General features: G+C 39.7%; 3 protein-coding genes across 4 annotated transcripts in view; all 3 read right to left on the bottom strand.

Moving 5' to 3' along the window:
• The window catches only part of pdia3 (protein disulfide isomerase family A, member 3), an 11,416-nt gene extending 11,284 nt beyond the window's left edge, over positions 1-132 (bottom strand). Inside the window, exon 1 of the mRNA XM_061924836.2 lies at positions 1-132. This exon is cut by the window's left edge and continues 166 nt beyond it. The gene's annotated coding sequence lies outside the window, so the exon portion shown is untranslated.
• Positions 133-13,234: 13,102 nt separating this feature from the next.
• On the bottom strand, positions 13,235-43,646 carry ckmt1 (creatine kinase, mitochondrial 1). Its single transcript, XM_061924835.2, has 9 exons — positions 43,395-43,646; positions 38,699-38,897; positions 28,208-28,303; positions 27,859-28,080; positions 24,276-24,361; positions 21,082-21,205; positions 16,815-16,949; positions 16,616-16,741; positions 13,235-13,565 (listed from the first exon to the last, which is right to left on the bottom strand). Exons 1-9 carry the CDS (start codon positions 43,541-43,543, stop codon positions 13,452-13,454), a joined length of 1,251 nt encoding a protein of 416 aa, XP_061780819.1. The 5' UTR covers positions 43,544-43,646; the 3' UTR covers positions 13,235-13,451.
• Positions 43,647-48,810: 5,164 nt separating this feature from the next.
• The window catches only part of ticrr (TopBP1-interacting, checkpoint, and replication regulator), a 23,862-nt gene continuing 583 nt past the window's right edge, over positions 48,811-72,089 (bottom strand). The window contains exons 1-22 of one of the 2 annotated variants that reach the window (XM_061924833.2): positions 71,748-72,089; positions 66,932-67,163; positions 65,231-65,463; positions 64,905-65,142; positions 64,647-64,785; positions 61,659-61,783; positions 61,375-61,578; positions 59,124-59,269; positions 58,912-59,012; positions 58,727-58,820; positions 58,540-58,622; positions 58,151-58,381; positions 57,987-58,074; positions 57,801-57,873; positions 55,749-55,877; positions 55,567-55,657; positions 55,412-55,470; positions 55,076-55,335; positions 52,929-54,894; positions 52,641-52,769; positions 49,313-49,444; positions 48,811-49,231 (exon numbers count right to left, since the gene is read on the bottom strand). The exon at positions 71,748-72,089 is cut by the window's right edge and continues 583 nt beyond it. In XM_061924833.2, coding sequence (XP_061780817.1) covers positions 49,335-49,444; positions 52,641-52,769; positions 52,929-54,894; positions 55,076-55,335; positions 55,412-55,470; positions 55,567-55,657; positions 55,749-55,877; positions 57,801-57,873; positions 57,987-58,074; positions 58,151-58,381; positions 58,540-58,622; positions 58,727-58,820; positions 58,912-59,012; positions 59,124-59,269; positions 61,375-61,578; positions 61,659-61,783; positions 64,647-64,785; positions 64,905-65,142; positions 65,231-65,463; positions 66,932-67,163; positions 71,748-72,089 — 5,073 coding nt within the window. In that variant the 3' untranslated portion in view covers positions 48,811-49,231; positions 49,313-49,334. Of the gene's footprint in view, positions 49,232-49,312; positions 49,445-52,640; positions 52,770-52,928; positions 54,895-55,075; positions 55,336-55,411; positions 55,471-55,566; positions 55,658-55,748; positions 55,881-57,800; positions 57,874-57,986; positions 58,075-58,150; positions 58,382-58,539; positions 58,623-58,726; positions 58,821-58,911; positions 59,013-59,123; positions 59,270-61,374; positions 61,579-61,658; positions 61,784-64,646; positions 64,786-64,904; positions 65,143-65,230; positions 65,464-66,931; positions 67,164-71,747 lie in introns of both variants that reach the window. The other variant, XM_061924832.2, reaches the window with a different exon arrangement.

The following is a 72,089-nucleotide window of genomic DNA, read 5'->3' on the forward strand; positions in this document are numbered from 1 at the left end:
GGACCTGGAGGGGGAGGAAAAAAAACACCGTGTGGAGAGCGAGTGCGTGTCGGACACAGGGTGACTGTTCCTCGGCGGAGATGAAGCGTAAGCCGCTGAGGATCGACAGCAAAAAGCACAGAGAAGGCGGAAGAGATGCGAGAACAACTCCTTACCACAGTGTGGCAGCCTGCCATTGGTCAGCACCCAGTGTCAATCTGTGGCGATTAGCCAATCAGAGCGCGTGACACTGGAGCTTGTCATTCGCCAGCCAATCGGAACACGACTAAATCCAAACTCTTTATTCATACGAGGAAGTCATTATGACGAAGGTTCACTGCTGCACTACTAAACGTCAAATTGTTTTATAAATGCAGATTTTCATCTTTATATGATGACATATGTTTACATTAACCAAGGAAGAAGTGTTGCTAAACTTACACAGGGCTTACATTTGTGAGTGAATAAAAGTGGCTAATAAAGTCAAGGGCGCCGCTAGGGATTTTGGGCCCCATGAAAATAATTTTTACAGGGCCCCCAACACAGTGTCATTATTTTTTCTGTTTTATAATTTCATCATCATTAGGGGCCTCTCTGGGCCCCCCTCCATCATGGGCCCCTAGAATCCGTCTCCTTTACCCCCCCCCCCCTTTTTCGGCGCCCCTGAATAAAGTTAATAGTGTGATAGAAAACCTGTTTCTGTTTTGGGGACTTGATTGAGGTTATGTGTTTGCTTATGTGTACAGCTCTGGTAATGGGTACAAAATTCGCACCCACCTGCACAAATGTACTTCAAAATGTAACAATCACAATAAAAATGACTTTTTTTGTTTTGTTTACTAGGGCATGCATATATAATATGCATTAGTTTGACCAACGATAATAGAAAGGAGATGCTTGGAAATAGCATAAAAATGCCCCAAAAACTTGGAAAAACGCAAGTCATAGCGTCACTTTTTGGTGTAACCATCATGAGCGTTCTGTTCAGGTATATTTCTTTTATATTTTGATAAATCATCATATTTATGTATTACTAAATTTAAATAGGTATTGATCAATCTTTAAGCTGTGTGTATTTGATTTCAGTTTGCTTTTGACATCTTATTTTACAACCTTGTGTTGCGCTCATGATGGCGTAACCAAACTAGATTATTTTGAATATTTATTCCCTTTTTTTACATTTAGTATATTTAAATATACTGTGTTTTATGCTTTTTTTTTCCTTTTTGGAACATGTACTATACATATAATACAATTAAGTCCCATATAAAATTATGTTTCGAGCAATACTTTAATTTTGCCATTGAAAGTAACACTCCAATGTCCATTAGTGGAGCTGTACACTTATACAAACAAGTCATTCTCATGTTTCGAAGTAGTCAATCAATCAATGTTTATTTATATAGCCCTAAATCACAAGTGTCTCAAAGGGCTGCACAAGCCACAACGTCATCCGCGGTTCAGATCCCACATCAGGGCAAGGAAAAACTCAACCCAGTGGGATGACAATGAGAAACCTTGGAGAGGACCGCAGATGTGGGTGATCCCTCCCCACCCTCTAGGGGAGACCGGTGCAATGGACGTCGAGTGGGTCAAGCACAATATTGTGAAAGTCCAGTCCATAGTGGATCTAACATAATAGTGAGAGTCCAGTCCATAGTGGGGCCAGCAGGAGACCATCTCGAGCGGAGACAGGTCAGCAGCGCAGAGATGTCCCCAACCGATGGCCATGGATGAAGTGCTGACATTCCTACTTTTGCAGTCCGTTTTACAAACAGGTTTGTTGCAATGTGCCCTAAAACTTCTTAAAGGAAGTCTTGGTAAACATTGCAGCTTTACACCTTTGTCACAGGAGGCATCATTCTTATGTGTTTGCTTATACAAACAAGTCATTCTTATGTTTTTAAGTAGTCCTGACATTCCTACTTTTGCAGCCTGTTTTACAAACAGGTGTGTTGCAATGTGCCTTAAAACTTCTTAAAGGAAGTCTTGGTAAACATTGCAGCTTTACACCTTTGTCAAAGGAGGCATCATTCTTATGTGTTTGCTTGTACAAACAAGGCATTCTTATGTTTTAAAGTTAAAGTTAAAGTACCCATGATTGTCACACACACACTAGGTGTGGTGAAATTCGTCTCTGCATTTGACCCATACCCATTGATCCCCCCCCCCTGGGAGATGAGGGGAGCAGTGAGCAGCAGCGGTGGCCGCGCCCGGGAATTATTTCTGGTGATTTAACCCCCAATTCCAACCTTTGATGCTGAGTGCCAAGCAGGGAGGTAATGCGTCCCATTTTTATAGTCTTTGGTAGACTCGGCCAGTGTTTGAACTCACGACCTAGTCCTGACATTCCTACTTGTTGCAGCCTGTTTTACAAACAGGTTTGTTGCAATGTGCACTAAAACTTCTTGAAGGAAGTCCTGGTAAACATTGCAGCTTTACACCTTTGTCAAAGGAGGCATCATTCTTATGTGTTAATTGTAGCCGACATTACACACTTCATTTCTGATGATCCTATTTAAACTTCAAATTTCATTTTAGTTTCATGATTTTGCCTCTCGACCACCAGCCTGGATCAGAAATAAAGCCATGGAGATGTCATTTTTGCTCTCTATTTTATGCTGCAGCTGTCACATATACTGTAATATTGTACATGGTAATTGTAATATATTGTATATATGATATAGACATAATATAATATAATATATCAGTATATATAATATACTGTACATATATTATGTAAATATTATGTATATACAGGTAAAAGCCAGTAAATTAGAATATTTTGAAAAACTTGATTTATTTCAGTAATTGCATTCAAAAGGTGTAACTTGTACATTATATTTATTCATTGCACACAGACTGATGCATTCAAATGTTTATTTCATTTAATTTTGATGATTTGAAGTGGCAACAAATGAAAATCCAAAATTCCGTGTGTCACGAAATTAGAATATTACTTAAGGCTAATACAAAAAAGGGATTTTTAGAAATGTTGGCCAACTGAAAAGTATGAAAATGAAAAATATGAGCATGTACAATACTCAATACTTGGTTGGAGCTCCTTTTGCCTCAATTACTGCGTTAATGCGGCGTGGCATGGAGTCGATGAGTTTCTGGCACTGCTCAGGTGTTATGAGAGCCCAGGTTGCTCTGATAGTGGCCTTCAACTCTTCTGCGTTTTTGGGTCTGGCATTCTGCATCTTCCTTTTCACAATACCCCACAGATTTTCTATGGGGCTAAGGTCAGGGGAGTTGGCGGGCCAATTTAGAACAGAAATACCATGGTCCTTAAACCAGGCACGGGTAGATTTTGCGCTGTGTGCAGGCGCCAAGTCCTGTTGGAACTTGAAATCTCCATCTCCATAGAGCAGGTCAGCAGCAGGAAGCATGAAGTGCTCTAAAACTTGCTGGTAGACGGCTGCGTTGACCCTGGATCTCAGGAAACAGAGTGGACCGACACCAGCAGATGACATGGCACCCCAAACCATCACCCAACCATGCAAATTTTGCATTTCCTTTGGAAATCGAGGTCCCAGAGTCTGGAGGAAGACAGGAGAGGCACAGGATCCACGTTGCCTGAAGTCTAGTGTAAAGTTTCCACCATCAGTGATGGTTTGGGGTGCCATGTCATCTGCTGGTGTCGGTCCACTCTGTTTCCTGAGATCCAGGGTCAACGCAGCCGTCTACAAGCAAGTTTTAGAGCACTTCATGCTTCCTGCTGCTGACCTGCTCTATGGAGATGGAGATTTCAAGTTCCAACAGGACTTGGCGCCTGCACACAGCGCAAAACCTACCCGTGCCTGGTTTACGGACCATGTTATTTCTGTTCTAAATTGGCCCGCCAACTCCCCTGACCTTAGCCCCATAGAAAATCTGTGGGGTATTGTGAAAAGGAAGATGCAGAATGCCAGACCCAAAAACGCAGAAGAGTTGAAGGCCACTATCAGAGCAACCTGGGCTCTCATAACACCTGAGCAGTGCCAGAAACTCATCGACTCCATGCCACGCCGCATTAACGCAGTAATTGAGGCAAAAGGAGCTCCAACCAAGTATTGAGTATTGTACATGCTCATATTTTTCATTTTCATACTTTTCTGTTGGCCAACATTTCTAAAAATCCCTTTTTTGTATTAGCCTTAAGTAATATTCTAATTTTGTGACACACGGAATTTTGGATTTTCATTTGTTGCCACTTCAAATCATCAAAATTAAATGAAATAAACATTTGAATGCATCAGTCTGTGTGCAATGAATAAATATAATGTACAAGTTACACCTTTGAATGCAATTACTGAAATAAATCAAGTTTTTCAAAATATTCTAATTTACTGGCTTTTACCTGTATGTTATATTTTATATCGCTATATTTAGTCTATTTATACCTGCATTGTCCTTTCCATCTTTACACTTTCCATCATTGTAACTGAGCTACTGTGTGGAACGATTTCCCTTGTGGATCATTAAAGTTTGTCTAAGTCTAAGTCTAATTTCTTCAAGAGCATATTAGAACAATTGTCTCTGACAGGGGTGCCCAAACGTTTTCCACTGAGGGCCACAAACTGACAAATCAAAGGCCACTTTGTAAACCAGTAGAACATATAGATTTCTTTCAAAGAACTATAAAATGGAATTTCAGTAGAAGTTGTGCGTGAATGCTTAAGAGTCATAGCCGAACTGAAACGCTAACAGTTCGCGCGCTGACCGAATAGCGTCAAGTAACAAAAATATAAGCAAAATGAGCCAAAAAAGCTAGCATGCAAACGGTGCTGTACTAGCATGCTAAAATAGCATGCTTGCAGTTAGCATTTGTGAAATACCAAAATATTTTACCATGAATTGATTAGCGTGGACCCCGACTTAAACAAGTTGAAAAACTTACCATTTAGTGGTCAATTGTACGGAATATGTACTGTACTGTGCAATCTACTAATAAGAGTCTCAATCAATCAATCAATCAAACTGAAGTGTATACTTGTTGAATTAGCTGGGAAAAAAATCAAGCATCGTAACATTAGCATGCTAACTGTAACGTGTCAAGTACCAAAATACATTTCTCCGAAGTGTGTACCCGAAATAAAAAAAATAAAAAATGCTAACATGCCAAAATATGACTGAGGTCTACCCTACAAAATGAGCTAAAAAAAATTAACAATAGCATACTAATAGGTATTATTCATCAACTAACAAAATATTTCAATCAATCAATCAATGTTTATTTATATAGCCCTAAATCACAAGTGTCTCAAAGGGCTGCACAAGCCACAACGACATCCTCCGTACAGAGCCCACTGAGGTGTATAACTGCAAAATTATCAAAAGAGCTAGCATGTTAGCATTAGAATTAATGCGAACGATTGTGCCGCGGGCCAGTAAAAAATTAGCTACGGGTCGCAATTTGGACACCCCTGGTGAATGGGGTCTCGAAAGTGAAATCTGCAGGTTGTTGTTTTTTTGGGCTGGCGTCACATTCTAAAAATACACTTAAACAAGAAATGTACAAAAAGAACTACAAGTAAGAGCAAAATGGGGTGACATGAAGGAGACATTTTTTAATAACACTAATAATAAAACGCGTTGTAACCTTTAATACATAGCTGACATGCAGGTTTATTTTCCTCTTTAAATAAATGAAATCATTTCTTAAATTGAGTAATACCATGACAAACCTGCAAGTGAGCATCGTGCCAGCAGGGGGACCTCTCTTACAGCACAACCTAGTAGGACCCTGCCAGAGTTGACTGGCAACTTAACACTGAGCACAATGATTCAAAGACGTTATTAACGCAGAATATTATTGTGTGTAATTTAACTGGATATTAATTCACTCACTCCAGTACAAAAATCTTCCTTTTGAAATTGGTTGGCAAAGGAAATGTTACAGTGAACCCCGGATATTATTTTCACAATATTGGCGGCATTATCAACTTACCAATGTATATATATATATATATATATATATATATATATATATATATATATATATATATATATATATATATATATATATATATATATATATATGTATATATATATATATATATACATATATATATATATATATATATATGTAACATACATATACATACTGTATATTACATGTATTATATGCTTTTTTCATCTCTCTCTATATATATATATATATATGAATTTGTGAAATATATATATACATACATACATATATAAAAAATAAAACATATGTAGAAATAGATGAAAAAATTGAGCAAATACATTTTTCTTTTTTAATTTATATGATTTTTTAAAGTATATATATGTATGTGTATACACATTTAAAAAATAAATAATATATAAATATATATATATATATACTGTATATATATATATATATATATATACATATATTAAAAAGAAACAAATCATCAGAAATATGACAAAGCATGATTTATTTTTCAATATATATACTTAAAAAATAAATTATACATATATATATATATATATATATATATATATATATATATATATATATATATATATATATATATATATATATATATATATACACTACCTCAGAATCTTGTTCACGAGTGAGGGAAGAGTGGATTGTGAGATCGACAGGCGGATCGGTGCGGCGTCTTCAGTAATGCAGACGCTGTATCGATCCGTTGTGGTGAAGAAGGAGCTGAGCTGGAAGGCAAAGCTCTCAATTTACCGGTTGATCTACGTTCCCATCCTCACCTATGGTCATGAGCTTTGGGTTATGACCGAAAGGACAAGATCACGGGTACAAGCGGCCGAAATGAGTTTCCTCCGCCGGGTGGCGGGGCTCTCCCTTAGAGATAGGGTGAGAAGCTCTGCCATCCGGGGGGAGCTCAAAGTAAAGCCGCTGCTCCTCCACATCGAGAGGAGCCAGATGAGGTGGTTCGGGCATCTGGTCAGGATGCCACCCGAACGCCTCCCTAGGGAGGTGTTTAAGGCACGTCCGACCGGTAGGAGGCCGCGGGGAAGACCCAGGACACGTTGGGAAGACTATGTCTCCCGGCTGGCCTGGGAACGCCTCGGGGTCCCACAGGAAGAGCTGGACGAAGTGGCTGGGGAGAGGGAAGTCTGGGCTTCCCCGCTTAGGCTGCTGCCCCCGCGACCCGACCTCGGATAAGCGGAAGAAGATGGATGGATGGATGGACACACATATATATGTATATATATATATATATATATATATATATATATATATATATATATATATATATATATATATATATATATCCATCCATCCATTTTCTACCGCTTATTCCCTTTGGGGTCGCGGGGGGCGCTGGAGCGTATCTCAGCTACAATCGAGCGGAAGGCGGGGTACACCCTGGACAAGTCGCCACCTCATCGCAGGGCCAACACAGATAGACAGACAACATTCACACTCACATTCACACACTAGGGCCAATTTAGTGTTGCCAATCAGAAGTCCACTCACTATTATTATATCAAAATGATAAAAAAAAAAAAAAAACTACTGTAGTTGTTAGTACTACATTCTATTGTATTGTTTTTATAAAAATATTCTGTGTCTGAAAAAGTTTTTATTTTTAAAAGGCATGTGACGATTTATTAAATGTGTGCTGTTTTGAGAAGACAAGCACCAATTAAATAGATTAAAATAAAACTAAAATGGTGGACGTTGATTTAAGATACAAGTATTTTGAGTTAAGAGCTCTGTCACAGAACCAATTAGGCTCATAAGTTGAGGTACTACTGTGTCTAAATAACAAAGCATGCAATATTATTAAACTCGTATTAAAAAAACACTGTAGTTTTTTTACACACACTTGGTGTGACGTCGAGGATTGTCCTTGCTTCTTTGTCACCATGTAAATTAATCTCTCTTTTCTCCATCACATCAAGTCCCATTCCTCCCCCATCAGGGCCTCTCAGAAGCCGTTGCCACGGCAACCCGCTTGCTCCTCGTGTCTTATGTGGAACAAGGAGGAGAGGAGAGGACAGCAGCGTGACACTGACGTCACACTCGGATGCAAATCCTCCAAACAGCGACACTTCACATCTTCAAAAACACTCGACGCTTTGTTGTCTACATTCAGACAACAAATGTTGTCCGTCACAAGACGAGTCATTGTGGACCCAACAAGAGTTCTCGGCCAAGACTGAACAATAACTTCTCTTTAATACTGTGTTATGTCGAAGGAGCAGGCAATTAACTGTCCAGTTTTACATATGAACCATCCACAGTGTTCCCCTCCTGTCCTGTAGGGGGCGTTAATGAACTCTAAAGTGCTTGGCAACTGAAGGTTTTCCATGAGTATAAACTCACTTTGAAAAATCCGAACATGTAATACTGTTCCCCTCCCGTCCAGTAGGGGCAAAGTTTTTTAAACGCAGTTGCCGGGGCTGAAAATCAATTCCTCACTTGGCACCTTTATCCTGATTTCCTCAAAGTTTTGTGTCAATTAGTGTATAAACAACAAACATGGGCTATTAAAACCTGACCTTCTTCTTCTCTTTTTTTTAATGGTGAATTGCAACCACTCAACAGAGTATTATCACTATAATAGCCTATGCGTCAAAGTCAAGGCCCGCGGGCCTGAATTAATTATCTATGGACCCCAAGATGAAATTTGTTTAGTATTAGAACCGGCCCACAGGCCACAGCTGACTGCTGCTGTTTTGCACACACCAATACTCCATCAGTGTTGGCACTAGGAATTTTCAAAATGAAGTCCCAGGGACTCCATCAAGTCTTAAAAATTTAAGTACATTTTTGGGGTCCCACTTTTTTGTAACCGTTTTGAAATCAAATGATAAATGTATGCATTACCTGTTATATATCACATTCTATATTGTGTTTTGGAAAAAAGTTGTCATAAATGTTACTTAATTCATTAAAAAAAAAAAAAAAAAAAAAAAAAAAAAAAAAAAAAAAAGTTTATATTTGTGGAGAGGCGTGGCCAGCAGTCCGACAGCGAGGCACGGCACACCGGGGCCCGCTCCAAGATGGTGGCGAGGGGGTGTGGACGGCGGGCCAGCGGCGAGGCGGGGCGCGCCGGGATTGACGCCGCAAACGAGATCAGGTGTGTGGATCGCCCAGCTGGGCACAATCGCATAATTGTCTGCTTGAACTGTGTAAAAGGGCGGCAGCCGTGAACGTGGGGGGAGGGAGTCGGAGAGAAGAACGTGAGTGAGAGAGAAGCAGATGCTGAGCGCGAGAGGCAGAGAGCCGAAGGAAGACGACGACGTGTGAAGCTGAAAAGCGAGCGGAAGAGCGAGCAGGCAAGTGGAAAGGCTGAAAAGCAACCCGGCAAGAGACGCATTTGTTGAAAAATAAAGAAGTCTAAACCTGATCGCAGCGATGTCTATCCTTGATGGTCCTTGGAACCCACATGACGGAACAAGGCTGTCACAATGCATATGTAAATCTATTCAGTTATAAACATTCATTAAATTTCTTCTTTTTTTCATGGAGCTAAACTGTACCGCTTTCAGTATTTTTTTCTATATTTTTATTGTAGTATTTTCAGAATGTGTTTGTTCTATTTTTGGCCAAAGTAAGACAAAGAAAACAATCTGAAGTTGTCTTTATTTTTTTGTTTTAATGCCATGATTTTAATAGTCCGGCCCGCGTGTGCACAGATTTTCCTCCAAGCGGCCCCTGAGCTAAAATGAGTTTGACAGCATACAATGCAGAGGTCCAACAGCTGGCTTCATGGTGTGCTAACAATAACTTGGTTCTTAACACTAACAAAACCAAAGAACTAATTGTAGACTTCCGCAAGAAAGGGCAGAACAAACACCCTCCACTTTTAATTAATAACAATCTCGTAGAAAGGGTCAAGCATTTCAAATTCTTAGGGGTGAACATAACAGAAGATCTATCTATGCTGGGACATTAACACTGCTTCTACAGTCGGAAAGGCCCAAAAACGTCTTTTTTTTTTGAGGAAACTAAAATGCGCAAACATTCCGCAGAAATCAATGGTCAACTTTTACAACTGTGCCATCAGCAGTGTCCTCATTTACGGATTTTTAGTGTGTTTTGCTAGCTGCACTAAAGCGAACCAACAGGCCCTCCAGCGAGTGGTTAAAGCGGCGGGGGAAAATACAAGGACGATACTCCCAGAGATGAGTGCCATGTACACAACTCGCTGCCTAAAGCGAGTACACAACATCCTGAAGGACAGATACCACCCAGCACATGGCCTCTTCAACCTGCTACCCTCTGGAAGGAAGTATAGATCGATTCGCGCCAGGACCACCACAATGTCTCACAGTCTGTATCCCCAGGCTGTGAGACAGCTAAATGAAGAGCCTGCCCCTTTGCTGCCCCGGACCATCTTATTACCTCACTCTTCACCACCTCAATAATTGTGCTCTGGACAATGCATTGCTGCAACATCAACGTAACACCCATCAGACATCTGACTGTTCCCACCCCCACGTCCGTCTTATCGCGATCTTCCTGACAATGCTAAAATGCTAAAATGTAAACTATTGTCAACCTGCACATCAATGCAGTTTCTATGCCGCTGGACAAAGCTCAAACAAAATCTTGTTGTTCATGTATGACTTATGTGTTATTATGACAATGACAATAAAGGAATTGATTGATTGATTGATTGACACCCCTGTACTACAGGGATAAACTGATACAGTAACAATTCCCGGTATCCCAGAATCGATACCAGTACTAATTTGTGGTACTTTTTTGTGTGTTAATAAATGTTATTGTTTGACAATAACATTAGATTTTTTTAGGGTAACTGTTATTACAGAGCTCATTAAGGATAACTGTGCTGTCTAGCTATTTCTTTTTTATTTTATTTTTGTTATTACATTTGAGTCTCATTTGCAATGCAGTTGCACTTTTAAGACATTACATAGCAGTACTGAAGGTTGTTTAACAAGGAAGTGGCTTTTTCCATGAGGCTGAATGTGTTATGTTGCGCCCTACAAAGTGTTTATACCAATCACCAACCTACAATCATGTGTGCTTTAAGGACTGTATTCCTTGCAGACTATATTATTCTATATTGTAGGAACCAGAAGTTTTTAATAACAGAAAGAGACAGCCCCTTTTGTGTAAATGAGTGTGGATGAGTGTGGATGGGGGAGGGAGGTTTTTTTGGGTTGATGCACTAATGGTAAGTGTATCTTGTGTTTTTTATGTTGTTTGAAATAAAAATTAAAAATAAAATAAAAAAAATAAAAAGTGTTTATACCAGGGATGTCCATTTTAAGCCCGCTGCAAGTTTTTTTTATTGGCCCTCGATATGTTCTGAGAATCAAATTAATTAATTATTAATGAGGTATATTAAATGTGGCATTAACAACTATAATATTGCATTGTCACTTATAACACAAAAGTGAATAAAACAATGTTTTTTCCCCAAATATCTATCATATACTGATGTACATTGAATTCGTTTTAGCATCTTTAATGTGGAAAATGTATAAAAGTGGCCCCCCGAATTGTTTTATTTTTCAGTATTTGGCCCTTGGTGGAAAACGTTTGGACAGCCCTGGTTTATACTGTAAGTATTGCGTTTACTACACACCAGCTGTTTGATAATAACATTTATTTAAGTTGTAGTTTTCATTACCAAACTTGGAGGTGTTGAAATCGCCATGTTAAATTGCTAATGCTAATAGTAGCCTGTCTATGGAAAATCCAATGTAAATTAGCATCGAGCTAACAATTTTGGATTGTTTTCTACCAAGCTTACTTACGTTGTTGGTGTTGATAATTGCAACATTACTTAGAGGGAGCTTGGCTCAGTCTGCCCTGAGTGATTGGATACGAAAGTCGGTGTTTAATCTGCAACTGGACGTAACGTCTTGTGAACAAAGGTATTGAAGTATGGCATCGCTTGTTTTTACGTGAATCGATACCCGGTGGTACGGACGGAATTCGGTCGGCACTTATAAAAGTCCAAAATTCAGGGCTTTTATAAGTATGCAAGTGCACCAATTGAGCTGTTTCTTTAAGCTAGTCGCCATGGTTACTGCAGGCGTATCAACAAAGGGAGGACAAAGTGTTTCTGTTAAATAGATGCTTTGTTTAATAAAAGACATTCAATGATGAGCTGTTATGATATCCCCCCCCCCCAACCAAGCGCCTACATTACAGCGGTGAGTAGCACAAGCACCATGTCACGACTTCAAGGAATTGACAAAGGAGTGAAGGGGCGGGGCTCAGTACAGGGCATGCAGTGTGGGAAGGGGCGGAGCCAGAGTTAAACCGTGTGTTTAGATTCAGTGGGACAACAAGGTGCTTGTTTGGAGACAAAGCAGCGGCCATATTTGTTGACTTCTTTCATAATGTGCCGCTTGTTTAACCCCTTCATGCATGAATTATGAGAACCTACTTCAGGGCTCCAAATGTTTTTAATAGCTTCTTGGCAGGAAAATCAAATTAATTTCAGATTTTTAAGGAGTTGATGCAATGTCCACAAGGTTGGACAACATGTGTGAAATTTTTATTTGTAAATATCTTAAACAATGTGTCCAGCACTTATTACTGTTGAATCAATTGCCAAAACATTGAGCGTCCTGACTACAAAAGTAACTTCTTTTAAACATGACACCAGTAATATTAACAAAATATTTCTACGTTCTAGTAAAAAGTAAAATTCTAATAACAAATTCAATGATTTCCATTAAATGACACTTTCTTCAAATCACAAAATCAATACTCAAAAATAGAATTTTTGGACTTCTTATCCTGTAGTTGCGGTTTGATGCACTTCTGCACAACCCTTGGCCATCTTGAGTTTCTGTTTTGCACTTTTTTGCCAAGCCCACTTTCCATACACTTCCAGACACACTCGCCGTCCGGTGGGCGGGACAAAGCCAATGGCTGTCAAGGTTCACTGCAGTGTAACAACCCACTCTATGCTCCCCTTTTGAAGTCAATGGACGCTCAGCTTCATCACTGTTTCGCGCACTGTGTCGCTACCACAATCAATGAGAACAAAACATAAATTCATTGATTTTAAGGTAAGTGTTTTCATATACAACAAAGTCGCAGCAACACTCTAAATGGCAGTCAAAATACAGCCACACTTTCCTCAAATCGCAAATTCAATACTTGGAAATGTTAATTATCTGACTTCTTATACTGTAGTTGTTGTTTGATGCTCTTCTGCACATTTGTCGGCCATATTGTTTTTGAGGATTGTTTTTGTTTTTTTGCACTTATAACACCTAAACAATGGGTGGCAGTGTATGGCAAGACACAATAGCGTCCACTGAGCGACTGATACCACGTTGCATGATAGGGTTAAGTGCTGGCTTTGATTTCTACATTTGAACAAATCCCACTGAAGGGTTTTGGGACTCTGGAGTGTCAGGAGGATTACATAAGTTGCTTATGAGGTGTTGAGGGGAAGATACAGTAGAGATAATAGATGGAAGACTGGCATAGATATTTACATATCTATGGGCACAGGTTGGGGGTGTGTGCATGTGTGTGTGCCCGGGAGGTGGGGGTCGGGTGGCGGTGTCAGGGTCTACTTGAACTGCTTGATGGGCGGGGGCACCTTGATGTCCTGGCCTTTCTCCAGTTTCTTCTCACACTCCACCAGGTAGTTGACGCCATCCACCACCGTCTGCACCAACTGCACCTGTGAGGAGGAACATCAGTGAGCTTCGCCACCCTCTGACGGCCTCCACACGTCTATTCTTGGTTGTTGTAAATCAGGAGTGTCCAAGGTGGGGCCCGGGGGCCATTTGCGGCCCGCAGCTAGATTTTCAACGGCACATTCTAAAAATACTATTACTACAAAAAACATAAGAAGTGGAATAAAAGCGCAAACAGGTGTACTGTAATGAGAAAACTTAGAAATATGGACATGTTTTTTTTAAACTGTCATTGATTAAAAATTAAAAATACATCAAAATCAATGTTGTTATGAATTTGACCTATCAAATATTTCACTTTAAAATATATTTTGGAGAAAATTGTGCATATTTTCTGTTTGCCGTATCAAAATCAAGGTTTTCTTTCACAAAGAGCATAAAATATAAAAACAACACAAAAACCTTATTATTGACGAATAGATCTAAAGTTAATGTAGAGATTCAAGCAGGGAAAGTAAAGAAAAAATTAAAATAAATGACTTATTCTTCACGCTTTTTTTAATAAGGCCCTTTTGGATCTCTAAGTAGTTTTTTTAAACCTACCATTGCTCAAAAATACTATTTAATCAAAATTAATGTTGTGAATTATAAACCTATTCAAGGCTCCAGACTCCACATCAAATATTCCCCTTAGAAATGTTTTTTTGGGGGGGGGAAATATTGCAAATGTTTGTTTATGCCATAAAAAACAAGAGTTTTCTTTGACAAAAAGGGCAGTAACAATAGAAAAAAAATTCAAAACAAGACTAAAAAAAGCCTCATAAGAGAAGGATAGATCTGAAGTTGGTGTATAGATTCGCGCACTGAAAGTAATGGAAAAATATATATGAGTTGTTTTTAACACTTTTATGAGTGGGGTCCTCTTGGATCCCTAAGAGATTTTTTTTTTTTTTTTAAACCTGTCAGTGCTCAAAAAAATAATGAATCAAAATTAATGCTGCTATGAATTATTGACATACTCAAGACCCCAATTACTTCATATTAAATATTCCAGTTTAAAATATGTTTTGGGGAAAATGTGGCATATTTGTGTGTTTACAGTATCAAAACCATGGATTTATTTGACAAAGAGCATAAAACATAAAAAATAAATAAATAAAACCTTATCACCGACAGATGTATCTTAAGTTGCTGTAGAGATGTAGGCATAGAAGGTAAAGAAAAAAAATGATGTATGTATGAGTGGGGCCCTTTTGGATCCCCAAGACCTTAAGTGTAATTTTTTTCTAAACTTGCCATTGCTTAAAAAATATTAATGAATTAAAAATCAATGTTTTGAATTAGTGACCTATTGAGGCTTTAATTATTTCACATCAAATGTACCACTTTCACATTTTTAGGGGGGAAATGTTGCAAATTTTAGTTTTCGCCATAAAAAAACAGGGTTTTCTTTGACAAAAAGGGCAGCAAAAATAAAAAAAATACGAAACATTACCAAAAAAATCCTCATAAGAGAAGGATAGATCTGAAGTTGCTGTAGAGATTCGAGCATCGAAAGTAATGAACAAAAATAACGTATGAGTTAATTTTAACACTTTTATGAGTGGGTTCCTTTTGGATCCCCAAGAGATTAAGTGTATTTATTTTTTTAAACCTCTCATTCCTAAAAAAATGATAATGAATCAAAATAAACGTCGCTATGAATTATTGACATATTCAAGGCCCCAATTATTGTATATAAAATATTCCAATTTAAAATATGTTTTGGGGAAAAGGTTGCATATTTTGTATGTTTGCTGTATCAAAACCATGGAGTTATTTGACAAAGAGCATAAATCATAAAAACCACAAAAAAAATCAATAAGACCTTATCACCGACGGATAGATCTTATGTTGCTGTAGAGATTTAGTAGACCGTTAGTGTAATTTCTTTTAAAAGTCTGTCGTTGCTTAAAAATTATTAATTAATCAAAATCAATATTGTTTTGAATTATTGACCTATTGAAGGCTATAAATACTTCACATCAAATATTCCACTTTGACTTTTTTGGGGGGGAAAATATTGCACATTTTTGTTTACGCCATAAAAAAACAGGGTTTTCTTTGACAAAAAAGGCAGTAAAAACAATTAAAAAATACAGAACAAAATAAAAAAAAACCTCATAAGAAAAGGATAGATCTGAAGTTGGTGTATAGATTCGAGCATTGAAAGTAATGAAAAAAAAAAAAAAGACTTATTTTAAACACTTTTATGAGTGGGACCCTTTTGGATCCCCAATAAATTTAGTGTATTTTTTTTAAACCTGTCATTGCTCAAAAAATAATAATGAATCAAAATCAATGTCGCTATGAATTATTGACATATTCAAGGCCCCAATTACTTCATATTAAATATTCCAATTTAAAATATGTTTTGGGGAAAATGTTGCATATTTTGTATGTTAGCTGTATCAAAACCATGGATTTATTTGACAAAGATCATAAAACATAAAAAATAAAATAAAATAAAACCTTATCGCCAATGGATAGATCTTAAGTTGCTGTAGGGATTCAAGCATAGAAAGTTAAGAAAAAAATGACGTGTATGAGTGGGGCCCTTTAAATCCCCAAGACTTTTAGTGTATTTTTTTTTTTTAAACCTGTCAATGCTTAAAAAATAATAAACAATCAAAATCAATGTTGCTTTGAATTATTGACCTACTGAAGGCTCCAATTACTTCACATCAAATATTACACTTTGAAATTTTTTGGAGGGAAATATTGCAAATTTTAGTTTTTGCCATTAAAAAAAACAGGGTTTTCTTTGACAAAAAAGAAAAGAAAAATCTAACTACATATCGACAGATAGATCTGGAATTGATCGAGAGAATTAAGCGTTTAAAGTAAAAAAATTTGATCATATGAATTACCTTTAACACTTTTAATGACTTAGAACCATATGGGTTAAAAAAAAACGATATATTGTAACAAATTTAAAATTGAAAAATATCCATTTGACCCCCCCATACTTTGATTTTTCAGTGTGCAGCCCTCGGTGGAAAAAGTTTGGACGCCCCTGTGTAAAATATATCCCTTTGTCGCCTCTATTTCCTACCTCTGAATGTCCAAGGCGGTCCAGGTTGGAGATGTCAAAGGTTCCGCCCACGGCAGCGGTGTCCACGCCGCCCGTGCCTCTCTTCTGCAGACGCAGGTTGTCCAGGATCTTGCTGAAGCGAGGATCCTGGAGGGTTGACAATACGCCCGACATACGCTTAACCCCTCTCACTCCTCTCAGCGTGAAACGGAAGCGTTACCTTGCTCAACAGGGGCAGCTTGACGTGGACCCCCGCCCGCAGGCCGGTTCCCAGGTTGGAGGGGCAGGTGAGGACGTAGCCCAGCCTCTCGTTCCACATGAACTCCCAGCCTCGCTCCTGGATCAGGCGCTCCACCTGGGGGGAGAAACAGAGCGTTGAGTGCGCCCTGCTGGTGTGATTGTTGGAAAAGTCTGACAGGAACACTTGTCACTTCAAAGTTAGTTGGACCTGGTCATCGACAAAACCAACAAAGTGCAGTCTCTAATAACAGATACAAGATATAAAGATGCTGGATTTGACAAAGAAAACGTCACTTAGGGCATTGCAAAATTCTGCATACCGTATTTTTCGGACTATAAGTCGCAGTTTTTTTCATAGTTTGGCCGGGGGTGCGACTTATACTCAGGAGCGACTTATGTGTGAAATTATTAACACATTACCGTAAAATATCAAATAATATTATTTAGCTCATTCACGTAAGAGACTCGACGTATAAGATTTCATGGGATTTAGCGATTAGGAGGGACAGATTGTTTGGTAAACGTATAGCATGTTCTACATGTTATAGTTATTTGAATGACTCTTACCATAATATGTTACGTTAACATACCAGGCACGTTCTCAGTTGGTTATTTATGCCTCATATAACATACACTTTTTCAGCCTGTTCACTATTCTTTATTTATTTTAAATGTCCTTTCAAATGTCTATTCTTGGTGTTGGCTTTTATCAAATAAATTTCCCCAAAAAATGCGACTTATACTCCAGTGCGACTTATATATGTTTTTTTCCTTTTTTATTATGCATTTTCGGCCGGTGTGACTTATACTCCGGAGCGACTTATACTCCGAAAAATACGGTAACTCGGAATAGCGGAATTATATTACAAGATTGTTAATCAAAAAGGGATTCAGCCCCTGACAGATCATCCAATCATCATGCGGAAGCTCAGCGTACAGGTCAGCCAAGGCCGAGCCCACCTTCCACACACTTCCGGAGACGCTCGGTGTATGGTGGGCGGGACAAAGCCGAGCATTTGTCCAATGACTGTCTAGTTTGGTTGCAGTGGAACAACCCAGTCTATGCTCCTCCATTGAAGTCAATGGGCGCTCGACTTCAAGACTCTTTAATGCACTTAAAGTTCAAGTTAACGTACCAATGATTGTCACACACACACTAGAGGTGGCGAAATTATTCTCTGCATTTGACCCATCACCCTTGATCTTTGACGCTAACACAATCATTGACTGCGGTCCTGCTTTTCAGTTTTCCCTCGGAGGTCAGTTTTCCAATTGTTAGGTTTACGGTGTTTACATGCGCTGCGAGAACTAGCGTATGCCGTTTACATATGTAGTATGTGTTACATACTACACGGTCTAGCTCCATCCTATCTTGCCAATTGTATTGTGCCATATGTCCCGGAAAGAAATCTGCGTTCAAAGAACTCTGGCTTATTAGTGATTCCCAGAGCCCAAAAAAAGTCTGCGGGCTATAGAGCGTTTTCTATTCGGGCTCCAGTACTATGGAATGCACTCCCGGTAACAGTTAGAGATGCTACCTCAGTAGAAGCATCTTAAAACTCATTTGTATACTCTAGCCTTTAAATAGCCCCCCTTTTTTAGACCAGTTGATCTGCCGTTTCTTTTCTTTTCTCCTCTGCTCCCCCCTATCCCTTGTGGAGGGGGAGACACACAGGTCCGGTGGCCATGGATGAAGTGCTGGCTGTCCAGAGTCGGGACCCGGGGTGGACCGCTCGCCTGTGTATTGGCTGGGAACATCTCTGCGCTGCTGACCCGTCTCCGCTCGGGATGGTTTCCTGCTGACCCCACTATAGACTGGACTCTTACTATTATGTTGGATCCACTATGGACTGTACTCTCACAATATTATGTCAGACCCACTCGACATCCATTGCATTCGGTCTCCCCTAGAGGGGGTGGGGGGGGGGGGGGGGTTACCCACATATGCGGTCCTCTCCAAGGTTTCTCATAGTCATTCACATCGACGTCCCACTGGAGTGAGTTTTTCCTTGCCCTTATGTGGGCTCTGTACCGAGGATGTCGTTGTGGCTTGTGCAGCCCTTTGAGACACTTGTGATTTAGGGCTATATAAATAAACATTGATTGATTGATTGAAGTAGGGGTCGAAGCCGACATCCACTCCGCTTGACTCCTCTGCTGCCAAGGTCAGCGGTCTATTCCCCAATGATTCCGTGACTGCGTGGGTTCCCTCCGGGTACTCCGGCTTCCTCCCACCTCCAAAGACATGCACCTGGGGATAAGTTGATTGGCAACACTAAATTGGCCCTAGTGTGTGAATGTGAGTGTGAGTGTTGTCTGTCTGTCTGTGTTGGCCCTGCGATGAGGTGGCGACTTGTCCAGGGTGTACCCCGCCTTCCGCCCGATTGTAGCTGAGATAGGCTCCAGCGCCCCCCGCGACCCCGAATGGAATAAGCGGTAGAAAATGGATGGATGGATGGATAGGTGGTAATGGACAAAACCGGCAGGATTCCAGCCGCTGGTGTTGTTCTGTTTTTTAGCCTTATAGTATGCCGTCTTGAGCGTCTTCCAACGATACTTAACCTGCTTGGTTGTCCGAACATAGCCAGCATCGCGCAAGTCTTCACACACTTTTTTATAAATGTCACCGTTCCTGTGCTCTCTTCCATCTATACGCGCCATAATGTTAAGTTCTTTCAGACCGTAGTCTCCTCGTCACACCAGTAATGCGGACTTTTGCTCGCCGTGCTGCTGGTTTGTATTTCTCCTTCTTCTTCCTCGTTCTCATGTCTCTCCCGCCCCGCTTTTGAAGTGTCACTCGACGTAACACGGTAAACGTGATGACGTTCCGTCCGACGTCAGAGTAAATAGGTCTCGGGTGTATACATGCGTGATTAAACGGTTGTGGACAGGCGTACCCCAGCAGTCCAAAACGGTTCATCCACACATAGGCTGGGGCCCGGAACGGTTGATTTCACGCGTTTACATGTGCATCCATCCATCCATTTTCTACCGCTTGTCCCTTTTTGGGGTCGCGGGGGGTGCTGGAGCCTATCTCAGCTGCATTCGGGCGGAAGGCGGTGATCACTCTGGATAAGTCACCACCTCATCGCAGGGCCAACACAGATAGACAGACAACATTCACACTCACGTTCACACACTAGGGCCAATTTAGTGTTGTCAATCAACCTATCCCCAGGTGCATGTTTTTGGCGGTGGGAGGAAGCTGGAGTACCCGGAGGGAACCCACGCAGTCACGGGGAGAACATGCAAACTCCACACAGAGAGATCCCGAGCCCGGGATTGAACCTAACCATCATTAATTCCATCCATCCATCCATTTTCTACCGCTTATTCCCTTCGGGGTCACGGGGGGTGCTGGAGCCTATCTCAGCTACAATCGGGCGGAAGGCGGGGTACACCCTGGACAAGTCGCCACCTCATCACAGGGCCAACACAGATAGACAGACAACATTCACACTCACATTCACACACTAGGGCCAATTTAGTGTTGCCAATCAACCTATCCCCAGGTGCATGTTTTTGGGGGTGGGAGGAAGCCGGAGTACCCGGAGGGAACCCACGCAGTCACGGGGAGAACATGCAAACTCCACACAGAAAGATCCCGAGCCCGGGATTGAACCTAACCATCATTAATTCTCTTGTCTTAAAGTAGGCTTACAAAGCAATGAGCTACCTGCTGCCACTTATTGGGACACTCTACAACGGCACATTGTTTGCGGATTATAATTATTGGTTTGCAAAAAAATATTTTTCCGACCAATTGGGTGAAATTACATAATTTTCCACGGCACACCAAAGAATATCTCGCGTTATATGTGCAGTGCAAACATTTTTCCAGAGGGAAAACTGAACAGCAGGGGACCAAAAACGTGCACGTAACCAGGCTCAATGAGAAGAAAGTCGCGTCAGCTGTCGAGAAAGTAGCTGATTCTGAGGGGATGTATTCATTTTTTTTTTGGATTGCTTCAATAGCAATAAGTGATCAAAATGAAAACTTATTTTTCCTGTGAATTTGCCCTAATGTTGAAATGCAAATGTTGACAGGTTAGCGATACGGAGGAGAACCCAGCAGAGGGCGCTGTCTCACAAGTCAATTCACACAACAGTTTCCAGCGAGAAGATGCTTTGACAAGTTGAGATGTTGTGTACTGTAACTGCTAGAGGTGGGAAACGGTTTCTGGCCCTTTTTCCGCTATTAGAAGGTGAGGCCCGTAGATATACTGTATTATAAAAAAAAGTCTCACCTCTTTGAGGCCTGTGCAGAACCTCTCAAACACTCTCTTCATGTTGCCTCCCTTCTCCATGGAGATGACCCTGGTGTGATCCTCCTCATTGATCCAAATGAGGAACGTCTTCTCATTGTTGTGCCTGCATGAGAGGAGAGAGATGGAGCGATGAGTTCTGGAGAATGAGGCTTTTTAAGCGGGCAGGGGGGTATGAGGACACTGCAGGCATAACATTGTTATGCCTATTCATGTAACTGATTTTTTTTTCCACATCAAATCATGATGCCAACTTCATTAAATACAAATTTGTGAGCAAAATTTGTGTTGAAGATTTAAAAAAATCAGTGTATAAAAATTCAATACAAAACAATTGAGTGTAAAACAAAATCAGTGCAGAAATATTTGTTGGTTCAAAACTCTTTAGAAACTTTAAACTTTAGAACTGAAGACATGACACTTCCAGTGAATTAAGACTGAAGCAATTGGTCCCGTTCCAGAACAAAGTTCACTACAGTCTTAATTTACCTGAAGTGAGTTTTGAAGCAGCCAAAATGTCTGCACTAATTTCTTCTGAACTGAATTTTTTTACACTGGATTTTTTTTTACACCAAATTTAAAAACACTGGATTTGAACAAACTTGATTTTTAAACACACATATTTTTGATTTAGTCAAATTGTCAGCATAATATGATGTAAAAATAAATTCAGTTCACAAAATTCAAACACAAAAAAATTAATTTACATAAATTCAGTGTCCAAAAATTAGGACTGAAGCAATCGATCCTGCCTCAGAACCAGCCAATGAGGCGATTCAGTCTTAATTTAGCAGAAGTGAGTTTTGAACCAACAAATATTTCTGCACTGATTTTTTCCACACTGAATTGTTTTATACTGAATTTTCATACACTGATTTTTACCATTTTTAAACACACATTTTGTGTCATGACATGCTTATACCAGACCATGTTTTATTTTGAGTTTGTTGGTGTTTGCCTGTTTAGTGTCTTAGTGCCTGTCTTGTGCTTTTATTTTGGTTGCACTTCCTGTCACTTTGTTATGCAGCGCCTTTGTTTGCCAGCACATCTGTTCAATGTCTGAAATCCATCCATCCATCCATTTTCTACCGCTTGCCCTTTTGGGGTTGCGGGAGGTGCAGGAGCCTATCTCAGCTGCATTCGGGCGGAAGGCGGCTTACACCCTGGACAAGTCGCCACCTCATCACAGGGCCAACATAGATAGACAGACAACATTCACACTCACATTCACACACTAAGGCCAATTTTACAAGACTATTTAAGTGCAGCTGTTGCTGCTGGCTGGGGTCTGTACATTGTCTTCGGTGAATGTGTCATGTTCATTACTTCTGTAGCATGTTAGTTGTTTTTGTATTGCATAGCCTTCCCTAAACTTCAGTGCTTTCTCTGCTGCACTCGTCTTTTGCTTGTTCTTAGGTTAAATATATTTTTACCTGCACACTGTCTCCTGCTGCCTTCTGCACCGCAGCATCACATTTTGCTCACAATTTATTGAAGTTGTCAGCATTATTTATTGTAAAAAAAAATGAAGTTCACAAAATTCAAATGTAAAAAAATCACTTTCTGCACTACATTTTTCACTTAATTTTTCTGCACTAAATTTTTTACACTGAATTTTCATACTGATTTCTTTACACCGAAAGTTTACACACCAAAGTTTAAAACACTGTATTTCAACAAACTGAATTTCTAAAAACGCATTTTGCTTACACATTTTACATTTTAATGAAGTTTTCCGCATAATTCGAAATTCAGTTAAAAAAATGTAAACATAAAAAAATCAGTTTCTGCACTAAATGTTTCTGCACAAATTTTTTAAACACTGTATTTTAACAAACTGAGCTTTTAAACAAACATTTTGCTCACAAATGTTGGTTTATGTGAAGTTGTCAGCATAATTTGAAATTTAAACATTAAAAAATCAGTTTCTGGAATGAATTTTTCACACTAAATTTTTCTGCACATTTTTTTTACACACTGAAGTTAAAAACACAGTATTTTAACAAAGTGGTTTTTAAATACACATTTTGCTCACAATTTTTTATTTATTGAAGTTGTCAGCATAATTTGATGTAAAAACTCTACACATCCATTTTCTATTGCTTGTCCCTCTCAGTTTACAAAATTCAAATGTAGAAAAAACAGTTTCTGCACAAAATGTTTCACACTTAATTTGTCTGCAATCATTTTTTACACTGTTTTTTTACACACTGAAGTTTAAAACACTGTAATTTAACAAACCGAATTTTTAAACACACATTTTTGCTCACACATTTAAATGTAATGCAGTTGTCAGCATAATTTGATGTAAAAACATTCAGTTCACAAAATTCAATAGTAAAAATTCTGTTTCTGCACTAAAAAAATGTACACTGAATTTGAACACACTGAAGTTTAAAACACTGTACTTGCTCACAAATTTCTATTTATGAATTTGTCAGCATAATTTGATGTAAAAAAAAAAATTTCAGTTCACAAAATTCAAACGTAAAAAAATCCTTTTCTGCACCAAATGTTTTTACACTGATTTTTTTACACTGAATTTTTACACACTGAAGTTGAATATGTGTGAGCAACATATGTGTTAAAAAGTTCAGTTTGCTAAAATACAGTATTTTAATTAAATAAAATTGTCAGCATAATTTATTGCGAAAAAATTCAGTTCACGAAAGTCAAATGTAAAAAAATCCCTTTCTGCACTGAATTTTTTTTTACACTGAATTTGTATACACTGATTTCTTTACACTGAGTTTTTACACACTAAAGTTTAAAACACTGTATTTGACCAAACTTAATTTTTAAACACACATTTTGGTCTTTTATTTTTTAATCCAATGAAAGTGTCAGCACAATTTGATGTAAAAAAAATTCAGTTCACAAAATTCCAACACAAAAAATTCAGTTACATGAATTCAGGGTAAAAAAAAAAGCTTTTGTAATAAAGACACAAATCAACCCCCATACCACACACACAAAGAAAGAAGGAAAGGCGGGTAGACAGGTAGAAAGACAGAGAGGTGGCGGATGTCCTGAACAGGAGCATAGAGTGGCCACAAGATTAGGTACAGCGTTATCCGCATCCAATACAAGAGCTCCATTGTTTGCACATGTTTATTCCCACTTATAGATCCGTGCTGCTGAATGCTGACTAATCAGAAACAAACTTGAACACTTACCAAATTCCACGGGCGTCGGGCCAGTCACGCGCCATTCCCGCACACGTCAGCAGGGGAGAGACGGGCTTGTCAAAGAGGAAGTGGTCCTGATGGGAAGACGCGTTATTGTCAAAGTGTCCACACTGTGGCCAGAAATATATTTGACAGTGATATGAATAAGACTGAATAAATACATAAACACTTGTTTATGTGTAAATTAATTGCAGTGCAGCTGACACACATCCAAAATACACATTATTGTGCACCAAATTTCTTGTATTTATCTCTTTTGCCAACCTTTTTTAAATTCTCAACTGTTTATATATTTTTCAGGGTTGTACGATATATATTAGACAAATAATATGTATAGAATTATGAAGTCATACCAATAAATCCGATAATAACCAATAAAAAAGGTTAGAGTGAGCAACGCCACTTGAAACGCCAGCATCACTACAGCAGTTATAGGTTATTGGTCTTCAGAAGCAAGAAGTTATCAGTATTGTTTTTAAGAAAATATATCATGCATCCCTAATATTTTTAAAACCATTCCAACACCAAATGTTAAGCTAATTCTAGACATGATGGCTATCTGTTGACACATTACCCCCCAAAATCTTCCGTAACTATATTTTTCCGTATTTTCCGTAACTTTGCTCTATCTATTAAAAATGCAAACAAAAATGAAAGGACAGTTTTTTACAAGTTCCATATTTCTCAACCAATTGCGGCATCAAAACACACAGGCTAACAATTTTCCACACCCAAAAAATGTCCCGCTTTCCCCGACACTGCACACTTTACAAACACAAATTCCCTTTGATCTTAAGATTTCTTACGGTTTCCTACTATTTTTCAATCAATCAATTCAAACCATTCTGACATAAAAATTCCAAACTTTCAGCTTAAAGGAGAACTGCACTTTTTTTGGGCAATTTTGCCTATCGTTCACAATCCTTATGTGAAACAAGAGCAATAAGTTATTTTCTTTGCATTCTAAATATTAAATAAATGAGATCCCAAGTCAGCTTACAACAAAGCCTATGACAGTTGCTCAATTCTGCCTACAGAGCCCTTAAAAACACCCAAACACCTCCATTAAGGTTTTATATACATGCTGTAAGTATATACGTACGCAGTGCAATCATTTTAGAAATGTATCACAACGTTCGCTTTTTTTTTCAACATCAGTGATTATTACTCACTGCAGACTTCATTAGAGCCAACAAACACAATAAAACATCACTTACTATACAATGTCTGCTGTCATTAGGATGCCGACTGCTAGGATGTTCATATATTACCATTTTGGTGAAGATTGACTCATAATTCTAGCGAGGAAAAGGGGGGTGGAACCTAGCGTCTTTTTGTGTTGTTCTAGCCATTTCCATGTATAAATTGGCTGTCGAAATGTACCAACTTGTCATAGTACGTCTTCATCCTTCTACTATCCAGGTGAGAGACATGATTTATGATCTACAATAAACGTCCACGAGTGCCGAGGCAAGGAAGCAGCTCACCAATCGATAATTTCGACATAGTGATACAATGTGTTAGCAATAATAATAACAATATCACTAATAGTTGGTTAATATTCAAGTCACAAAATGTAAATAGAGTATTGTTGGCGGTTTTTGGATGGATATTTATTTGGCTTTATGGGCGAAATAGTGGACCTCCCATTGGCTAAGCTGTAAGCGGACTCTTATTTACCTTTATTTACGAGTTAGAATGCATTAAAAAAAAATAATACATCCGTCGTCATGTCATTCATAGTGATTGTGAAGAATAGGCAAAATTCCAAAATAAGTAGTTTCCCTTAACAATATATCATTTAAATGGCGTAAACATTTTGTGAGGAGGCATAAAAACATCACGCATAAACACATCGAGCATTATTTTCAGAGTGTAGAACATATTAATTTGCATGCAGTATTGTTTTCTGTTAAAATTGAAAGAACCAATACATTTGGCCAGAACGTGTGATTTACAGTCTTTCGCAGGCCACATAAATGAAGTGGCGGGCCACATACATGACATCAAATCTGTGCATTTATCTACATAAAATCAAAATGGTGTGGCGGACCACTGAAAATAACGTGGTGGAATACATAAAATGATTTGGCGGCCACATAAAATGGTATGGCGGGCCACTTAAAAGGATGTGGAGAGCCATTTTTAAATGATGAAACAGGCCACAGAAAATGTGGTGGGCCACTTAAGATGATGTGGTGGACAACTTAAAATTATGAATTGGGCCATATAAAAAATGAGGTGGTGGGCCATACGAAAAATTTCGCGGCCCACAAACAAAAATGTGGTGGACCATTTAAAGTGGTGTGGCGGACCACATAAATAATGTTGCGAACCACAGCCCTGAGATTGGTAGGTTGTGAGTTCAAACCCCGGCCGAGTCATACCAAAGACTATAAAAATGGGACCCATTACCTCCCTGCTTGGCACTCAGCATCAAGGGTTGGAATTGGGGGTTAAATCACCAAAAATGATTCCCGCTTCTGCTCACTGCTCCCCTCGCCTCCCAGGGGGTGATCAAGGGTGATGGGTCAAATGCAGAGAATAATTTCGCCATACCTAGTGTGTGTGTGACCATCATTGGTACTTTAACTTTAACTTTAATAAAATGATGTGGCGGGGCACCTAGAGATTTTGCGGCCGACATGAAAAAATGTGGCAGACCACCCAAAGTGATCTAGTGCGCCACCTAAAACAATGTAGTGGACCACATAAATAATGTGGCGGACCACATAAAATGATGTGGTGGGCCGCAATACAAAAATGTGGCGCACCACTCAAATGATGTGGCGGGCCACCTAAAAATTTTGCAGTCCACAAACAAAAATGTGACCGATGTTATGATCCGTGCCCGGATCATGTTTTGTTCTGTTAGTTATTTTCGATTCCTATGCCCTGTTTGTATGCTAAGCTTTCGCGCTAGAATTTTCCTTAGCTTTGCCTCCCGTGCTATCGGCATGATTGTTTTGCTTTTCTGCTTTACCTGAATGATTTATGCGAATAAATCATTGTCTCACCTGCATCTTGGGAGAACGACCCGCGCATAACCATGTGACCACGTCGTTACAACCGACCACTGTGGTGTGGCGGGCCACGTAAAACAATGTAGTGGACCACATAAATTATGAGGCGCACCATATAAAATGATGTGGTGGGCCACATAAATGATGAGGTGGACCACATAAAATGATGTGGCGGGCTACATAAATGATGTGTCGGGTCACCTAAAACTTTACGGCCTACGTTAAAAAATGTGGCGAAACACCTAAAGTGATGTGGTGGGCTACGTGAAAAAATATTGCGGACCATTTAAAGTGACGTGGAGGACCACATAAAACAATGTAGAGGTCCACATAAAATGATGGGGCGTATCACTTAAAAGGGTGTGGAGGGCCACGTTAAATGATATGACAGGCCACAAAAAATGTGGCGGACCACTGAAATTAAAGTGTTGGACCACATAAAATGTGTCAGACCACATAAAGTGACATGGTGGGGCCCCGGGCCTTGAGTTTGACACCTGCGTCACAGAGGGATGGCAAATGAGGAGGATTATTTTGTTACGGCTCACATCAATGAGTTGCTGCTGCTCCTGGTCCGTCATTTGGGTCAGACTGTAGTACTTCCCGTCCAGATTGCCCTTGAGACCGGCGAGGGCGTCCACCACCACGCGCTCCACCTCCCTACGCTCCGCCCGGGTGCAGGCGGGGGGCAGGCTGAGCCCCCGGATGCTGCGGCCTGTCCTCACCCTTGATGACAGCACGTAGCGCTCGTCAAATTGGCCCGAGTGGATCTGAAAACGAGGCGAGTAGGAAATGTGACTTCATCTTTTTTGCATTCACAAAAGTGTGGGCGGAGCTTAGCGGATGATGCAATAAGGTTTCCAAGATCCGGTCGGTGGTGTGAGAGACTGATGGTACCTTGCTAGCATCAAGGTCAGTGGGATGCTTCATGGTATGAGGATCGTAGCCGTTGTGCCGCTCTCTAATGATCGGATCGAGCAGTTCTGAAAACACCTGTAACACAACAGCAAGAAACACGTTATTATTTCGGCATTTTTTTAATCAACACATACTAGCTGAAGGGACAGAGAATGGTGACAACAAGTGAAAAAGGAAACCTTCCGTACTTACACTTAGCATTTGGAGTGCATAAGTGCGTGCGTTCATATGAGGGGCCGTCAGGGACATTATTCAGAATTACCTCTCACACATACTACTGAAACACTCTTATATAAACTACTGAAACGCTCTCACACATACTACTGAAACCCTCTTACATACACTAATGAAACACTCTCAAATAAGCAACTGAAAAATGATTCACTTTTACATACTACTGAAACGCTTTTATACACACTATGGAAACACACTCACACGTACTACTGAAATGCTCTTGTAAACTCTGCTGAAAAGCTCCCAAACACACTACTGAAAAGCTCTCACACACTACTGAGATCCTCTTATTCACGCTACTGAAATTATCTCACATGCACATGGGGTCCCCCAGGGCTCTATCCTTGCCCCAATTTTATTTGCGCTTTACCTTCTCCCCCTTGGTTCTATTTTTAGGAAGTACAGTATTGCATTTCATTTTTACGCCGATGATTGCCAGATTTATTTTCCCATGGCACAAAATAACACGGTTCAACGTCTTATTGACTGCCTGCACGACATCAAAGTCTGGCTTTCAGCTAACTTCCTGAGCCTAAATGAAGATAAAACAGAAGTTATGCTGTTCGGTCCAAGTCGCTCTCCCTCCCCCAACGTTGACCTCGGCACTCTGACCCCGTATCTCAGCGACTGTGTCACAAACCTGGGGGTAAAGTTCGACTCAGATTTTAAATTCGAAAAACAAATCAGCAGCGTCGTACAAAAAAGCTTTTATCAATTACGCCAAATAGCGAAAGTGAAACCGCTTCTATCAGGACATGATCTTGAGAAATTAATCCACGCCTATATCTCGACTCGTCTTGATTACTGTAATGCCCTGTATGTTGGCATTAGCCAGGCCTCCCTCGCCCGCCTGCAGCTCGTGCAGAACTCTGCTGCTCGTCTGCTAACACAGACCCGCAGACGTGAGCACATCACCCCCATTTTAGCGTCCCTTCACTGGCTCCCTGTGCGTTATCGAATCAATTTTAAACTCCTTTTATTTGTTTTTAAATGTCTAAACAACCTCGCGCCAACCTATCTCTCCGACCTCCTTCAGCCTTACTGCCCCACCCGATCCTTAAGATCAGCCGATCAGCTGCTGTTGACGGTCCCTGACACAAGGCTGAAGCTTAGAGGTGACAGAGCTTTCGCCATTGCTGCTCCCAAGCTCTGGAACGACCTACCTCTGAGTGTTAGACAAGCCTCCTCTCTTCCTGTTTTTAAATCTCTCTTAAAAACATACTTTTATTCCATGGCTTTTAACACTGAGTGATATCCATCCTGCAATGGCGCCCCATAATACACCTGCTGTGAACCTGTTTTTATGTTTTTATGTTTTTATTTATTCTATTTTTATTTATTTATTTTTTTATCGTGTTCTGTTTGTGTTGTGTTGTTTGCTCGGTACTCGTATTATCTTTTAACCTGCCCATTGTACAGCACTTTGGCTAACCCTGTGGTAAATTTTAAATGTGCTTTATAAATAAAGTTGATTTGATTTGATTTGATTTGAAACTCTCTCATACACACTACTGAAACACTTACATAAACAACTGAAAATGATTCTCACACACATGATTAAAACACTCTCAGTTTCAGTAGTGTATATAAGAGCATTTCAGTAGTGTGTGAGTGTGTTTCAGTAGTGTGGGTGAGAGCGTTTCACATGTGTATAGGAGAGTGTTTCAATAGTGTGTATGAGAGCATTTCAGTAATGTGGGTGAAAGTGTTTCAGTAGTATTTATGAGTGTGTTTCACTTCTGTATATGAGAGCGTTTCAGTAGTTTGTATGAGAGCGTTTCAATAGTGTGGGCGAGAGCGTTTCAGTAGTGTGGACGAGAGTGTTTCACTTGTGTATATGAGAGCGTTTCAGTAGTGTGTATGAGTGCGTTTCACTTGTGTATGAGAGCATTTCAGTAGTGTGTATGAGAGTATTTTAGTAGTGTGTGTGTGAGAGAGAAAAAATTCAGTTGTTTGTGTGAAAGCGTTTCAGTAGTGTATGTAAGAGCGTTTCAGGACTGTGTGAGAGAGAATCCTTTTTCAGTTGTTTATGTGAGAGCATTTCAGTAGTGTATCTAAAAGGTCATTCTGAATAATATCCCTAACAGTTCACACTGGTAAGTACAACAAAATGCAGTGCACTGTCAGTGCCTGGGCATAGCGCAAGGCGAGGGACTAACTCACTGTTAAAACGTAGAGAAGAAGATAAAACGTATGAAAACTAATAAATGAATCAAGTACTGAGAAACTGGCGAGCAACTTCCGATTTATTTATTAGCTATTTTTTTAATGGTACTGGCACTCTAACCGTGCGTGTGACACATATACAAAAGATGCACATTTTACAGTCACTTATGACATTATAACAGGGCTAACATGCATATGAGCAGCTAATACATCAAGAACATCTTAGCGCAACAAGTTTTCTATAGTTGGAAGTGGAATTCTTGTAGGCTGAAATGTGAACATTTCTACTGACACAGATGATGATATAAATGTTATTTTTCATAGTTTGTAAGTCCATCCATCCATCCATCCATTTTCTACCGCTTATTACCACCTACTCAGTGGCCTAATGGTTAGAGTGTCCGCCCTGAGATCGGTAGGTTGTGAGTTCAAACCCCGGCCGAGTCATACCAAAGACTATAAAAATGGGACCCATTACCTCCCTGCTTGGCACTCAGCATCAAGGGTTGGAATTGGGGGTTAAATCACCAAAATGATTCCCGGGCGCGGCACCGCTGCTGCCCACTGCTCCCCTCACCTCCCAGGGGGTGATCAAGGGGATGGGTCAAATGCAGAGGACAAATTTCACCACACCTAGTGTGTGTGTGACAATCATTGGTACTTTAACTTTATTCCCTTTGGGGTCGCGGGGGGCGCTGGAGCCTATCTCAGCTACAATTGGGCGGAAGGCGGGGTACAACCTGGACAAGTCGCCACCTCATCAAAGGGCAAACACAGATAGACAGACAACATTCACACTCACATCCACACACTAGGGCCAATTTTAGTGTTGCCAATCAACCTATCCCCAGGTGCATGTTTTTGGAGGTGGGAGGAAGCCGGAGTACCCGGAGGGAACCCACGCAGTCACGGGGAGAACATGCAAACTCCACACAGAAAGACCCAGAGCCTGGGATTGAACCCAAGACTACTCAGGACCTTCGTATTGTGAGGCAGACGCACTAACCCCTCTTCCACCGTGCTGCCCAGTTTGTAAGTCAACATTGAAAAGTTATGACGTCATGTCCCTTTTTACAGTGCATAGTTTCAGTTTAGTCAAGCTACATTTGATTGGTGGAACAGAGTCGTGTGACAAAAGTCTCCCTAACAAGCATTAAATAAATATAACAATGATATAAATTAATGTAGCGATCGGAATGAAACTCAATGCAACAAAGTAAAAGTTGCGTTTCTTCATAAAAATACTCAAATAAAAGTAAAGAGTATGCTGCATTAAAACTACTCAGACAAGTACAATTTATCCAAAAAGTTACTTAAGTAAATGCAACAAAGTAAATGTAGTGCTTTCAAGTACGAAAGTGCGCAAACTGAAACCCAGCCAGAAACAAGTTATCCTCCACTGTTGTCCCAAATGCAATACTGTCAGTACACTTCAATAAGTACAGGTGAAACTCAAAAAATTACAATATGGTGCAAAGGTTTGTTTATTCCAGCAATTGGATTTATAAGGTGAAACTAATACATGACATCATAACATGTAACTCAAAATATTTCAAGCCTCATTTTGATATGATTTTGACAATTATGGCTTACATTAGTGGTTCTCAAACTTTTTACCACCAAGTTCCACCTCAGAAAACACTTGGCTCTCTGAGTACCACCATAATGACCAACATTAAAATACAGTAGCGTAGTAGGCTAAGTATTCATTAAAAACAAGGTAGAGGTTTTATTTAACAAGTATATTTTATATTTTTGGCCACTGTAACATTACACACAGTTTGAACAGTAACACTGTGTTTGAATATTTAACTAAGTGGTTTTTGGGTGTACCACTAGTTTGAGGATCACTGGTTTACAGCTTATGAAAACCTCAAATTGAAAATCTCATAAAATTTTGGGTTTTGGAAAACTAATACTGAAATGAATGGACTTTAACACGATATTCAAATTTTTTGCAAAAAAAAAAATCTATTCACATCCTAATCGCAATTTTGATTTATTCCGATTCTAAATCGATTCAAAATTTTCAAGAATTGATTAAAAAGAATATATATTTAACTTTTTTTTTTGCATAAAGATTATATATGTATATATATTTATTAGCATTAAAAATATTGAACAATAATAATAAATATTATTAAAATAAATAATAAAATACAATTATTATTATTAAAATAAATAATAAAATAAAATAATTATTATAACGTTTAAATGTATTATTATAAAATATTTTTATATTACAATTAAATTAAACCAATAAATACATATAATAAAACCATATCAATAATGAATTGATATGAATATTATTATTGCTATTCTTGCATTTAATCATATTTACTTTTCCTTTTTTTAGTATTTTAGTTAAGTATTGTATTTGTAAGTCTTGTCAATTGCTTTGTGAATTTCTATCCCACGTATTGTCAAGCCGGGGTTGGAGTTGGGGTTGATCTATTTTTCTTTTATTAGACCAATCAACATTTTGTGATTTTTGTAAATACAATTTTTTAAATAAATTTTTAAAAACATATTAAGAGAATTGTGTTAAATTGAGAATCAAATCTGTAGCGAATTGTCAGCCCAAGAATCGGAATCAGATGGAATCGTAAGGTGGCCAAAGATTCCCACCTGTACTGTGCACAATGTACTTAGTTCCTGAGCGTGCACATTTTGACAGTGTGAATTGCATTTGGCTCGTTCCATAAAATATCTGATATTTTTTTCCTCTCCTTACCAACCAACACATACATTGTTGTTCACTACTTTCCCCTGTTATGACGATTTCAAGTCCCTCGAAAGATGGCGACTATTGATGCACACTCAGCATTTTGACCATTTCTAGTGCAACATCAAGGTACTTCAGTTTCTCAAAAGACTGCAAAATGTAAGTAACACAGCCTGCGTGTGCGTGCTACCACCCCGCCTACACGTCAACATTCCTCACCACAATGGGACTTTATAAAAGACAGCTGCTATCAATGGACAATGATCCTAAGAGAGGCCTATACTGTTGCTGTCTAATGTCACTGTACCTCTCTTACGGGACAGGAAGTGAAAGATTAGTTTAGCAAAAAAACTTTGTCCAAACTTTTGCACTGAAAAATTAAAACATGCGGGGGCCATTTTGATTTTCAGATTTTCAAAACCAATACAATATATACATTTTTTGTAACCTTCTGGGCTCCCCTCAAGTTTGGTCCCAGGGACCCCGTTAGGGTCTCAGTCATAAAATGTTAAAAATACACTACAATACTCACATATGAACTTAAAATGCCATGCCATTCCTAACTCATAAGGTTCAATATGATGTCAGTCCATCTTTTGCAGCTATTACAGCTTCAACTCTTCTGGGAAGGCTGTCCACAAGGTTGCAGAGTGTGTTTATAGGAATTTTCCACCATTCTTCCAAAAGCGCATTGGTGAGGTCACATGTTGGTCGAGAAGGCCTGCCTTTCAGTCTCGGTTCTAATTCATTCTAAAAGTGTTCTATCTGGTTCGGGTCAGGACTCTGTACAGGCCAGTCAAGTTCATCCACACCAGACTCTGACAACCATGTCTTAATGGACCTTGCTTTGTGCACTGGTGCACAGTCATGTTGGAAGAGCAATGGGCCCGCTCCAAACTGTTCCCACAAGGTTGGGAGCATGGAATTGTCCAAAATGTTTTGGTATCCTGGAACATTCAAAGTTTCTTTCACTGGAACTAAGGGGCCAAGTCCAACTCCTGAAAAACAACCCCACACCATAATTCCTCCTCCACCAAATTTCACACTCGGCACAATGCAGTCCGAAATGTACCGTTCTCCTGGGAACCTCCAAACCCAGACTGGTCCATCAGATTGCCAGATGGAAAAGCGTGATTCATCACTCCAGAGAACGCGTCTCCACTGCTCTCGAGTCCAGTGGCGACGTGCTTTACACCACTGCATCCGACGCTTTGCATTGGACTTGGTAATGTATGGCTTAGATGCAGCTGCTTGGCCATGGAAACCCATTCCATGAAGCTCTCTACGTGCTGTTCGTGGGATAATTGGAAGGTCACATGTAGCGACTGACTGTGCAGAAAGTCGGCGACCTCTTTGCACTATGCGCTTCAGCATCCGCTGACCCCTCTCTGTCAGGTTACGTGGCCTACCACTTTGTGGCTTAGTTGCTGTTGTTCCAAAACTCTTCCATTTTCTTATAATAAAGCCGACAGTTGACTTTGGAATAATTAGGAGCGAGGAAATTTCACGACTGGATTTTTTGCACAGGTGGCATCCTATGACAGTTCCACGCTGGAAATCACTGAGCTCCTGAGTGCGGCCCATTCTTTCACAAATGTTTGTAGAAACAGTCTCCATGCCTAAGTGCTTGATTTTATACACCTGTGGCCGGGCCAAGTGATTAGGACACCTGATTCTGATCAATTGGATGGGTGGTCAAATACTTTTGGCAATATAGTGTAGGTCATACATTGTTCTTCCTATTTTCTTTATTCAACACTTACATCTCTAGATCAACTTCAGGTCTACAGTGCATGTCGATATAAAGTTGTTTTTTTTCGCAATATTTTATGACCTTTTTGTCAAAACCCTGTTTTTTACGGCAAAAATACAACATATGCGATATTTTCCCCAAAAATGTTTTTAAAGTGAATTTAATGTGAAGTAATTAAACCTTGAATAGGTCAATAAATCATAACCTTTATTGATCCATTGTTATTTTTTCAGTAATGACTGTTTTTAAATTAAAAGTCCCACTAACATTCTTGGGGATCCAAAAGGGCCCCGCTCATAAAATTGTTAAAAATAGGTCATACTTTTTTTTTTTAACTTTCAACACTTAGTCTCTAGATCAATTTCAAATCGATCTGTCAATTATAAATCGTTATTTTTTGAATGTGTTTGTTTGTTTGTTTGATGCCCTTTTTGTCAAAGAAAACTTTTCTTTTTATACAGAAAGGTAGATTTATAGGTTTATATGGAAAATACATACAGGTAAAAGCCAGTAAATTAGAATATTTTGAAAAACCTGATTTATTTCAGTAATTGCATTCAAAAGGTGTAACTTGTACATTATATTTATTCATTGCACACAGACTGATGCATTCAAATGTTTATTTCATTTAATTTTGATGATTTGAAGTGGCAACAAATGAAAATCCAAAATTCCGTGTGTCACAAAATTAGAATATTACTTAAGGCTAATACAAAAAAGGGATTTTTAGAAATGTTGGCCAACTGAAAAGTATGAAAATGAAAAATATGAGCATGTACAATACTCAATACTTGGTTGGAGCTCCTTTTGCCTCAATTACTGCGTTAATGCGGCGTGGCATGGAGTCGATGAGTTTCTGGCACTGCTCAGGTGTTATGAGAGCCCAGGTTGCTCTGATAGTAGCCTTCAACTCTTCTGCGTTTTTGGGTCTGGCATTCTGCATCTTCCTTTTCACAATACCCCACAGATTTTCTATGGGGCTAAGGTCAGGGGAGTTGGCGGGCCAATTTAGAACAGAAATACCATTGTCCGTAAACCAGGCACGGGTAGATTTTGCGCTGTGTGCAGGCGCCAAGTCCTGTTGGAACTTGAAATCTCCATCTCCATAGAGCAGGTCAGCAGCAGGAAGCATGAAGTGCTCTAAAACTTGCTGGTAGACGGCTGCGTTGACCCTGGATCTCAGGAAACAGAGTGGACCGACACCAGCAGATGACATGGCACCCCAAACCATCACTGATGGTGGAAACTTTACACTAGACTTCAGGCAACGTGGATCCTGTGCCTCTCCTGTCTTCCTCCAGACTCTGGGACCTCGATTTCCAAAGGAAATGCAAAATTTGCATGGTTGGGTGATGGTTTGGGGTGCCATGTCATCTGCTGGTGTCGGTCCACTCTGTTTCCTGAGATCCAGGGTCAACGCAGCCGTCTACCAGCAAGTTTTAGAGCACTTCATGCTTCCTGCTGCTGACCTGCTCTATGGAGATGGAGATTTCAAGTTCCAACAGGACTTGGCGCCTGCACACAGCGCAAAATCTACCCGTGCCTGGTTTACGGACCATGGTATTTCTGTTCTAAATTGGCCCGCCAACTCCCCTGACCTTAGCCCCATAGAAAATCTGTGGGGTATTGTGAAAAGGAAGATACAGAATGCCAGACCTAAAAACGCAGAAGAGTTGAAGGCCACTATCAGAGCAACCTGGGCTCTCATAACACCTGAGCAGTGCCAGAAACTCATCGACTCCATGCCACGCCGCATTAACGCAGTAATTGAGGCAAAAGGAGCTCCAACCAAGTATTGTACATGCTCATATTTTTCATTTTCATACTTTTCAGTTGGCCAACATTTCTAAAAATCCCTTTTTTGTATTAGCCTTAAGTAATATTCTAATTTTGTGACACACGGAATTTTGGATTTTCATTTGTTGCCACTTCAAATCATCAAAATTAAATGAAATAAACATTTGAATGCATCAGTCTGTGTGCAATGAATAAATATAATGTACAAGTTACACCTTTTGAATGCAATTACTGAAATAAATCAAGTTTTTCAAAATATTCTAATTTACTGGCTTTTACCTGTATATATTTTTTTCAAAGTGGAATATTTGATGTGAAGTAATTGGAGCCTTGAATAGATCAATAATTCATGACAACATTGATTTGTATTTATTATTATCTTTTAAACAATTACAGGTTTTTTTTAAAAAGCCTGCACGCAGCTTTGTTGAGTTGAGTTGAGTTTGAGTTTATTTCGTACATGCATGAATACAACATGATACATCACAATTTCCAGTTTCTCTATTCAACATGTTCGAAAAGGAGTAGGAAGAAGCAGAGCTTATTTAATCCTACCCCTTTTCCTTTACATTGCTGTTTCTAAAACGTTTGTTTTCACTTCTTGTTCTCACTTTATTCACAATATACTCCATAAGTTCCGTATTTTTCGGAGTATAAGTCGCACCGGAGTATAAGTCGCACCTGCCGAAAATGCATAACAAGGAAGGAAAAAAACATATATAAGTTGCATTTTTTGGGGAAATGTATTTGATAAAACCCAACACCAAGAATAGACATTTGAAAGGCAATTTAAAATAAATAAAGAATAGTGAACAACAGGCTGAATAAGTGTACGTTATATGACGCATAAATAACCAACTGAGAACGTGCCTGGTATGTTAACGTAACATATTATGGTAAGAGTCATTCAAATAACTATAACATATAGAACATGCTATACGTTTACCAAACAATCTGTCACTCCTAATCGCTAAATCCCATGAAATCTTATACGTCTAGTCTCTTACGTGAATGAGCTAAATAATATTATTTGATATTTTACGGTAATGTGTTAATAATTTCACACATAAGTCGCTCCTGAGTATAAGTCGCACCCCCGGCCAAACTATGAAAAAAACTGCGACTTATAGTCCGAAAAATACGGTAATAACATTAAAAATAAATAAATCAATAAATAATAATGAGTGAAGTAAGTTATATTTCATATGGTGAGATAAGTAAGATTATCTGGACAATGAATGGATGGATGAAATAAATTCAGATTGTTTATCATGGTTCTTCTTCTTTGTGCTTTGTAAACACTTAATTTTGAAGAGTTTCTTGAAGTGGATTATATTAGTACATTGTTTGATTTGCTTAATCCATTCCATAATTTAATTCCACATACAGATATACTGTTTTAAATGTTTTAAATTACATTTTTCTCTAAGATTATATTTCTCCTCTTTTGTTGAGAATAATTATTGTATATTCTTGGGTAGCAGGTTATAGTTTGCTTTGTGTATAATTTTAGCTGTTTGCAAATTCAGTATGTTGTGGAATTTCAGTATTTTTGTGTTAGTAGAGTCAACATTGAAACGTTTTTTGTTACATATTACCTTTTTGCTTTTTTATTCCACTTGTGAATGTTTTTTTCTTCTTATTTCATAGTATTTTTAGAATGTGCCGCCGTGCCGTGGGACGTTATATAATGAGCTGTGGGTCGCACTTTGGACACCCCTGTGTTAGCTGATACTGTTTCACTACAGGGCTGCAGGCCAAATATAAACACTTGACAGAAGTGATAATGTCAGACCTCATAGGACTCCTCGTCTCCAGCCACCATGCCGACCGTCTTGATGAAGGGGTGCCCGGGGTTGTCCACCCCCGTCTGGATGGCCTGGTCCAGCGTGTATCCGTTGGGCGTGGCCTTATCGCACAGCTTGGCATAGATGGCGGGCGTCAGGTGGCTGGCCATGCAGTTGTTGTGTTTGCGCAGGTCAGGGTACTCAGAGCTGAGCAAACAAAAGGAAAGGAAGCAGATAACGATTTGTGGCGTTGATCTTTTTACAACCTTCTGTCGGCGAGCTGTCATCTCAATCAGTGGTACTCTGTTTGCAAACTTTTCGGTTCACACATTTTTAGAGTAATTGAGGAAGCCGGCTTTGCACCTCAGCAAGTTTTTAATTGTGATGAGTACAGACTTTTCTGGGAAAAGATGCCAAAGCGGACTTATTTCACAGCGGCGAAGATGACTACCTCTCGTTAAGCGGCGCCTCCTTTAAGAGAAAAACACACACACATCGCCTCCATCGCTCCCTCATTGTCCCCCTCTGTCTGCTACCAATGTTAATTTACTATTAGTAGAGTGAAGTGAAGTGTGAAGTGAATTATATTTATATAGCGCTTTTCTCTAGTGACTCAAAGCGCTTTACATAGTGAAACCCAATAACTAAGTTACATTTAAACCAGTGTGGGTGGCACTGGGAGCAGGTGGGTAAAGTGTCTTGCCCAAGGACACAACAGCAGTGACTAGGATGGCGGAAGCGGGGATCGAAACTGCAACCCTCAAGTTGCTGGCACAGCCACTCTACCAACCGAGCTATACCGCCCCTAGAGTTTACTTTTCAAAATGTTTACTATTGTAAACTATGAATAAATGTACCCAGATAAGCCATGTAGCAGGTAAAACACACCTTTGTTAAAGATAAAACACAAATTGTAGCAATTTGTTACCAAATTCAGTCATTTTATTAGCACTAGTTGTCGTTAGATGGGCGGTCCTAACTCCGCTAATATTTGGCATCAACCCAAGCAGCTGTGTGCGCGTCTACGTATCTACATGTTATGTAGCTACATTTTACGTATCTACATGTTATGTATCTACATGTTACGTATCTACATGTTATGTATCTACATGTTATGTATCTACATGTTATGTATCTACATGTGCACAGCAGGGGAGCTGGTTAACTTATTAGAGTAGTGTACGTGTGTTTGTGAGAATGGCAACGTGTGACGTCAGTGACTGAGCGGGCGAGTAAAGAGAGGGAGAGGTAGCGCTTGCACTGCGCAGTACAGTGATGAACGGGTCCGGTTGTGTCCTGCAAAACTAATAATAAAGCAACCAGAATGTCACAAATCGGCGGCCTTGTCATTCTGACCTGAAAGCGGGGCTTAGCAGACCCATTGTAAAGTGAAGGGTTACCCCCGACGAAAACATCGACCCCGAAGGGACGGAACGTCTGCCCTGTGCTCCTTAATGGCAGTCTGCACCGGAGCCATACAGCAGGACAGTTGTAACAACTACATTATTACCTTTCACTCTATAACTCATTGTGCAGATCTGAATGTTCATTATCTAAATGTTTACCTAAGTTTGAAGCAAAGGTGGTAATACTAATCGCCACATTTGGCAAGGCATGTTTTAAAGCAACACTTGAAGCGTGGCGCTTCCTTGTTTAAAGCGTCACCTTTACCGTTAGTTCTGAAGCCCAAATACCTCCATATTGCGCTTCACGCACCCTCTTTATTAAACAGTAGAACTCTTGTTTTTTGCCATTCTTCCTCTCCAAGATGTTATTGCTTGTATGCACTGTGTGTGTGCGGTTTGACACACTCAACATCATGCGCATCGGCTCTGTAGTCACCGCCGCAGATGAAAGAACGGTACCGGTACTTTACAAAGGCAGTATAGTACCGATTTCAATCAATTAGTAGTTACTACATTATATCTATACTTGCACAGTGTATATAAAACGTTGGGAGGATTTTAAAGTTGTTGCAGAGAGCTTTGAAGGCTACAAAGGTGACTCCTATTAGCCGTATCTTGCAAGCGTTTTTTTTAATCAGCTTTAAAATCCTAAAAAGGAAACCGACGTGGGCTCTTGTCTCCCATAGTGATTGTGATATGATAGGTGAAATTCCCCAAAAAGTGCAGTTCCCCTTCAAATTTCAGGATTTTCGTGATTTCTGATCATTTGTGAGAGCACCAAAGAGACTTCTGTGTGTGTGCGCGTGTTGGCGGAGCAGTGCATCCCGGAGTTGTTGTTGTTTTGGCTCGTTAAAGATATAGTTATGATTGACGGATATACAGTACTATAGCACGATCAATATTATAGTGACTCACTCGATGGACAGTTGTTTGTTTGGTCCAGCTGGCCAGGACATTTCCAGTTGATTTAAGGGTTAGCATAGCATTTATTTCGGCATAGAAAATAGCTCAAAGCTCCACATTTACAGCGTCAAGTCATGCCAACCTCACTCTCTCGGCTCCAACTTTTTACCCTCTCTTCGTGCTCGCTTCTAGAAGCAGTAGTTCATCCTCCGTATATTCGGCTTCCAAAAGATAAGGTTGTGAACCCTCATTTGTCCGAAAATATTTGTCTTTTTTGTCTATTACTATTGGGGCGGTACAGCTCGGTTGGTAGAATGGCCATGCCAGCAACTTGAGGGTTCCAGGTTCGATCCCAGCTTCTGCCATCCTCGTCACTGCCGTTGTGTCCTTGGGCAAGACACTTTACCCACCTGCTCCCAGTGCCAACCACACTGGTTTAAATGTAACTTAGATATTGGGTTTCACTATGTAAAGCGCTTTGAGTCACTATAGAAAAAGCGCTATATAAATATAATTCACTTCGCTTCACTTATTACCAAGTCTGCCATGATTACAACAGTCTCACGTTTGTTTCTGGAAGTGGAAACTCACATTTGTTGCCGGAAGTCGAAAGTATGTTGCTATGGAAACGGAAAAAAATGCGCTGAGGAAATAAATTCCGGTATTGCTTAAAATGATCAAAATATGGTAAATATTGTACATGTTACATATTGTTATGAACGTGCCTGTTACTACTAGGGTTGTCCCGATACCAATAGTTTGGTACCGGTACCAAAACGTATATCGATACTTTTCCAAAAAAAGGGAACTATGAAAAAAAATTACATTTTGGCTTTTTCAACAGAAAATCTTACAATACAATAAACATATGTTTCCTATTGCACTCAAAGAACAATTTTAGAAGGTTAAAATTGAAATTAAAGGGCATTAAACACATTGTGTTTTTCTTCTTGCACTGAAAGAACAATTTACACATTTCCAAAAAGCTTTATTTTGTGTTCGAAGTGCACAAACCTTCACTAAAATATGGACTTTTGTCAAGGCCTGAACCCATTATTCATATTTACGTTGTTTCTCGTGGAGAAATCTGCTTCACGATACACATTTTTCAAATTATATTCGTAAATCGAGGTTCCACTGTAGTTGTTGGCGTACATTTGCAATAACAGCCACTTTAGAACATGGCTTAATAAGATAGAATGAAACAGAGCTGCAGCTTTCAATGAGAGGCTTATACTGTAGATATCTGCCGCCTGTTTACTGTTAAGATAAGGTGGAGTGATGCGTCCATTTTTATATCCCGCTTATCCAGAAGGAACAGTAGCGGGCGGAGCCTATATCCTGTATGCCGTTTGATGACAGTCGTGCCCAAAGAGTCTACCTCTGCCCACCTTGCCAAGGCTTATCTACAAGCATGATTACGTTCACACGAACGCAGGTCCGTCCGTTCAAAGGCTAATTTAATGTCCGACACTTCCCTGAAGGGAGGGGACTTTTACAACTATTTGGTCTTCACAAAAAGCATGTGGCCTTGGCTCACATTGCGACATATAAGAACGACCCAAAACACACAAATGAAGAACGGAGCTTTGGTCACTATAACTTTGTAGTTACCAGTGCGTAATGATGACCCCGATGAAAGTGTGTGTTTGTGCATCATGCTTATCAGAGAGATAATGTTGGTCTAATCTCTTTATACGTGCAGCTTCGTAATGCACGCACACACACACACACACACACCCACACACACACACACACACACACACACACACACACACACACACACACACACACACACACACACACACACACACACGTAATGTAACTACATGATGAAATCTTACTGTAAAGTCCTATAATAAATTATTGCAATGAATAGGCAGACATCAAGGACACGTTAAAACATTTAAACAAGACTAGAAGAAAAAATTCACATTTGTGGTGACTTGTGTAACAGGGTGAGTGGATCAGGAGCAAAAAATCCCACGGTCAGCACCCCCGTGAACGCATCACCTTTACGTTGCCTAGCGTACAGAGCTAATTAGCCGCGCTACTATAGTAATTTTAGTGAGCGTGGACGACAAAAATGATTTTAATAAGTTCATAAATGTGATGAATATATTGAAAAAGAACGTTTTAATAAGGTATAATTATTCAATAGCAGGAGGAAATTGCTAATCTTTGAGAGGCAAACGAATGCTAAGCCGAGCTAAGCTAGGTCATACTTAGCCTCATTAGCGCCTTTTTTATGCATACTTGCACGTGACAGACTTCAAAGGACCATAAGCCGATTGATATTTTCTGTCTTTTTTTTAAATGATTTCTTTAAAAACCCCGAGATTTGTTTAAATGTTTAATAAAGGGGACGACATGTCCAAAAAAAAGGGGAGTTTACCTGGCGGGGTACAGCCTACGGACCGGGGCTCCGGCGCTGACGTGCTGCCGGTGCAGCAGAAGAAAGCCCGCCGTTAGCGAGCCCCCGACCACCGACAAGATCCCGATGTTGCGTTTGGAGGAGAGGATTCTCGAGAAGCTGCTGGCCATGTTTGAAATGTGTCTGGAGGTGTTCTTCGAAGCCCGAGGGAGATGGGGGGAGAGCGGCAGGTGGATGGTGCTGATGAGAAACCTCTAACGGAATGACACAGACGTCAAGCTCACCGAGGAAGCGTCGGCTGTCCCCGGATAAAGGGCTTCAAAATAAGAGCACGTACTAAAATAAGGAATTAAAAATCTGGTAATACAGTAATAATGATATCAGTTTTAATTTTACTATCATTTAACATATTCATATTTAAGTATTACTCGTAAAGAGTTTCTTCTCAGTACTTAAAAAAAAGTTTTATTGTCGTACATTGTCAAAACAGGAAGTGCTTTTGTTGGCGCATGGATAGCTTGACGATGGAAGTGCAGTACGTGGTGTGAATGGTGAAGGGCATCGGCGGTGAAGGTTGCACAATTGTGTGCTTCAACGTCGGCTGGGAAAAACACAGCGACGTTGAAAAGAATCAACGTCGCTATCTTCCTCCGCACATGCCTGCATAATGCAACTTCCTCATCGCATCATGGCTAATTTGATTTAGGGACGGAGAAATGAGTCCAATGTTACAACTGCAAGGGAGTACAGTTATTAAAAAAACTAATTCCGAGTATTAATAACCTTTATTCTAATGCAGTGGCCTTTAATATTTTTTCTATACTGTTTGAAACCATAGTGCATGACACCCATTTTAAAAAGACACAAATAAAAAAATGCACCTCATATTCATGTACTCTAGATTAGATCACTTTTTAAAATGTGTCGGATGAGCGCCTCCAAATGTATTTGTGCCAATACATTTATGTCAATGCAGCGTTGAGTCACAGGCATAATAATAATGCCAGGCCACTCCTTTGCATTCAGGACGTGAGCTCCTTATCCAGCCATCGAGACGAGGATCAAAGGTCGACTGTTCTGCGGAGAACGTGATTACAACATGATTTATTGGCCGGATACATTTTTTTGAATGGAAATCTTAAAACGTTCACTGGCTTTTAGTGAATAGAAATTACAGTCAAAACATTTTAAAATGTTTAATTTGTAGGAATAATCCACACATTTGAGCTATTGCTTTTTTTTTTTTTTTTTTTGGCAGAAAACCCACTTCATTTACTAAATAATATTTTTAATCAACAATAATGTATACATTTTTACAGGCATGTCCATTAGTCACATTTTTTTTTTTATTAACAGGGAGACTGGGAACGTAAGAGTTTTAGCGTGAACTGGTCTAAATTGCGTGACTGTGCAGGGGCCTCATGCATTAAGGTTGTGTACGCACAAAAAACCTGCCGCACGCCCCTTTTCACGGCAAAGTTGAGATGTGTCAAGAGGGAACTGAACGTGGAAATGCTTCATGTACGCACATTCCTACGGGATGTGGATACACAGAGGTAGTCGTTCGGGCTTTGCCCACGTTTGATATATATTCAAACATAGTGTTACTGTTCAAACTGTGTGTAATGTTACGTTGGCCGAAAATATTAAATGCACTTGTTAAATAAAACATATGCATGGTTTTTATTTTTCAAAACCCAAAACCAGTGAAGTTGGCACATTGTGTAAATTGTAAATAAAAACAGAATACAATGATTTGCAAATCCTTTTCAACTTATATTCAATTGAATAGACTATGAAGACAAGATATTTAACCTCTTAAGGCCCAAGCTGTTTGTTTACATGCTTTTTTTTTTATTTCTCTTTGCTATTTGGGCTTATTGGACGCTAATTAGAATAAAAACTAAGAATCATCTTTTGATATGATGTACTTAGTCCATAAGTACACAAACGTGTACTACATGTTTAGTGACATGCTAATTCTTATTTTTACACTTTTTTTTCTCCAAATTCCATTGTATGTTATACTCTTCTGACACCACCAGATGGCAGTATGAGTGTGTTATAAATATATGACCCCAATTCAGTAGTGTACACAATTTTGGAAATAAGAGCTAAAAGGTGATGTCCACGCATGTGGCCACTAAGCCTTTAGAGATTTTAATGTTTGAACTGAGAAACGTAATTTTTTTGGCAAATAATAATTAAATATTTAATGGCAGCAACACATTGCAAAAACGTTGGCACAGGGGCATTTTTACCACTGTGTCACATGGCCTTTCCTTTTAACAACACCCAGTAAATGTTTGGGAACTGAGGAGACCAATTTTTTAAGCTTTTCAAATGGAATTATTTCCCATTCTTGCTTGATGTACAGTTGTTCAACAGTCCGGGGTCTTTGTTGTGGTATTTTACGCTTCATAATGCGCCACACATTTTCAATGGGATACTACAGGCAGGCCAGTCTAGTACCCGCACACTTTTACTATGAAGCCACGCTGTTGCAACACGTACAGCATGTGGCTTGGCGTTGTCTTGCTGAAATAGGCAGTGGTTTTCTTTAAAAAAACCTTGCTTTGATGGCAACATATGTTGCTCCAAAACCTGTATGTAACTTTCAGCATTAATGGTGCCTTCACAGATGTGTAAGTTACCCATGTCTTGGGCACTAATACACCTCCATACCTTCACAGATGCTGGCTTTTCAACTTTGCGCCGACAACAGTCCGGATGATTCTTTTCCTCTTTGGTCCGGAGGACACGACGTCCAGTTTCCAAAAATAATTTGAAATGTGGACTCGTCAGACCACAGAACACTTTTCCACTTTGTATCAGTCCATCTTAGATGAACCTGGGCTCAGCGAAGCCGGTGGCGTTTCTGGGTGTTGTCGATAAATGGCTTTCGCTTTGCATAGTAATGCACTTACAGATGTAGCGACAAAGTGTAGTTACTGACAGTGGTTTTCTGAAGTGTTCCTGAGCCCACGTGGTCCTTTATACACTGATGTCGCGTTTTGATGCAGTACCGCCTGAGGGATCAAAGGTCACGGGCATTCAATGTTGGTTTTCATGCAGTGCAGTGATTTCTCCAGATTCTCTTAACCTTTTGATATTACAGACCGTAGATGGTGAAATTCCTAAATTCCTTGCATAGCTCATTGAGAAATGTTGCCTTTGCAGTGAATTCAATTGAATATAGGTTGAAAAGGATTTGCAAATCATTGTATTGTTTTTACTTACGATTTACACAATGTGCCAACTATGGCTTTGGGTTTTGTAATATTTAGGCCAACTATGCAACTGTACTTTACTGTTGGTCATTATACATTGACACTTGTGATTTAGGGCTATATAAATAAACATTGATTGATTGATTGATTGATTGATAGTGGTACTTGGACAGCAGAGATTTTACTGAGGTGGTACTTGGCAAAAAAAGTTTCAAAACCACTGATCTAGGCGATTATTTTGCAACCTATTGCTGTCACAATGTGTTCCTGGGACTCCAGCACCAGCTTGACCAGTCAGGTGGAGAGAGTTGCAGCATATTTGTGACAGTTGCGGTAGGGCTGCTACCGCAAGTAGCTCTCCTGTGTTGTACTAATAAATGGAGTAATCAAACAAGATTCATATGCTGGCGTATATTTAAATGTGAATGATTACAAACCAAATATGAGTTTTTACATGAAACTCTAATCTGGCTGTGAGCAGGCTACTGTATGAACACATTTTGTTGTAAGTTACACAAATTATATTTATATTGGGAGTAATCAGGGCCACCCACCTCTTCTAAAGTTTTACGCATCATTGCAGCAACGAGCTTGTCAAACGAAGTGCAGCACTACTTTCAGGGTTTCTCCTTGATTGCCGCTATATACGTGGTAGGGGCCGTGGTCAATGACATGACATGATCATTTTGATTTGCAATGATACATATATTTTCTTTAAAAAGGCTAAACAAATGTTTTATGTATACTTATTCACCTTTAGTAAAATTAGTGTTATTTGATAATACTTTGAATAATATTAATATTAACCTTTTTCTCTTATACTTTTTAGAATCATGATCAGTTTTAACACAAGAAATGTAACTTGGTACACTGTGCTCTTTGTTCAATGCAGTTTCAAAATAACTGATTTGTTGATATTCTTCACAATTAAGTCACTGTAAAACTAACCACACTAAAGAAAGTACATTATGCACATGAAGTGCACATACATGTAGGAATAACATTAGGTTGATAATAATTTGGAATAAACTGATTATGCAGGATGAAGGTTGACCTCTAATGCCGCTAGCTTAATGCTAACGTACAATGGACAAGCTCATTGACAAGCTAACTCAAATTAGCATGGCCAATCGCAGGGCACAGAGACAAATCATTCACACTACCATTCATATCTATGGACAATTTACAGTCTCAAATGAAGCTAACATGACATTTTTGAAATGTGGGAGGAAACTGGAGTGAATGACTGTTTATAACTGAATGTTACATATGCATAAAAATGTGTTTTCTTTTGTATTATTTCTTTTAATGAATTAAGTAACGTTTATGACAACCTTTTTTTCCAAAACACAATATAGAATGTGAGATATAACAGGATAATGCATACATTCATCATTTGTTTTCAAAATGGTTACAAAAAAGTGGGACACCAAATATTTACTGTGGGACCCCATTTTTAAGACTTGATTTTGATAATTTTGAAAATTCCTAGCGCCAACACTGATGGAGTAATGGTGCGTGCAAAAGGGTAGCAGGCGGCTGTGGCCTGCGGGCCGGTTCTAATACTAATCAAGTATCATCCCGGTGGCCAAAGGTAATTAATTCGTGGGCCGGATCTGGCCCACAGGCCTTGACTTTGACACCCCTGACTTAGATGCACGTTTATTGTTTTTCCAAATAAAGCATTGATGAACGTTTTTATATTTGAGCTGTTTTTTTAAACGTACTATAGCAAACAGTAAATAGACTATATAGGGTATATCCATTAATACAATACATCACCTAAATTTCATGTAAAGAAAAAAATATATAAATTAAAAATATTTTGATGGTGTGGCGGCAGTTATCTTGCCGTGGCGTGGTGCCACGATCGTTTACATGTAGAGGAAACCCTGACTTTATCCCCGGTCGCCTCGCCTGCTTTGGCCTCATCCACCTTCTTCCTGATGTATTACCACTTATTTCTCATTTGTTTCTATTAATATGATTTGCTTATTTATAAGAGGGCGTAGCCTGGGCAGCAAACATCTGCGATCAATTCCACGCTGATTGGGACGTAACAAAGAAATGTGCTTCGATAAATGCGTGCGCCCACCATCTGATTTGTTATCTTGCATATGCCGTTTTCTGGAATTGAACACACGCCATTTTTTTGTAGAAAATTTACGCAACTCTTAATACATCATGTATTTGTGTGAATAAGCCAATTTATTTTACCTGCCCTGAATCATCTTGTTGCATGGCAACCACTGACATTCAAAATTAGTTGTCGTAAACAAAATCATATTACCATATTCCATGTTCATCAAAGAAAATAAAAATTCAGTAAATTCATTATGAAAACTAATTTATTTACAAGATAGTCAGCAAAATATTTACATTTGAATAAAACCTTGATTCCCTTTGACTTAAAATTGTTTTTTATGATTTGAAAAACAAAACAACTAATAAATAAACTTATAGTACACAAAATAGGGCTCAGAACTGACAGATTAAATGACAGTATTTACAAATAAAACCACATTTTTAGCTTTAGGAAGACAAATTCTGTAAGTACACTTTTGAAAAGTAGACGGTCAATGCAGAGGTGACTGGGCCATTTTAATATTCTTTAAAATAAAAAAACTCCTGGAGATGAAAAGAAAATAAAGAACAAAATGAGAAGAGGCAATTAAAGAGTCAAATGGACAAAGAACTGAAGAGTTTCACCTCTAGTGCTTTGCTGGGGGTCTCAGTGAATGAGTCTCTTCCTGCTGTAGCTCCGCCTCGACAGTCTGATGGGCCGGTTGAAGGGAGACAGCTCCGTGTCGACTTCCATCCTCCTCTCGGCCGCTATTTCGTCTGCAACAGTAAGCGCGTCAAGTTGGGGGTTAGAATAAAGCGCCAACATAGTGGATGCCACGAGTTGAAAACCCATAGAAGTGGATATTGGATCGCATTTATTTACTATTTAGAAGGCATAAAAAACCCAAAAGAAAGTGTTCTTGTCTTACATAAGAACTATCAATGATGGGCAAACTTTAAAAAAAAAAAGTGCATTTTGCGCACACATTTTTTTATTCAATGAAATTATTAGAATTTGATGTAAAAAAATTCAGAAATTCAAATACAAAAAATGATGTGTTAAAAAAAGAAGCTTTGTCAATAAAGACACCTTGATGAAAAGTATGGTAAATGACCTGCGTGAAGTAAGCCCCCCTTATTACAAATAACACTGTCATTTGTTTATGCTGGTACAGGTTTTAAGTTATTCTAAAATACATTTTCTGATTTTTCCTTTGAGCTTAATTTTTTTTTTTGTCAAACTATCATTGTGCTATTTTATTCATAACCAGCCACCCCCACCTTGTCAAAATCTCCCCAAAGTCGTCCCAAATGTTTTTTTGTCAAACTAACAAAACAAAAAAACGTGCAGCACAAACATTTGGGGAGATTTCGACAAGGTGAGGTGGTTGGTTATGAAGAACACATTAGCATGAAAACGATAATAGTTTCATTTTTGTAGCACAAACGGTTGGAACAAGCTTGGGGAGATTTTGACAAGGGGGGACTGGTATGAAGAATAACACGTTCATAACATAAAACCTGCAATAGCTACCATAAAAACTATAACAGAAAATAATTTTGCAGCACAAGCATAGCACAAATGAATGGGACAAGTTTGGGTAGATTTTGACAAGGTGGGGGTGGGGTCTGGATGACGTCGCTAGTCAGAAAATGTTTTTAGAATAACTTTTTTCTTTTACGCCTTCAGTGTCTGACTTCAATTAAGTCGGGTATTAGACTGTGAGTCTAGCTGAACAGAAGTCTTAAGTAGAGTTCATAAGTCTTCCATTTGTGCCAGACACAGCCTTATTCAATGCATGCTAACACATTGCACTTATACTAAGGTTTGATTAGCGAAAATATACGATGGCATATCTGTTAATTTATTACATGTTTTGGCTCTGCCCATCCTTGAACAGGACAACATTTTTTAACACTGTCTGTGGTCACTGGCGAAAGGATTAAACCGAATCCTCTAAGTGGACTATTTGGGGTGGCACCTTAGACGTCTATCCTTATCAAATCCAAAAAGAATCTTGTAGCATTCACTACTTTGTTGGCTAGAAGACTTGTTGCGTTAAATTGGAAGGCAACACCTCCTTGCCCCTCCCGATGGATTAAAGATAATCTGTATGTAGTACTCAAACTGGAGAAGATTAGGCTGATATTGAATGGTTGTTCTGCCAAATTTCAAGAACTGTGGGGTGCCTTTCTGAAATAGGTACTGTATAAGGGAATGCTCTCCAAATTAACCCTGACTGATGACACAATTGAAATGTGAGTGGTTGATGAGCCTTGTGTGTGCTTGTGGGTTGCTAATCGTTCAGGAATGCAGCTGTCTGTGGTTTTATGTCATACTTGCCAACCTTGAGGCCTCCGATTTCGGGAGTTGGGGGGGCGGGGGGAGGGGGGGGGCGTGGTTGGGGGGCGTGGTTAAGATATATATATATATATATATAAGAAATACTTGACTTTCAGTGAATTCTAGCTATATATATATATACATATTTTATTACATATATATATATGTATACATATATATACACATATATATATATATATACATATATATATAAATAAATAAAATACTTGAATTTCAGTGTTCATTTATTTACACATATACACACACATAACACATCTACTCATTGTTGAGTTAAGGGTTGAATTGTCCATCTTTGTTCTATTCTGTCACTATTTCAGAACACACACATTATACAAATATACATTATAAAATCAATAAGAAAACGGGAGCTATAATTTGGGAGTCTGAATTAGGATCAGAAGTTCCTATATAAACATTGCGCACTCACGTCGCCTTTTTGTATTGATTACTGCAGCTGTGCATTCACAAATACAAACCACAACTCACAAACACTTTAGAGTTAGGCTCCACCATCAGAATGTGTACTTAAACTTATAAAGATCACATGGATATTATTCAGTGAGTTGATTCAACAAAACTAACCTGTTATACAGGAGGAAAAAGCACACAGGACGTTTCAATTGTTCACAGACTGGTCGCACTCATCAGAATGACAAGACACTTCCGGTCTGCAGGTGATAGCATTCAATTGGGAAGAAACGCCCTACTGCCCCCTACTGACCAATGTGAATACTGATAAATGTGTAATGACAGCTCCAAAAACGAATTCAAACCACAAAATAAAATAAATAAATCAACACAAAAATGTGACACATTATGGGTGGGTCACATATGCATGTACAGTAGATGACAGTATTGTCCTGTTTAAAAGTGTCACAACATTGCTGTTTACGGCAAACGAACTGCTTTACGGGGACGAAAACTTGACTGCTGTTGTTGTGTGTTACTGCGCTGGGAGGACGTTAATGAAACTGCCTAACAATAAACCCACATAAGAAACCAAGAACTCGCCCTCGATCATTAGCTGTTTATATGGTGGGAAAGCGGACGTGAGAACAGGCTGTCAACACGTCACTCAGGCCCGCATGGAGCTGGAGGCCACGCCCCCTCCAGCTCCGCCTGAATTTCGGGAGATTTTTGGGAGAAAATTTGTCCCGGGAGGTTTTCGGGAGAGGCGCTGAATTTCGGGAGTCTCCCGGAAAATCCGGGATGGTTGGCAAGTATGTTTTATGTTGACATTGGTCTGTGATTTCTTACTTTATTTCTTTTCTTTGTTTTGTTTATTTTCTATTCCAATTTCACTTGTCAGGGGGAAAGAAACAGCATTTGATGTATGTTTTACAACTTGTCAATTGGAAGTGTGTGAAAATTAACAAATGTTTAAAAAAAAAAAAAGAAAAGAAAAAAGAACAACTTCAAAACTAATGGCACAAACCAGCAGATAAAAGGCAGTGTTTTTTTAATATTTGCATTGATAAGAGGAGCCAACTTCAAACAGGTTAAAAATTGGCATCGTTGAGTACCGATACCCAGGGAATAGGTACAGTAACAATTCAAATGTACCCATCCCAAGTTGTATCAGGGCTAACTTGACCAGAGAAGTTGTACCTTGACAGTGTGGTGATCTGTTGCTTGAAGAACCTGGTTTGCCCTTGAAGAGCAGTGGCGACTGAGTGAGGGCAAAAATCCCACTCGCTGTCACTGGCTTCCTCGCCTTTGAGCTGGTAGGGGTCGCTGCTGTAGAAATGTCGTAACACAGAACAGACAATGGTGAATACATGACTAGCAGCCAACATTTCTCTCAACTTATCAAACCAAATAATTCATTAGAATGATGAATTGTTAGCAAACCAACATAATTTTTGCAAATTAATGTTATAAAAACGTGTAGCTTACTTGACTCGACGTCTTCACTTGCAACTGCCCACATCATTTCTTCCTCAGCCCTTAGAGGACAAGCTGCAATTCTGTCCTCTACAGAAGACCGAGGAAATGCTTGTTCTGAGCTCGCCGTGTGGCCGGGCTCATCAGCTTCATCCATGTCTGACAGCCTGCTCACTCCGAGCTCAGCCTCTTCCAGCAGCTCTTCCAGCAGTGGCTCCCCTTTCTGGCAACGCTCTTTGCCTCCAACGCCTTTGTCTTTGGCTCTCTTCCTCCGGGGCCAACTGTTCAGGTTTTCCGGGGTCACCTTTCCGACACTCTGAGGGGACGGGGATAAGGGGAAGGTATCTGTCGCAATGGGTTGCGTGGTCCCCGCAGGATGGCGTGTCGGGGTGTAGGACTGGCAGATGTAAGTCTGAACCACGCCGCTTTTAGCTGGCGTGACGTGGGTACAGAGAGATGGCGAGACGCAACCAGCATCTTTGTGTTTGGGGTACAATGCCAATGGGCTCTCCAGCAGTGAAGGTTTAACGCTGACTGAAGGGCTCTGAGCTCCTAGTTGAGGACGGTTATCAGTCACCAAATCGCCCGCGTTCATAGAGTCACTGCAACGGAATTTGAGTTTGGGAAGTCCAGATGTCTGCATTTCCATTTCTACTTGATAGGAAGCAGATTTTGGTGTACCCGTGCCTTTCTGTTGCCTCTGCCTGGACGGTCCTCTAGGCGTTGAGAACCTAGGGAGGTCATTAGCGTAGCCCAAACGAGCAGCCGCCTCCCGCTGCTGGCGGTCGGGAGTCTGCCTGAAGCCATAGCTGCGACCAGGCGTACCTTGTGTCTGTAAGTGTCCTTTTGGAGATGGCACTTCTGACTCAAAGTCTTGACTGGACTTTGAAGGCTTGCGGGAAAAGGTTATTTTCATTTTGAGGCCTCCGCTAAATTGCGTCTTTACGACTGACGCGTCCACTATGTCCATGCTGTCGTCAGTGGTGGCGTTGCTTTGTGAATCAGACTGAGAACTCTGCTCACTTTGGGACGTTTGCAAACACTCCGCTTTTTTCTCTTTTGACTCCACGTTGCATTCCAGACTTGAGGTGGATGGGGGGTTGTTGGTATCTTGTGCTGAGGTAAAGCTGTCACCCGACTGCGATCTTGAGTTTTTACTGGGGGTTTTACCAAGTGTCAGAGACTTTGCTGGAGACACATCTGAACTGTCCAATGAAGATTCTAATGCTCGCTTACACGGAGACGTAATGCTTGGACTTTTACCTGGTGTTCGTCCAGACCGAGTGACCATTTGATGAATGGGGCTTGGTGTCTTGGTTTGACTTCTAGTAGCGTTTGTAGACAAGTTTTTTTGACAAGGAGAAACTTCTGATGGCACCACCCCTAGTTGAACATTTTGGACACTTTCAGAGGATTTAGTGTCCCTTTCCTGTAGCATAATGTTACTTGGTGAATCCCTGAGAAGGTTTACTTGACAAGATAAATTAAGTGCTCTGTGCTGAGTTTTCTCAGGGGTCTTGAAAGTCTCATTTTCGTTAGGGCTTTTAAATGAACTGTTGAACAACAATCTGGGTGAACCACGAGATGCAATGCGAGGAGAGTCAGGCACCTTGAACGTGACAGCATCCTCTGGCACAAGAGATTTTCTTGGCGATGGAGACCAAGTGACACTCTTTTTGGGAGTCTTGGAAACCAAATGTAATCCAGAGGAAGAGGCACATTCCAAAGTCTTGACAGGTGTCCTGAGAATGCCCTTAAGTGGACTCTGTAGAGGACTTTGCTTTGGGGGTGTCTCTCCAACAAATGTTCTACTAGCAGGAGACGTAAAGGACCTGCCCCTCAGGGTCATTCCATGTTGTCCAGTAGGACTCTCAAATAGGTGCACCCTGGATGAAGGTGGAGTTCTACAAGTTCCTGGGGTGCCAGGAGTTCTCCAACAAAGGGCTCTGGTGCTTTTTTCTGGTGTCTTAACAGGACTCTACACAGAATAAGACATCAGTGTAGAATATTACTTTCATAAAACAGTTCTAGAGAGTTATAGAAAACACATCACATTTTTTAACACATTATTTAACACATAATTTAACAACCTCTTTGCTTGATGCAATGTCTGACGCCGGTAGAGCATTCTAATTTGCTGTATAAATAAATGGACTTACCTCAAAGACACTGGAGTCTGTGGACAGCCGAGATCTGGTGGTCCTGGGTTCTTCCGCAGAGGTAGAAGGACGACAGGGAGACTCAGCTGCCCCAAAAAGAAGCCTCATAGGAGACCGTACTTTTTTCACGTTAACGTCTTCACTGAGCGGAAGCTGGGAGGCAGAGAGCGCCCTCTCCAGGTTGCGGGAACGAGGGTGGGAACTTGAATAAAAGGAGTGTCTCCGAGCAAACTTCTGTATCCTCGGGCTCCTTCTGAGTTCTGCCACAAACACAAAGTTGAATGTTTATTGTCTAAGATCCACTGAAAAAAACAAAAGGGAAAGGTAATCACAAACCTTCTGCTGGTTTTACTGGTGACTCCTCCACAATGCACTCCTCACTTGGTGCAGAGCTTCTACATACAGAAAAAAATATTTTCAAATGTGCATAAGGATTGTTAAATAACAAAAAGCTTTCAGCCAAATATGCTACTTTGCTTGATGACACATACCGTCCAACTTTTTGTCGATAAAGGAGCCTGTTGGACACTTGCTTGTGGAGGGGTGTGTCACTTACTTTGTTTGTTATGAGTCTGTGCCTCTCTGAAAAAGAAAAAATATACAGTGACACACTAAAAATAAAGAGCCGTTTTGTTCAGAAAATGCATTAATTGCTTCGTGGTCCAGATTTTACCTTCAGACTCATCTGATCGTTTGCGTTTCAGTCCTTCCACAGACGACACAGACCGGCTCCTTGGGAGTTTAGCCTTCTTAGATGGGGACACCATCTCTTGGTTGAAGAGGTTTCTTCTCACCTTGGTAACTTCTGGCAACAAATCAGAGATTGTATTGAGGACAGTGAATTTTTTTTTCCAGTTTGAGAATCATGTACAGACCCTGAAGTATTGTCACTTATCCATTTTGTAGAAACAACAGCTTATAACACTGACTTTTAATTAACCTGTTGGTTTCAGAAATGGCTCATATGAAAGCTAAACCCCTCCCAAATCATGTTTAATATAATGAAATATATTTCCTTCACTGAAGAAAGATTAATCATTTAATGAACACAGAAAGGTTAGATTTTGGCAATACACAAGTTTTGTCATCTGCAGGGACTAATGTGGAAATTTAACAAATTTCCTTCAGTTACAAAAATATGTTGCATAACGTCAGTGAATTAAGTAGTGGCGGTGTGATATCCATATTTAATATCTTGTATGTCTTCCATGAGCTTGAAGGACTGCAGCCATGTGGTTCGACAATGATTCATACAATTTATTGATGAAGTCATCAGAAATAGCAAAGAAAGCAGTCACCTCCCAGAGTTAAAAGTTAAAGTTAAAGTACCCATGATTGTCACACATACACTAGGTGTGGCGAAATTATTCTCTGCATTTGACCCATCACCCTTGATCACCCCCTTGGAGGTGAGGGGAGCAGTGAGCAGCAGCGGTGGCCGCGCCCGGGAATCATTTTTGGTGATTTAAGCCCCAATTACTTCATCAAGATTCTTTGATTTCGTCTTCAATGCTTCTTCTTTCATTCTACCCCAGACTTGCGCAACGATGTTCATGTCTGGCCATTCTTAGAGTACCTTGATCTTCTTCACCTTGAGGAACTTTGATGTAGGGATGGGAGTATGCGATCAAGCACCATCCTGCTTCAAAATGTTCCCCCTTTTTTGGTTGGGAACATAAGAAGGAGCTAACACTTCTTGATATTTTAGGCTATTGATATTGCCTTTTGCCCTGCAAATCTCTCGCATACTTCCATACTGTGTGTAACCCCAGACCAGGATTTTCCACCACCAAACTTAACTGTTTTGTAGGTGAATCTCGAGTCCGTGCGGGCTCAAGTAGGTCTCCTGCAATATTTGCGGGGACTGAAGTAATTCAACTGAAGATTCATCCTAGAATTTCACCTTCTACCACTTTTCCAGGGTCCATCCTTTTAGCAGGTGGTGGACCTAGGCAAAAGCCACACATTTTTAAAATTGCTTTTTGTTTAAGACTGGTTTCTGGGCACTGATTCGACCATGGAGGTCATTTGGAGAGAGAATTCCACAAACTGTTCTAGTTGACACGGGAACTTGAAGTAACCAGGCTTGGAGCTCTGCTGCCGTGGAAAAAAGGCTGGTCTTGGATTTTTGAGCCAACAAATGGTCCGTTGTCTTGAGGGGTCTGCCGGACTTGGGCTTGTCAAAAACATCTCATCTCTTCAAATCTTTTTCTTTGTACTTGACGCTGAGACACATTGAGGGTGTCAGCCACCTCTGCAGGGAATATGGTCTTCAGCCTCTTGACAACCAATACTTTGGTCTCAGGGTGAATCTTAGGCATGTTGTCAGCGGTCAAGTGGCAGTTGATGTGAAGGTCTGGTGTGCTGGGATTCTTTTTATATGTACCCACTAATTGATTGATCAATTATGATCAGAGGTGCGGCTGTAATCTAGGATTGGGATATGAAATGGCAACAAGACTTTTGTCCTTGCAAAAACTGCTGTGAATGTTAGAATGCTTTTCAGCAGTTTTCTTTGGCTACAAAACATTATTTCAAAAGCTGTAGGGATTGAAATGAGCATTTTATTGTAAAAAGATTAGATATATATTTGAGGGGCACTTAAGATCAACTTGTACCCAAGCGACAAGACTTCTGTCAGGGACTGTATAAGTCAATATTTGCATTGATAAGGGGGCCAACTTCACACAGGTAAGACTTATCTACACCAAAAAGCATACTGTACCATGTGTTTCCCGTTTCTGAGGTTGAGGTACCGCAACTGCTTCCTCTGAAGCGACACAGACTTTTGACTTGGACTAAAGAGGACAAAATAAATGGATGTGATATTGGCAATTAGAAACATGAACGATGGATTAATACAGAAATTACAAATAAATTATTGACGATTAATTGTCTAGGTTAATCTCACAGTTCGTGTTGTCTTTTTGGGCATCTCTATTTGGCGGAGACTCTGTGAAGATTCTGTCATACTGCGATGACGGGTCAGCATCCCACTCCTGGAAATGATTCACAGATATTCAACACCTGCAAAATCCCACCAACAATAGAACATGCAGCTCCTCCGCCTCTCACCTCCGTTTTTTAGCTGAGCGATCTCGCAGATCGTGCAGGCGATCGCTATCGTTTGAAAGCAAACTGTGTGCTGCAAGCGAGGACGAGGACGCTGAAGGAGAAACACTGTCCTTCGCCACTGACTCGTCACTGAAGAAGTCTGTCGGAAGAACGGCCACTAAAGCCTCAGGGAGCTGCGTGCCCAAGCTGTGGTAAATGTCTGCCAGGACCCTTGGGATGGCTGTCAGGAACCTGCCATGAGAGACTTTAGTTAAAATAGCTACATCAAAAAAAGCTTTGCCTTTGTAATAAAATCTGGCTTTTGAAAATAAATAAATAATTAAAACAGCAATGCGGGTTTATTGCTAAATAGGTAAAACATGACAAGACTATTGGACTAAAACACTTACACTGGAAGGACTTCATCTTGAAGAAACCTTGCGAGACTCACAGGGTCTTTTGATAGGGATATAATTCTCAGCATTTCCGCCACCTTAACACAGTGGTTTAAATGGAGAAAGAAAACCAGAAGTCAATAAATGGATTGATAAAAACAGTTGCAGTTGTAGACATTTCACTCAATCGAGGGCATCCTACCTCTTCAGCCATCTGTTCAGAATCCAGGTCATCAGCCTGTTCTGAGGAGAAAAGTCTGCATAACTCCAACCTTAGCCATGCCTGGAGCTGGCACCTATTGGACACAAAGTGTATTACTGTACTTAAGAGGCTACCTATTAACATACAGAGACATCAAAAGGATGAAGCACACATCAGACACTTACTCTCTGACTTTGCTCTCAACATTAGAGGTGGAGCCATGCGATTGCCTGATGGATCTGCCAGTCTTCAGAAGGTGCTGCTGGGAGAACTGCAGGGTCTTGACCTGTGAAGGAAAACATGATTTTACACATGCAAATGGAAACCATGTGTCATTTTCTGTGATTGATGTCAAGCTGTTCACATCCATTGTTACGTTTACCAAATTGTGTTTCACCTGCAGCTCGGACCCTTCCATGAGGAACATTTTCACAGCAGTCAGAAGCTGCTGAACACCAGCGGGAAGAGAGAAGTCTTGCTCCGCCATAGTCTTCTCATAGGTGGATTTCAGATGAGACAGCAACTCGGCTTCACTGGTGAAGGCTGACAGAGGAAGACACAACTTGATAAGTGTGAATGCCCAAGCATTCACACATAAGATTCTACACCAAAAAAATCATATTATTTTCCCGAAATTCCAAAATATCCCTTTCTCAACTGTTGTCAACATTTTTCAACCGATTACAAAAATTCTAACATCATCTATGACAATTGTGCTAGGATCAATATTTATTTAAATTCACGATTTTCCTGAAATTACCAAATTCCAAGAAATTCACATTCAAATGAACGGACATATTTAGGGCATACCGGTAGTTCTACAATGCCCTAAATTCTCAAAATTTTGCAGCGATGTTAAACCCGAATCCGACCTTTCAACCATCCACCCACACTACTTTCCGATATATATACAACGCAAAACATGTTTTCCCTTTCCTAAAATTCCAGATTTTCCCGGAATTTTCTGCCGATTTGGGCATTACGTATACAATCTACTGCATATCAAACATTTCAGATTTCAACCGTTTTACCAACCACACACTCTACTCACCCTGGACATACAAACCAGCATGTTTCCCGGTTCCAAAAATTTCCTGATAACCCGGTACCCGGAAATACCAGGGAACCATGTCTAGGCGTAGAACGCTTAATTTATTCATTGTGCCGCTGTAATCCTTAGGGCGCAGCCATTTTTGTGGTCGTCACTTCCTCAGCAGAACAGTACACATGGGGCGCAGCCATTTTTGGAGAGGCACAGACCCTTATGTCACAACCCGTTTTCGCAGTTCATTACTTGGTCGCCACTTCTCAGTGCTTCAGCATGTGTTTCTTTTCTTGCCATTCATTAAGTCGATTTTGTTATTCCATATATAAAATACACTTTTAACCTGTAGTCACTTTGCCTTTAGCTGGGGACAACAGAAGAAAAGTAGCTTGCACTGGAGCGAGCTAGACTGATCTGTGCAATGTCCCTCACAGTGTACATTCAATTAGACACAATTCTGCTCTCCGACCAGCGGAACTGAGAACGTGAGTGAAAAGGACGACACCCACCGAATCAGAAAAGTAAACCGTTACTTGGTGCTATACTCGGCAAGGTGGTGCGAACGTAGCACCGTCAGTCTGCACCAAGCAGAACTCAGCTTCCGCCACAAAGTGGACATTAATACAAGAAAATATAAAGGAGCTGCCGAATGGTTCGTGTTTCAGTTTGCTCTTTCCGCCAGACTCTACAAACTGGGACAAGCGAGCAGTAGCCTTGCTCATTGGGTCTTGTGCAAATGTCAACTGTAACCTGTCTGGTTCGTCACTCAGAGATCAGTGCGCAACTTAATAAAACGATGTCCTAGCTTGCATTGTTAACGACAGAGACAGTGTTGTCAGATCTCAAAAGAGAGACAAGCAACTATGAAAACAAGTTGCTAACAATAAGCGGATTTAGCAACACTGGATGGAGAAGCAGCACAAAGAGGACCGCATCAGTCCAGTCTCGAAGATAAATGCTGTACAATATGAAGACATTATTTATTAATAATTAAAAAAATACAGTAGCTTCTATTACATTTTATTCTATTGATTTTCAAACAGTATTTATTTAAAAGTAGTTTTTTTCCATTCATTTTCAATCGCTTGCCCCTCTATTTATAAAAAGGCACGTCACATGTTAAATTTGTAGAGTTTTGGGGCAAGCATAGATGAAATTAATTTGAATTCATTTAAATGGGCGGGCTAATGTGAGACACGAGTGTTTCGAGTTATGAGCTCGGTCATGGAACAAATTGTGCTTGTAAGTTGAGGTACTACTGTATTACATCACAACTCCAACCTGGGAACCAGTCCTACACGAATCAACGCCAGGTTTGATTAGAATAAGCTCACGGGAAGTTTACGACATGTCGTTTAAAGTAGGAGAAAAGGAGTGCTTGATTTGCTCACCCTAAACTACCTGCAGCGCAGTATGGGTAACATCGCATCATCGGAGCATTTTTTTATCGTTTGTCGCAGCTATTTTATAATGTTATTAGATTTACTAGTAAGACGCCATAATTCTTCATATCAATAATTATCTGTCCGATATTTATCAGGCACCCCTATTGAACACACAATGAATGGGAGACGTTCTTGTGATGACAGTGAGTGATACTAACTGATGACGTTGGCTGCTCCAGCTCTTGTTTTGTCGTTTGAGCGCCTCTTCGACGGTCGCTCAGCCCCTTTGTCCTCCGGCCCCATCGGCTCTGCATCAGCCTGGCTCTTCTGGGCCTTTACATTAAGCCGCGCCACATTCAGCATCTGCAAGGAGCGACTCATTGTTTTCATCTTCTGCTTTACAGGTGTGCGCTGGGTGCCTCCTGCAAGGGAAAACAAGTTGACTAGTTGAGATTTCTCAGTAGTACACTGTATTAACTGGTTCTCTTATTTGATTTCATACGTTTTTTGCCCCTCTTCTTGTCTGCTCCCTCTGATGTCTGGTACAGTTCTGCTAGGTCATTGGTCAGCTCTGTTTGGCAGAGAAAGTCCTCTTCTTCTCTTTGGTCAGGCACTGCGTAGAATGACCTGTCAAGGAATGTAAGCCAGGGGTTTTTAACCTTTTTGACCAAGGGTCAAAGTTTCTCCACTACAGAGGGGCCTGGGCCTAACTCAAATATTAACACTGAGTTGGTAAGTCTTTGTCTTGATTTTAATCGCATTCAATAATTATATATAACCTAGTCACAGCTTAAGAGGATAAACTCTGTCAAATCATATAAATGGATTTGTGTTAACCACAAATATTATTAGGTCAGGCTGAATACAAAAATAAATATTAATCAAATATACGGCAAAAGAATAGACTCATAAAACGATGAAAAATATATTTACATACAATTATTGCTGAAATAAATACACTAGTAAATTAATTGCAAATTATTACATTTTCAATCAGATTCATCACATTTTGGAGTATGGATTAATACATTTTTAATCACAGGTGATCACTTGCTTGCATAATCAAATTTTGCTTAAAAAAAGACCAATATTTGTACACAAATTCAATTTTATTTTAAAAATGTCATCCAGGAATGTTTTTTAAACATTTTACTTGAATGCATTTCATTTATTTGCACAAAAATCGGTAAGTTTAGGCATGTGAGCACCCTTTTTAGGAAAAAAAAGAAAGAAAGATGAAAACTGACGAAAAAAAAGAAAATTTTTATCAGCACAAAGTGCTGCCACACAAGCACCGAAAGACAATTTCCTGCAATTGGGTGCATTTCAACACTATATTTTACATTTAGATTTATTCTCATTAACCAACCTTTTTGGCTGTCTTTTTGACAAATGTCCCACGTAATGTACCACAAAATGTTTTTTTAATGATAAATTACTGACATTATCGTTAAAAATGTAATGTAAAATTCTATATGCATGCAAAGAACTCAGAAAACGTTTCCCATTTGGCAACTTGTTAATTTTGACAGCCCTAGTAAAAAAAATATGTTTCTTAAATAAACTGTCAATAAAATGTAAGCGCAAATTAAAATACAGCTTCGCCACTTTAGTCATAAACTTTGTGCTTAAAAAACGTATTTATGACTTTAGCTCAAGACTTCTTCTGCTTGTTTGATATTGACATTACTGCCAGAAGTGGTTGACATACGGACCACCATTGAGAAACCCAAATTTTTTGACAACCCTATAGTTGCAAAAACCTAGTTAACGGCCCAAAAATAGGCCCTGGTCCTATGGATGTATATACAATGTATATACTCTGATGATTAACTTGTGTGATGACTGTATTATGCTGATAGCATACCTGCCAACTTTTGAAATCAGAAAAACCTAGTAGCCAGGGTCCAGGGGCCGCAGGCCCCGGTAGGTCCAGGACAAGGTCCTGGTGGGGGGTTCAGGCTTCGCCCCCCGACGCAAAATGATTATTAGCATTCAGACAGGTTAAAATGTTGCTAAAACCATCACTTTTCTATCAGTCACAGTGACTTTTCAAAACAAAAATATTATAGCAAAAATCATATGGGTTGATTGACATGTTTATTCTGTAAGCTAACTTCAATAGTTTGAAATTATTTTGACAGTTAATGCCAGTTATCCTGTCAACCTTTCACAAGACTTCAATTTGTTAATTGAAAGTATAAACAGTATAAACACTTTTTACAGTAAACAAATGGTAAAACAGTACTAAACAATTCCATTAAAAAAAAAATTGCTGTCATTATTAACTTTCTGTCCAAGCTTGTATAATCTACTTCCTTGTTCAATTGTAAAAAATATTCTGTGCCTAAAATTCACATTTCTATCACAATTATCATACTGTAAACATGGTAAGCTAACTTCATTAAAATTAATAGTCCTGTCAATAGCATGGAATTACAATTCAAATGTAGTTTTTTTGTAAGCCTTTCAAAAGAATTCAAAATATGAAAAATTAATGAAAATTAATTTAAGCCATCAGACACTTGAAAAGTGGCACATCACATCTCTAATGTAATCATTTTAACTTTTCAACAGAAATAGCACTGCAAAAATATTAAGGACATACTTCTGTATTTTGGTAGTTATGCTGTCAACATTTAACAAGATTTCTTCAACTTGGACTTGAAAGCATAAATAGTATAAACACTTAACAATTCCAATAGATAACATTGGTGTCATTACCTTTTTGTGGCTAAAATCCGAAAAACGTTGAAAGTTTTCCACTTGTATCGCTAGCAACGGCATTAGACTTGTGTTTTTTTTGTCCCAACGTGGTCTTTTACATCGCTAATTCCTCCGTGTCCGATCGAAAAATCTTGTCTGCACAAGGTGCAATTCGCGTAGTTTTCACCCTTTTTGGAACGGATAATTATTCCCGGATAGGCTTTTGAATATTCTTTACGGAATGACTGCAGTTTTCTTTTCGGTTTAAGACTCGTTTGCGATGTTTCTCCGGCTGATTCCATGATCGTTCGCTCGTTTGGAAACAATGGCAACAGGTGCCTCGTGCTTGGCAGCGGTGCTATAAATAGCCTCGCGCATTTTAAAAAAATACTTTTTTTTAATTAATGAAAAAACGTATTTTTTATCACTGCAACCGTAACCCGGAATAGGTTGATGAAAACCGTACTAATTACGGGAAAACCGGAGTAGTTGGCAGGTATGTGATAGTATATATTTGTACCATGAATTGATTTACGTGGACCCCGACTTAAACAAGTTGAAAAACTTATTCGGGTGTTACCATTTAGTGGTCAATTGTACGGAATATGTACTGTACTGTGCAATCTACTAATAAAAGTTTCAATCAATCAATGGATAAAAAAACTGATGGAAGCAGTACAGCACCAGGGCCAACACTGCATACTACAATGTAAGCTTATCAATGTATCATTGGGAAACTTTTTAAACCTTTCATTTTATACGCTTGCAGTAATAATGTGTGTACCTCAATGACTCCATTAAATTGGAAGTGACTCCCGAGTGATCTGAATGAGGAAACCATGTCTCCAACAATCCGACTGTCATCGGGCGATGACTAAGCTCCTGCTGGGCCCACTCTGGAACAGTATGATCATTTGGCGGATCTAAGAGGACAAACGCAAACATGCAGACATGAAAAAGTCAGCAGAATGTTTACTATTTCTTAAATATTTTTTCAAATGTATAAATTAAGCCAGCAATGGAAAAGAGGTTTTGTCCTTACCATCAGCGTTGTCACCACCCTGCTCCATCATGTCGTATACGACGCCTAAGACACTGCTCACTACTCCTGGCAGGTCAGCAGAGGTTCCCGCTGTGGTGGAGGCAGATATGCGCTCAGTGGTGCGAGGCTGAAGGTGCTGAGCGATCGCGGGATGGATGACGGTGAGCAGAGCTGAAACATGGGACAACGGCGAGAGAACAGCTGAGGACGACAGGCCGCTGATGCTCACCTCCGCATACTGGGAGGAAAAATAAGCAGAATTTAATATAGGTTAACTACAAAAAAGCAGATTACATGTTATTGAAAGTTGTATTTAGATGTGTCACCATGGGCAGTGAATGAGCAAACAGCTCCATTAGGACGTGAAGGAAGGAAGGGGCTTCTGGTTCGCTCGCGTGGGAGCACTGAAGCAGCCACGACTCTGTGGAGGTGCCCGACAGTGAAGAGGCATCCCAGCCATGCAGCACACCCTTCAGACTCACTTCCACACCCTCAGGTTGGCCGCCTTGTCTCCAGGACATTGGCTCTAAAGTGATAGCACAGCTCTGTGCAACGTCACCTGAGGGAGAGGAGACTTACAGGTGAACACCACAGGGATTCTTTATGTTCAATGCACAAGTCATTTGTACTTAGATTAGAGCTGCACGATGTATCTACATCGAACCAACATCGAGGTTTTAATTAGTGGGATAACGTAACCACAAGAGGCTGAGGGTTTTTTTTCTCCGCCGTAACCAGCATTCGAGGGACAGCCATGTTTGTCAATCAAAATTGTTGAGTGATTTTGTCTCTCGCTTAAAATGGAGAAAGACGTGTCACTCTGTACATCGCTCTCAGCAAGTTTATTTAACAGTAGGATTAACTGAATGCAGTGAGCACTCTTTTCAGTAATCACAATCTTTGCACACAAGAAGGACAGACAGCCTTGCGACTTGCCAGTGAGAAGTCCCGTAAAGTAACAAAGAAAAAATATGATGTCAAAGCCAAATATCTGGGAATATTTCCACTTTAATTCGGATGGGCAATATGAGCCCATCAACACAGACCAACGAGCAAGAATGCTGTAATCACGTGACAGCAAAATATAAAAAATCCACTATTCGACCTAGTTTTTCCAACTGGAAAAAAAATGCACTTTAAGATGTTCAATATTTATTTACAGTAAGTTATATTATTGCTTACAGAAATTAGTCAATTTCATTTTGTTTATGTACTTAGGATAAAGTTATTTACCTTGTAATTACAGTACAATGGTAAACAATTCTACAGTAGTGACATAAATAAATAATGATAAATGGGTTGTACTTGTATAGCGCTTTTCTACCTTCAAGGTACTCAAAGCGCTTTGACACTACTTCCACATTTACCCATTCACACACACATTCACACACTGATGGAGGGAGCTGCCATGCAAGGCGCTAACCAGCACCCATTAGGAGCAAGGGTGAAGTGTCTTGCTCAGGACACAACGGACATGACGAGGTTGGTACTAGGTGGGGATTGAACTAGGGACCCTCGGGTCGCGCACGGCCATTCTTCCACTGCGCCACGCCGTCCCTAATCTAATTTAATATTATTTTAAATGGTTACTTGCATTATAATCACATATCACAATTACATTATAAATTGATTTATTTAGTTTAAGAGCAAAATGTTGACAAAAGCTCTGTCTGCATTAAGCAAAAATATTTTAAGTAAATTATTGCATATTGTTGTTCTTATGTGAGAGTCTAAACAAGTAACATGTCTTTCTTCACTCATTATTTTCAGTTGTATGCATTTATATGTATAAAATAAAAAAATTGCAAATCAAATCGCAATTTTGGGGAGAAAAAATGCATTTAGGTTTTTACTCAAAATCGTGCAGCACTAATCTCGATCTTGTCCACGTTATACTTGTTTTCACTTTTTACATGTGTATGGCATGATAAAGGTTTGGTAAGTTTGCATTTTGTTCTGCATAACTTGATGAAACTATTTAATCCAAACATTAAATAAGAAATAAAATATATATTAAAAAAAACAACCTTGGTCGAGCCGCAGAATGCCCCGTGTGACAGGAAAAGCAAGGCTGTGTTGGTTTTCAGACGACAGCAGGTATTCAAGAGTGGACCGGAACGGCAAGCTCTCGATCCCGAGGGGTGTCTTCTGAGCGGTGTAAAGGTTCAACAGTGCCACCATCGGGATGACTTTGCCACCAACCTTTGCCAGGACCTGAGAGAGCTTGTCAGAGCCAAGCTGGTCCTCACATTGCATGTTCTGTATTGAGGTAAGGGCAATGCAGATGTCCATCAGTGGATTTATTTGACCAAAAAGTGAGGATGGAATGATACAAAACTTTCATGTCACGGTTACTGTGACCAAAATGATTAGTTATTATTGTCGCTGGAGTGTTAAATGTGATCATGCCATTTATAGACTCTGAAATCTTTTAACAAAGTTCTACTTAAAAAAATAACTATAATGAAAAGACACAATATACTTTCTTCAGGGTCTCTGCAGGTTTCAACATGTAAAATTTAAGACTTTTTTAAAACCATTTTGAAAATAATTTATGACCATTTCACATCCATACGGACAAAAAATATAAAAAAGTAAAATCAGAGGTCGACAATGAATTGTAATTATATGAATTCATTCACTGCTCGTTCATGTTTGAAAACAAAATGGTTAAACTAACTAAATACACCCGGAGCTTCTCTAGTTTAAACTAATTGGAAAAAAATATTAGCAAACATCGTAACAGCTAATTTTCAGATTTGCCATAGAAGTGTTTTCTTGCATAAGGTGCAGTGTGCTTCATATCAAGTGTTGTCATGTAACCTCAACATCAGCAATGGTAGAGGAAAGCACAATATATTGTCTGTGAAAGGGACAGTCAGCATCTCTGCTAAAGCTAAAAGGTTAATAACTTTGGTAATGTTTTTTTCGGCTGTCAGAATTGAGCAAACTGATAAAAACATCTACAGTACTACTGTATCTGCACAAAGTAGTGAAAAACAGTGTGCAGACAGAGTGATTGTCTAAAAAGGAAGGCAATTATGGCTTGCAAGCCTCAAACAGAATTTGGATGTGAATAATGTGGATAACATTCAAATGTGCTGAACTCATTTTGTATCCGGTGTATATGGATACATTTGTACCTGTTTTTGTGACTTTTTTGAAAACATATTGCTAATACACAAGGATTAGTATTTATTTCGGCATGACAAGATGACATTCACAAATCTCCATTGCTTTCCTCACCCCACAATAAGATGTGTAAACACTAAACAGGCAACCGCTTTTAATGTCAGTTGTTGTATAAACTTGGTGTAAAGATTAGGCATGAGAAGCTGACCTGAAATTATTGGAACAAATAATATAAATAATAAGAGAATTATGTTTTTTTCATATAGTTTTACTGCTGAGTACACTACTACCACAGAGAAATTAACATGTGCTTCCTGTATGTAATAATATGATTTCACTACTAAACATCTCATTGTGATTTCCTTTGGCAATTGGCGCCACTTAACCCACATAACACTCCTTTGGTGGGGTTATGATGAGATTTACAAAGTTGTGCAAATGTTTGTGGCGTTTCAGCATCTTTTGACAGACTTATCCTGGATTTTTGACTTTTACATTATCATTCCATTCACTTTCACCACCATGTTTACAAACACTTCCTTCCTCGATGGCTGCACATCTGGGTACGAAACACTTTATACGTTTCCATCCACCATCTTCAACCATGCATTACATTGATCGTTCAGGAGACACAAATCGTTGAACTTTTACTTACCCATCTTATGCAAGTAAATTGGCTTTGCTGTGGGCTTTCGTTAAGTTTTCTCCATTGCTATGCTAACTAAGCTGTCAACACACAGCTGCGCGCGCACAGCAACAGCTGGTGGTGTTTGATCAATTCTGACCAGGCAGCAGTTAGTTCCGCTGTGTAGTTACGTTATAGCGTCTTCAAAAATCGAAACATTTCAAAGCGAGACTGAAGTTTATGCATGTTTTGAATAAAAGTAACATCAATAGATTTTTAAGACCTTTCAAACTCTTATTTAAGTCCTTTTATGAGATTTTAGGAGAATTTTAGACATTTTAAGGCCTTAAATTCATATTATTGGACTTAAGACTTTTTAAAAACTTTTTAAGACTCCGTGGATACCCAGTTTCTTGGCAGAAGAAATATTGTTGTGGAGTCTTAAGAGCCACATAAAATGTATATTTTACTTTTGTTTTAAATTATATGTCAGTGAGTTTTATGTCTTTGTTTTTATGCTTTCCTATACTGTATGTTTACTTGTTTGTGGTGTACAGCCCTTTGTTTTTCAACTGTAGTTTTTAAAGGGCTTTAAAAATGAAGTTGATATGGTGTATTTTTATGTGTTGCAGTTTTTTGTTTTTTTTTTAAAAGGTAAAATAAATAATCAATTACGATTCAGGAGCAATAAAAATCGATTATTGATGTATATTGATGCAGTTTTACATGTATTTTCCTTTCACCAAATACGCGTTTGTCACTTGCAACTAGTGTTGTCCCGATACCAATATTTTGAGTGGTAGAAAATGAATTATTAATCTACCTGTTCACTTACTGTTAATATCTGCTTACTTTCTCTTTTAACATGTTCAATCTACACTTCTGTTTATATGTAATAATCACTGATTCTTCTGTTTGGATGCTTTATACAGTATAGGGTGTACATTTGTACAGAGTGTATAGGGTGTACATTTTGCACAGAGCGTATAGAGAGTACACTGTACAGACAGTATAGAGTGTACACTGTTCTCTTCCACACCTTTCATTGCACTTCTATATTTTTATATATTTACACATTGTTTTCTTGCATGCATACATCGCACTGTATGGAATGGCCTAAATCTCGTTACCCTGCGTAATGACAATAAAGCTGATTCTGATTCTTTACATTCGTTTTGGATGATACCACCAATTTAGGTATCAATCCGATACCAAGTAGTTACAGGATCATACATTGGTCATATTTAAAGTCCTCATGTGTCCAGGGACATATTTCCAGAGTTTTTAAACATAATATACATATTAAAAAATAAAATAAAATAAAAAGATTTTGTGGTGCTAAAAAATATTGATGTAATCATAGTAGTATCGATTAGATACGCTACTGTATTTGGTATCATTACAGTGGATGTCAGGTGTAGATCCACCAATGGCGTTTGTTTACATTCAGGAACGGCGTCATTAGTGGTCATGCCGGTGAGCTACGGTGTGTAGTGAAGCATGTTTAGCTATTCCTCGTCCTGCAGGGATGATACTTGTAAGAAACTTACTTTATTCGTCAGCATGGAGGCGAGAATCATTTAAGAAGTAGCTAAAACACTGCCGACCGTGGCTGGACTATAGCCACTAGCTAGCTAGCCATGTCTTAAAGCACCTCTTCCTGAGGGTGTTTCAGTGGTACAGCTTCACTTTTATCGTTAGTTTTTAAAGCCAAAATACGTCCATTTTCCCTTTTCGGTCTACACACCTTGTCTGCTTGTAAGTACTCCGTGATTGTGCGCTGGCGAACATGCTCGTCTGCTCGTGACGACGACGGAGGGGCGGGGGGAACCTGTACTTTTTAGAGACGGTACAGTATAGTACCGAATATAATTCATTAGTATTGCGGTAATATACCAATACTGGTATACCGCACGGTACAACCCTACTTGCAATATTTAAAAACATCCATCCATCCATTTCCTACCGCTTATTCCTAAAAACAGTGCATTTGTAATAAGAAACAGTTAAATTAATTTCCATTACATTTACCAAATTGACGGAACTGTGTGCAAAACTGGAACATAACTGCCCTAAAATAAAAGGAGCTGGTCAGATCTATCGATGAGGTGAATCGCTGCAGTCAGCCAAATTTTACAACAGTCATCATTACTTTTTTTTTTTTTTTACAACAAATATATTGATTAACGCAGCATGTTGGAACAGGGGTTAGTGCATGTGCCTCACAATACGAAGGTCCTGAGTTCAATCCCGGGCTTGGGATCTTTCTGTGTGGAATTTGCGTGTTCTCCCCGTGACTCCGTGGGTTTCCTGCGGGTACTCCGGCTTCCTCCTAGGGATAGGTTGATTGGCAACACTAAATTGGCCCTAGTGTGTGAATGTTGTCTGTCTATCTGGATGCAGTTGTCTGTCTGTCCGAATGCAGCTGAGATAGGCACCAACACACCCCGCGAACCCAAAAGGACAAGCAGTAGAAAATGGATGGATGGATGACCGACGTTTACGATTTTATAATCGTCCAAGTCCGAATTATGATGCATCTGAAAATCGATTATTTCCCCCACCTCGATTTACAAATTAGATTGCAAGTTATTGTGACTCTAAAGTTAAAAGTACCAAAGATTGTCACACACACACTAGGTGTGGTGAAATTTGTCCTCTGCATTTGACCCATCCCCTTGTTTACACCCTGAGAGGTGAGGGGAGCAGTGAGAAGCAGCGGTGGTCGCGCCCGGGAATCATTTCCAACCCTTGATGCTGAGTGCCAAGCAGGGAGGTAATGAGTCCCATTTTTATAGTCTTTGGTATGAATTAACCCCCAATTCCAACCCTTGATGCTGAGTGCCAAGCAGGGAAGAATGCTGATATGAGCTTTTAAACATAACCCGTTAACCGCTGCCAATCAAATGGTGAATAAGATACTCTTTAGGGTTCATGTTTGTAAATCTGACTGTGATGAAGTCAGCGCCTCACCAGCCATCAACCTCACCGCACGTCACTAGTGTGTTGGTTTTCTCCAGGCACCAGTCGGCGGGGGTAGTCTGCAGCTCACCTGCGCTATTAAAAAAAATGGACAAAAAGCCTACCTGGACACGCGAAGAGCTGTCAAGCCAGTGCAGCACGACGTGCCTTTGAGCCAGCATGTCCTGGACAGCTTTGGACAGAATGTTCTCGGACAAGTCCGAATGTATGTCAAGGTGTTCCGCACAGAGGAAGTCCGCCAGTTGTGTCCAGCTCCGTGGGCACTCGGACACAATAAACACTTCATTCCTCCCGTGGCTCGAAAGGTCGTCCTCCTGGGAATGTGCGGGCTTGCCAGAAGCCCGGCTCGCCTTCCTGGGCCTGAGGGACAGCTTGGTGGGAGAGGTGATGTCCGGTCGGTCCCACTGGAAGTCCAGCAGGATTTCCTTCAGGGCGGTTTGCACCGA

This window comes from Nerophis lumbriciformis, linkage group LG29 (assembly GCF_033978685.3).
Source record: "Nerophis lumbriciformis linkage group LG29, RoL_Nlum_v2.1, whole genome shotgun sequence".
NCBI lineage: Eukaryota > Metazoa > Chordata > Actinopteri > Syngnathiformes > Syngnathidae > Nerophis > Nerophis lumbriciformis.

Excerpts from the sequence above, each read along its gene's own strand:
- ckmt1 (XM_061924835.2), bottom strand. The coding sequence starts at position 43,543 with ATGGCCAGCAGCTTCTCGAGAATCCTCTCCTCCAAACGCAACATCGGG. Across the intron at positions 28,304-38,698 it reads GAGACGAGGAGTCCTATGAG|GTGTTTTCAGAACTGCTCGA; the intron begins GTCTGACATTAT and ends GTTGTGTTACAG. Across the intron at positions 16,742-16,814 it reads AGCTGCCCCTGTTGAGCAAG|GATCCTCGCTTCAGCAAGAT; the intron begins GTAACGCTTCCG and ends TCAACCCTCCAG.